The 64,083-nt window shown below is 49.8% G+C and overlaps 1 protein-coding gene across 1 annotated transcript; it reads left to right on the forward strand.

Moving 5' to 3' along the window:
* Positions 1-10,065: 10,065 nt before the first annotated feature.
* On the forward strand, positions 10,066-16,110 carry LOC145878574 (cysteine-rich protein 1-like). Its single transcript, XM_082973941.1, has 4 exons — positions 10,066-10,381; positions 14,055-14,149; positions 15,663-15,717; positions 16,037-16,110. Exons 1-4 carry the CDS (start codon positions 10,339-10,341, stop codon positions 16,108-16,110), a joined length of 267 nt encoding a protein of 88 aa, XP_082830067.1. The 5' UTR covers positions 10,066-10,338.
* Positions 16,111-64,083: the final 47,973 nt, after the last annotated feature.

The raw sequence follows: 64,083 nt of genomic DNA on the forward strand, positions 1-64,083 counted from the left end.
GAGCCACCGTGTGGTCATTATGAATGTTATAGAGTAACATGTGGTCATTATGAATGTTATAGAGTAACATGTGGTCATTATGAATGTTATAGAGCCCCCATGTGGTCATTATGAATGTTATAGAGCCACCGTGTGGTCATTATGAATGTTATACAGTAACATGTGGTCATTATGAATGTTATAGAGCCACCATGTGGTCATTATGAATGTTATAGAGTAACATGTGGTCATTATGAATGTTATAGAGTAACATGTGGTCATTATGAATGTTATAGAGTAACATGTGGTCATTATGAATGTTATAGAGTAACATGTGGTCATTATGAATGTTATAGAGCCCCCATGTGGTCATTATGAATGTTATAGAGCCCCCATGTGGTCATTATGAATGTTATAGAGCCACCGTGTGGTCATTATGAATGTTATAGAGTAACATGTGGACATTATGAATGTTATAGAGCCACCATGTGGTCATTATGAATGTTATAGAGCCCCCGTGTGGTCATTATGAATGTTATAGAGTAACATGTGGTCATTATGAATGTTATACAGTAACATGTGGTCATTATGAATGTTATAGAGTAACATGTGGTCATTATGAATGTTATAGAGTAACATGTGGTCATTATGAATGTTATAGAGCCACCATGTGGTCATTATGAATGTTATAGAACCACCATGTGGTCATTATGAATGTTATAGAGTAACATGTGGTCATTATGAATGTTATAGAACCACCATGTGGTCATTATGAATGTTATAGAGTAACATGTGGTCATTATGAATGTTATAGAGTAACATGTGGTCATTATGAATGTTATAGAGCCACCATGTGGTCATTATGAATGTTATAGAGTAACATGTGGTCATTATGAATGTTATAGAGTAACATGTGGTCATTATGAATGTTATAGAGCCACCATGTGGTCATTATGAATGTTATAGAGTAACATGTGGTCATTATGAATGTTATAGAGTAACATGTGGTCATTATGAATGTTATAGAGCCACCATGTGGTCATTATGAATGTTATAGAGCCACCGTGTGGTCATTATGAATGTTATAGAGTAACATGTGGTCATTATGAATGTTATAGAGTAACATGTGGTCATTATGAATGTTATAGAGCCACCATGTGGTCATTATGAATGTTATAGAGTAACATGTGGTCATTATGAATGTTATAGAGCCACCATGTGGTCATTATGAATGTTATAGAGTAACATGTGGTCATTATGAATGTTATAGAGTAACATGTGGTCATTATGAATGTTATAGAGCCACCGTGTGGTCATTATGAATGTTATAGAGTAACATGTGGTCATTATGAATGTTATAGAGCCACCATGTGGTCATTATGAATGTTATAGAACCACCATGTGGTCATTATGAATGTTATAGAGTAACATGTGGTCATTATGAATGTTATAGAACCACCATGTGGTCATTATGAATGTTATAGAGTAACATGTGGTCATTATGAATGTTATAGAGTAACATGTGGTCATTATGAATGTTGTAGAGCCACCATGTGGTCATTATGAATGTTATAGAGTAACATGTGGTCATTATGAATGTTATAGAGTAACATGTGGTCATTATGAATGTTATAGAGCCACCATGTGGTCATTATGAATGTTATAGAGTAACATGTGGTCATTATGAATGTTATAGAGTAACATGTGGTCATTATGAATGTTATAGAGCCACCATGTGGTCATTATGAATGTTATAGAGCCACCGTGTGGTCATTATGAATGTTATAGAGTAACATGTGGTCATTATGAATGTTATAGAGTAACATGTGGTCATTATGAATGTTATAGAGCCACCATGTGGTCATTATGAATGTTATAGAGTAACATGTGGTCATTATGAATGTTATAGAGCCACCATGTGGTCATTATGAATGTTATAGAGTAACATGTGGTCATTATGAATGTTATAGAGTAACATGTGGTCATTATGAATGTTATAGAGCCACCGTGTGGTCATTATGAATGTTATAGAGTAACATGTGGTCATTATGAATGTTATAGAGTAACATGTGGTCATTATGAATGTTATAGAGCCACCATGTGGTCATTATGAATGTTATAGAGTAACATGTGGTCATTATGAATGTTATAGAGTAACATGTGGTCATTATGAATGTTATAGAGCCACCATGTGGTCATTATGAATGTTATAGAGCCACCGTGTGGTCATTATGAATGTTATAGAGTAACAGGTGGTCATTATGAATGTTATAGAGTAACATGTGGTCATTATGAATGTTATAGAGCCCCCATGTGGTCATTATGAATGTTATAGAGCCCCCATGTGGTCATTATGAATGTTACAGAGCCACCATGTGGTCATTATGAATGTTATAGAGTAACATGTGGTCATTATGAATGTTATAGAGCCACCATGTGGTCATTATGAATGTTATAGAGTAACATGTGGTCATTATGAATGTTATAGAGTAACATGTGGTCATTATGAATGTTATACAGTAACATGTGGTCATTATGAATGTTATAGAGCCCCCATGTGGTCATTATCGTTGTGGGCTATACTCGGCCTTGTCTTAGGACGGTAAGTTGGTGGTTGGAGACATCCCTCTAGTGGTGTGGGGGCTGTGCTTTGGTAAAGTGGGTGGGGTTATATCCTGCCTGTTTGGCCCTGTCCGGGGTATCATCGGATGGGGCCACAGTGTCTTTTGATCCCTCCTGTCTCAGCCTCCAGTATTTATGCTGCAGTAGTTTATGTGTCGGGGGGCTAGGGTCAGTCTGTTACATCTGGAGTATTTCTCTTGTCTTATCCGGTGTCCTGTGTGTATTTAAATATGCTCTCTCTAATTCTCTCTTTCTGTCTTTCTCTCGGAGGACCTGAGCCCTAGGACCATGACTCAGGACTACCTGGTATGATGACTCCTTGCTGTCCCCAGTCCACCTGGCCGTGCTGCTGCTCCAGTTTCAACTGTTCTGCCTGCGGCTATGGAACCCTGACCTGTTCACCGGACGTGCTTGTTGCACCCTCGACAACTACTATGATTATTATTATTTGACCATGCTGGTCATTTATGAACATTTTAACATTTTAACATCTTGACCATGTTCTGTTATAATATCCACCCTGCACAGCCAGAAGAGGACTGGCCACCCCTCATAGCCTGGTTCCTCTCTAGGTTTCTTCCTAGGTTTTTGGCCTTTCTAGGGAGTTTTTCCTAGGGAGTTTTTCCTAGCCACCGTGCTTCTTTCACATGCTTTGCTTGCTGTTTGGGGTTTTAGGCTGGGTTTCTGTACAGCACTTTGAGATATCAGCTGATGTACGAAGGGCTATATAAAAATACATTTGATTTGATTGATTTGATTATGAATGTTATAGAGTAACATGTGGTCATTATGAATGTTATACAGTAACATGTGGTCATTATGAATGTTATCGAATAACGTGGTCATTATGAATGTTATAGAGCCACCATGTGGTCATTATGAATGTTATAGAGCCACCGTGTGGTCATTATGAATGTTATAGAGTAACATGTGGTCATTATGAATGTTATAGAGAAACATGTGGTCAATATGAATGTTATAGAGCCACCGTGTGGTCATTATGAATGTTATAGAGTAACATGTGGTCATTATGAATGTTATAGAGTAACATGTGGTCATTATGAATGTTATAGAGTAACATGTGGTCATTATGAATGTTATACAGTAACATGTGGTCATTATGAATATTATAGAGTAACATGTGGTCATTATGAATGTTATACAGTAACATGTGGTCATTATGAATGTTATAGAGTAACATGTGGTCAATATGAATGTTATAGAGTAACATGTGGTCATTATGAATGTTATAGAGTAACATGTGGTCATTATGAATGTTATAGAGCCACCATGTGGTCATTATGAATGTTATAGAGTAACATGTGGTCATTATGAATGTTATAGAGCCACCATGTGGTCATTATGAATGTTATAGAGTAACATGTGGTCATTATGAATGTTACAGAGTAACATGTGGTCATTATGAATGTTATAGAGCCACCATGTGGTCATTATGAATGTTATAGAGCCACCATGTGGTCATTATGAATGTTATAGAGTAACATGTGGTCATTATGAATGTTATAGAGCCACCGTGTGGTCATTATGAATGTTATAGAGCCACCATGTGGTCATTATGAATGTTATAGAGCCACCATGTGGTCATTATGAATGTTATAGAGTAACATGTGGTCATTATGAATGTTATAGAGCCACCATGTGGTCATTATGAATGTTATAGAGCCACCATGTGGTCATTATGAATGTTATAGAGCCACCATGTGGTCATTATGAATGTTATACAGTAACATGTGGTCATTATGAATGTTATAGAGCCACCATGTGGTCATTATGAATGTTATAGAGCCACCGTGTGGTCATTATGAATGTTATAGAGTAACATGTGGTCATTATGAATGTTATAGAGCCACCGTGTGGTCATTATGAATGTTATACAGTAACATGTGGTCATTATGAATGTTATAGAACCACCATGTGGTCATTATGAATGTTATAGAGTAACATGTGGTCATTATGAATGTTATAGAGCCACCATGTGGTCATTATGAATGTTATAGAGCCACCATGTGGTCATTATGAATGTTATAGAGTAACATGTGGTCATTATGAATGTTATAGAGCCACCATGTGGTCATTATGAATGTTATAGAGCCACCGTGTGGTCATTATGAATGTTATACAGTAACATGTGGTCATTATGAATGTTATAGAACCACCATGTGGTCATTATGAATGTTATAGAGTAACATGTGGTCATTATGAATGTTATAGAGTAACATGTGGTCATTATGAATGTTATAGAGCCCCCGTGTGGTCATTATGAATGTTATAGAGTAACATGTGGTCATTATGAATGTTATAGAGTAACATGTGGTCATTATGAATGTTATAGAGTAACATGTGAACCAAATATTGTTGCAATACAAATATCCTTGACTGATTCAGGAGAGGAAGGGAGAGGAGAGGAAGTGAGAGGAGAGGAAGGGAAATGAGAGGAAGGGAGAGGAGAAGAAGAGAGGAGAAGTGCACACTCCCCCGTTTGTCTCCCCCACCCATCCATCCATTATTCCCTCCCCGTCTGTCTCCCCATCCATTCATCCATCCATCCTCACATCTGTCTCCCCCATCTAACCAGACATCCATCCCTCCAACCTTTCATCCATCCTCACCACTCTCTCTCCCCCCATCGGTCTCCCCCATCTCTCTCCATCCATGCTCACCCCTCTCTCCCCCCTCTGCCTCCCCCATCTAACCATCCAACCATCCTCACCCACTCTCTCCCCCCTCTGCCTCCCCCATCAAACCATCCATCCATCCTCACCCCCTCTCTCCCCCCTCTGCCTCCCCCTCAAACCATCCGTCCATCCACCCCCCCCTCCCCCCTCTGCCTCCCCCATCCATCCTCACCCTTCTCTCTCTAGTTTGTCTCCCTCATCCCCACCCTTCTCTCTCCCCGTCTGTCTCACTCATCCATCCCTCCATCCATCCTCACCCTTCTCTCTCTCTCTCTCTCCATTTCTTCTCCTAATTTTCTGTTTTCTGAGTGACCCTTAACATTGACAGATCTAGTCCCACCTGATGTTCTGTTCAACAGTCCAGATCTAGTCCCACCTGATGTTCTGTTCAGACATAACAGTCCAGATCTAGTCCCACCTGATGTTCTGTTCAGTCATAACAGCCCAGATCAGTCCCACCTGATGTTCTGTTCAGTCATAACAGTCCAGATCTAGTCCCACCTGATGTTCTGTTCAGACATGACAGCCCAGATCTAGTCCCACCTGATGTTCTGTTCAACAGTCCAGATCTAGTCCCACCTGATGTTCTGTTCAGACATAACAGTCCAGATCTAGTACATTTACATTTACATTTAAGTCATTTAGCAGACGCTCTTATCCAGAGCGACTTACAAATTGGTGCATTCACCTTATAATATCCAGTGGAACAACCACTTTACAATAGTGCATCTAAATCTTTTAATGGGGGGGGGGGGGGTAGAAGGATTACTTTATCCTATCCCAGGTATTCCTTAAAGAGTTGGGGTTTCAGGTGTCTCCGGAAGGTGGTGATTGACTCCGCTGTCCTGGCGTCGTGAGGGAGCTTGTTCCACCATTGGGGTGCCAGAGCAGCGAACAGTTTTGACTGGGCTGAGCGGGAACTGTGCTTCCTCAGAGGTAGGGAGGCGAGGAGGCCAGAGGTGGATGAACGCAGTACCCTTGTTTGGGTGTAGGGCCTGATCAGAGCCTGAAGGTACGGAGGTGCCGTTCCCCTCACAGCTCCGTAGGCAAGCACCATGGTCTTGTAGAGGATGCGAGCTTCAACTGGAAGCCAGTGGAGAGAGCGGAGGAGCGGGGTGACGTGAGAGAACTTGGGAAGGTTGAACACCAGACGGGCTGCGGCGTTCTGGATGAGTTGTAGGGGTTTAATGGCACAGGCAGGGAGCCCAACCAACAGCGAGTTGCAGTAATCCAGACGGGAGATGACAAGTGCCTGGATTAGGACCTGCGCCGCTTCCTGTGTGAGGCAGGGTCGTACTCTGCGAATGTTGTAGAGCATGAACCTACAGGATCGGGTCACCGCCTTGATGTTAGTGGAGAACGACAGGGTGTTGTCCAGGGTCACGCCGAGTCTCTTAGCACTCTGGGAGGAGGACACAAGGGAGTTGTCAACCGTGATGGCGAGATCATGGAACGGGCAGTCCTTCCCTGGGAGGAAGAGCAGCTCCGTCTTGCCGAGGTTCAGCTTGAGGTGGTGATCCGTCATCCACACTGATATGTCTGCCAGACATGCAGAGATGCGATTCGCCACCTGGTTGTCAGAAGGGGGAAAGGAGAAGATTAATTGTGTGTCGTCTGCATAGCAATGATAGGAGAGACCATGTGAGGATATGACAGAGCCAAGTGACTTGGTGTATAGCGAGAATAGGAGAGGGCCTAGAACAGAGCCCTGGGGGACACCAGTGGTGAGAGCACGTGGTGCGGAGACAGATTCTCGCCACGCCACCTGGTAGGAGCGACCTGTCAGGTAGGACGCAATCCAAGCGTGGGCCGCGCCGGAAATGCCCAGCTCGGAGAGGGTGGAGAGGAGGATCTGATGGTTCACAGTATCAAAGGCAGCAGATAGGTCTAGAAGGATGAGAGCAGAGGAGAGAGAGTTAGCTTTAGCAGTGCGGAGAGCCTCCGTGACACAGAGAAGAGCAGTCTCAGTTGAATGCCCAGTCTTGAAACCTGACTGATTAGGATCAAGAAGGTCATTCTGAGAGAGATAGCAAGAGAGCTGGCCAAGGTCGGCACGTTCAAGAGTTTTGGAGAGAAAAGAAAGAAGGGATACTGGTCTGTAGTTGTTGACATCGGAGGGATCGAGTGTAGGTTTTTTCAGAAGGGGTGCAACTCTCGCTCTCTTGAAGACGGAAGGGACGTAGCCAGCGGTCAAGGATGAGTTGATGAGCGAGGTGAGGTAGGGGAGAAGGTCTCCGGAAATGGTCTGGAGAAGGGAGGAGGGGATAGGGTCAAGTGGGCAGGTTGTTGGGCGGCCGGCCGTCACAAGACGCGAGATTTCATCTGGAGAGAGATGGGAGAAAGAGGTCAAAGCACAGGGTAGGGCAGTGTGAGCAGGACCAGCGGTGTCGTTTGACTTAGCAAACGAGGATCGGATGTCGTCAACCTTCTTTTCAAAATGGTTGACGAAGTCATCCGCAGAGAGGGAGGAGGGGGGGGGAGGGGGAGGAGGATTCAGGAGGGAGGAGAAGGTAGCAAAGAGCTTCCTAGGGTTAGAGGCAGATGCTTGGAATTTAGAGTGGTAGAAAGTGGCTTTAGCAGCAGAGACAGAAGAGGAAAATGTAGAGAGGAGGGAGTGAAAGGATGCCAGGTCCGCAGGGAGGCGAGTTTTCCTCCATTTCCGCTCGGCTGCCCGGAGCCCTGTTCTGTGAGCTCGCAGTGAGTCGTCGAGCCACGGAGCAGGAGGGGAGGACCGAGCCGGCCTGGAGGATAGGGGACAGAGAAAATCAAAGGATGCAGAGAGGGAGGAGAGGAGGGTTGAGGAGGCAGAATCAGGAGATAGGTTGGAGAAGGTTTGAGCAGAGGGAAGAGATGATAGATGGAAGAGGAGAGAGTAGCGGGAGAGAGAGAGCGAAGGTTGGGACGGCGCAATACCATCCGAGTAGGGGCAGAGTGAGAAGTGTTGGATGAGAGCGAGAGGGAAAAGGATACAAGGTAGTGGTCGGGGACTTGGAGGGGAGTTGCAATGAGATTAGTGGAAGAACAGCATCTAGTAAAGATGAGGTCAAGCGTATTGCCTGCCTTGTGAGTAGGGGGGGGGAAGGTGAGAGGGTGAGGTCAAAAGAGTAGAGGAGTGGAAAGAAGGAGGCAGAGAGGAATGAGTCAAAGGTAGACGTGGGGAGGTTAAAGTCACCCAGAACTGTGAGAGGTGAGCCATCCTCAGGAAAGGAACTTATCAAGGCGTCAAGCTCATTGATGAACTCTCCAAGGGAACCTGGAGGGCGATAAATGATAAGGATGTTAAGCTTGAAAGGGCTGGTAACTGTGACAGCACGGAATTCAAATGAGGAGATAGACAGATGGGTCAGGGGAGAAAGAGAGAATGTCCACTTGGGAGAGATGAGGATTCCAGTGCCACCACCCCGCTGGCTCGATGCTCTAGGGGTATGCGAGAACACGTGGGCAGACGAGGAGAGAGCAGTAGGAGTAGCAGTGTTATCTGTGGTAATCCATGTTTCCGTCAGCGCCAGGAAGTCTAGGGACTGGAGGGTAGCATAGGCTGAGATGAACTCAGCCTTGTTGGCCGCAGACCGGCAGTTCCAGAGGCTGCCGGAGACCTGGAACTCCACGTGGGTCGTGCGCGCTGGGACCACCAGGTTAGAGTGGCAGCGGCCACGCGGTGTGGAGCGTTTGTATGGCCTGTGCAGAGGGGAGAGAACAGGGATAGACAGACACATAGTTGACAAGCTACAGAAGAGGCTACGCTAATGCAAAGTAGATTGGAATTGACAAGTGGACTACACGTCTCGAATGCTCAGAAAGTTAAGCTCACATTGCAAAAATCTTATTGACTAAAATGACGAAAATGATACAGTACTGCTGGCTGGTGGAGTAGGCTAGCTAGCAGTGGCTGCGTTGTTGACTTTGAACGTGTAGCTGGCTAGGTAACCTCGATAGTTTCAGTACTACACCTTGTCATGATACAAAAGCAACTTTGTAGCTAGCTAACATAACACCAATCAAGACGTTCCTTTGTAATGTATTTAGTTTCTACAATGCTGCTCGTCGGTAATAGTTGGCTGGGTTTGGAAAAAAAAAAAAAAAAAAAATAAAAAAAAAAAATGCAGTCGCGGGGGACGGAAATAGCTGGCTAGCTAACCTCGATAATTACTAAACTACACAGTTACGACTGATGTTCTGTTCAGTCGTAACAGCCCAGATCTAGTCTCACCTGATGTTCTGTTCAGCCATAACAGCCCAGATCTAGTCCCACCTGATGTTCTGTTCAGACATAACAGTCCAGATCTAGTCCCACCTGATGTTCTGTTCAGTCATAACAGCCCAGATCTAGTCTCACCTGATGTTCTGTTCAGTCATAACAGTCCAGATCTAGTCCCACCTGATGTTCTGTTCAACAGTCCAGATCTAGTCCCACCTGATGTTCTGTTCAGTCATAACAGTCCAGATCTAGTCCCACCTGATGTTCTGTTCAGACATAACAGTCCAGATCTAGTCCCACCTGATGTTCTGTTCAGACATAACAGTCCAGAATAGACATCTTTGTTCATCTTCTATCTAAAGGTTATTATAGTTCTATGTATCATATCTGTCTAGTTCTATCTATCACATATGTCTAGTTCTATGTATCATATCTGTCTAGTTCTATCTATCATATCTTTCTAGTTCTATATTTCATATCTTTCTAGTTCTTTCTATCATTTTTCTCTAGTTCTATCTATCATATCCTTCTAGTTCTATATATCTATGTATATTTAGTTTTACCAGTGACACCAATGTGTTCATATTGTATTTTCTTTTGAAGTGATGTTTCTTTGTCTTGCTGTGACAAGGTTCTCACCACATCCTGGTTTTGTCATCACAACACGCCATGTTCACACAGTTGAACCTATTTCCTGTACATCTCTCTGACACACACACACCTTTTCTCTACACACTCTCTCACACACACATTCTCTCTCTCTACACACCCTTTCTCCATCTCACACTCTCTACATACACACTTCCTGTCTGCTAAATAACAGTGTCAGGAATATCATCTATCATGGTGGGCTACTGTCCCATCTGTGGGAAACCCGTCTACTTTGGTGAGTGCAGTGTGTGTGTGTGTGTGTGTGTGTGTGTGTGTGTGTGTGTGTGTGTGTGTGTGTGTGTGTGTGTGTGTGTGTGTGTGTGTGTGTGTGTGTGTGTGTGTGTGTGTGTGTGTGTGTGTGTGTGTGTGTGTCTCCATGCTCTGAACAGTCTGTCATGACTCACACACAGACAACAGGAAGTGTCTTCTCTGAGGAAGCAGACTGTTCTGTAACACACCAGCTACTCTCCAATACTCTAACCTGGTGTCCTTTCCTTTCTAAGCAGCTTTCTTTTCATCCTGGGATAAGTCTCTTTTCCTTCACTGGCTGGGTTCCTATAGACTAACCTGGCTTCCTTTCCTTCACTGGCTGGGTTCCTATAGACTAACCTGGCTTCCTTTCCTTCAGAGGCTGGGTTCCAATAGTCTAACCTGGCTTTCTTTCCTTCAGAGGCGGGTTCCTATAGTCTAACCTGGCTTCCTTTCCTTTAGAGGCTGGGTTCCTATAGTCTAACCTGGCTTCCTTTCACCTGGGCTCCTTTCCTAAGTCCTCAATTGACATGAGACATCAGACTGGTCTCTCACACTTCGGCTTTGTTCACATACCAACTTGCCTTCCTTTCCTTTAGGGACTTGCATTATTTGCATATATCCGGTACAGGAACTAGGGTTGCAAATGAAAGGTATATTATTGGAAAATGTCTATGTTTACCAGGAAACTACCAGAAGTTTGGTAACATTTACATTTTAGGGGGAATTTTATCAAATTACATCTGGTGGTCTTTTTGTGCTTAAGATTATCACATGAGTCTGTAATTATCTCTGGCCCTCTGTGTGTCCTTATCACATGAGTCTGTAATTATCTCTGGCCCTCTGTGAGGCCTTATCACATGAGTCTGTAATTATCTCTGGTCCTCTGTGTGACCTTATCACATGAGTCTGTAATTATCTCTGGCCCTCTGTGTGACCTTATCACATGAGTCTGTAATTATCTCTGGCCCTCTGTGTGTCCTTATCACATGAGTCTGTAATTATCTCTGGCCCTCTGTGTGACCTTATCACATGAGTCTGTAATTATCTCTGGTCCTCTGTGAGGTCTTATCACATGAGTCTGTAATTATCTCTGGTCCTCTGTGTGTCCTTATCACATGAGTCTGTAATTATCTCTGGTCCTCTGTGTGGTCTTATCACATGAGTCTGTAATTATCTCTGGTCCTCTGTGTGTCCTTATCACATGAGTCTGTAATTATCTCTGGTCCTCTGTGTGGTCTTATCACATGAGTCTGTAATTATCTCTGGTCCTCTGTGTGGTCTTATCACATGAGTCTGTAATTATCTCTGGTCCTCTGTGTGGTCTTATCACATGAGTCTGTAATTATCTCTGGCCCTCTGTGAGGCCTTATCACATGAGTCTGTAATAATCTCTGGCCCTCTGTGATTGTTTTAAAAAATATGTATATATTACAAGGCTGAATCATTAACCTTAATATATCCCATAAACTCAGTAAATATCATTGGTGTTTAATATGAGGGTCTCAGCATGACATATTCTTTATATGTTTTTACACTTGTATTTGTTTTACTGTCAGAATGTCTTTGTTGTAAATGTGTTGGAGCCAAACTGATGTCAGTTGTTAAATAAGTCAATAGTTGGAGTTAATAAAAATAATGCTGTTGTTGATTAGATGATTTATTCATTAATTATCTATTGGACAATATAGACACAGACACAATATATAGGAATACATTTTTACTCAAGTATAAATTCCCAAAGTTACCATAGAAGATTCCAGTAATTTTGGTAAATTACCGGTAGCTTAGCAACTCTAACAGGAACCTAACTTGTAAATCAAATCAAATCAAATGTATTTATATAGCCCTTCTTACATCAGCTGATATTCTCAAAGTGCTGTACAGAAACCCAGCCTAAAACCCCAACAGGTGTAGAAGCACGGTGGCTAACTCTATAGTCAAAGTGCAGATCTCTCTCTGAATGGCAGACACCATTTGACCTCTAACCCCTACTATCCTCTAACCCCATTGGTCCATGACAGACATTTGCTCTCTAACCCTTGGTATCTTCCAACCCCACTCGTCCATGACACGCAATCTCTATTGCACTCAACACTGCCCTTTCCCACCGGGACAAAAGAACACCTATGTGAGAATGCTATTCATTGATTACAGCTCAGCGTTCAACACCATAGTGCCCTCAAAGCTCATCACTAAGCTAAGGACCCTAGGACTGAACACCTCCCTCTGCAACTGGATCATGGACTTCCTGACGGGCCGCCCCCAGGTGGTAAGGGTAGGTAACAACACATCCGCCATGCTGATCCTCTAAACTGGGGCCCCTCAGGGGATCGTGCTCAGACCCCTTCTGTACTCCCTGTTCACTCATGACTGTATAGCCAGACACGACTCCAAGACCACCATCAAGTTTGCCGATGACACAACAGTGGTAGGCCTGATCACCGACAACGATGAGACAGCCTATAGGGAGGAGGTCAGAGACCTGACCATGTGGTGCCAGGACAACAACCTCTCCCTCAACGTGATAAAAACAAAGGAGATGATTGTGGACTACAGGAAAAGGAGGACCGTGCACGCCCCCATTCTCATCGACGGGGCTGTAGTGGAGCAGGTTGAGAGCTTCAAGTTCCTTGGTGTCCACATCAACAACAAACTAACATGGTCCATGCACACCAAGACAGTCGTGAAGAGTGCATGACAAAAGTCTATTCCCCCTCAGGAGACTGAAAAGATTTGGCATGGGTCCTTAGAATCTCAAAAGCTTTTACAGCTGCACCATCGAGAGCATCCCGACTGGTTGCATCATTGCCTGGTATGGCAACTGCTCGGCCTCCGACAGCAAGGCACTAGAGGGTAGTGCGTACGGCCCAGTACATCACCGGGGCCAAGCTTCCTGCCATCCAGGACCTCTATACCAGGCGGAGTCAGAGCAAGGCCCTACAAATTGTGAAAGACACCAGTCACCCTAGTCATAGACTGTTCTCTCTTCTACCGCACGGCAAGTGGTACCGGATCACCAAGTCAAGGACCAAAAGGCTCCTTATCAGCTTCTACCCCCAAACCATCAGACTCCTGAACATCTAATCAAATGACCACCAGACCTCTCTTTTACACTGCTGCTACTCTCTGTTTACTATCTATACATAGTCACTTTAACTCTCCCTACATATTACCTCAATTACCTCCACTAACCGGTGCCACCTCACATTGACTCTGTAACGGTACCCCAATATAGCCTCACTATTGTTATTTTACTGCTGTGTAATTATTTAGAACTTTAAAAAATATATGTTTATTTGACACATTTTTTTCTTAAAACTTCTTAAAGCTATGTTGGTTAAGAACTTTTAAGAGCTTGTAAGTAAGCATTTCACTGTAAGGTCTACTACACCTGTTGTATTCAGCATTTCACTGTAAGGTCTACCAGCACCTGTTGTATTCAGCATTTCACTGTAAGGTCTACACCTGTTGTATTCAGCGCATGTGACTAATACAATTTGATTTGATTCAATTTTTGATTTAACCCCTGGTATCCTCCAACCCCAACGGTCCATGCCAGATATTTGACCTCTAACCCCTGGTATCCTCTAACCAGATTGGTCCATGACAGACATTTGACCTCTAACCCTTGGTATCCTCTCTCCCCATTGGTCCAGGTGAGAAGAAGAAGTCATTGGGGCGGGACTACCACCCTCTGTGTCTGAAGTGTCAACAGTGTCAGAGACAGTTGACCCCGGGACAACATGCTGAGGTATGGAGAGAGAGGGAGGGAGGGAAGAGGAGGAGGGAGAGAAGGGGGACCCCAGGACAACATGCTGAGGTATGGAGAGAGAGGGAGGGAGGGAAGAGGAGGAGGGAGAGAAGGGGGACCCCAGGACAACATGCTGAGGTATGGAGAGAGAGGGAGGGAGGGAAGAGGAGGAGGGAGAGAAGGGGGACCCCAGGACAACATGCTGAGGTATGGAGAGAGAGGGAGGGAGGGAAGAGGAGGAGGGAGAGAAGGGGGACCCCAGGACAACATGCTGAGGTATGGAGAGAGAGGGAGGGAGGGAAGAGGAGGAAGGAGAGAAGGGGGACCCCAGGACAACATGCTGAGGTATGGAGAGAGAGGGAGGGAGGGAAGAGGAGGAGGGAGAGAAGGGGGACCCCAGGACAACATGCTGAGGTATGGAGAGAGAGGGAGGGAGGGAAGAGGAGGAGGGAGAGAAGGGGGACCCCAGGACAACATGCTGAGGTATGGAGAGAGAGGGAGGGAGGGAAGAGGAGGAGGGAGAGAAGGGGGACCCCAGGACAACATTCTGAGGTATGGAGAGAGAGGGAGGGAGGGAAGAGGAGGAGGGAGAGAAGGGGGACCCCAGGACAACATGCTGAGGTATGGAGAGAGAGGGAGGGAGGGAAGAGGAGGAGGGAGAGAAGGGGGACCCCAGGACAACATGCTGAGGTATGGAGAGAGAGGGAGGGAGGGAAGAGGAGGAGGGAGAGAAGGGGGACCCCAGGACAACATGCTGAGGTATGGAGAGAGAGGGAGGGAGGGAAGAGGAGGAGGGAGAGAAGGGGGACCCCAGGACAACATGCTGAGGTATGGAGAGAGAGGGAGGGAGGGAAGAGGAGGAGGGAGAGAAGGGGAACCCCAGGACAACATGCTGAGGTATGGAGAGAGAGGGAGGGAGGGAAGAGGAGGAGGGAGAGAAGGGGGACCCCAGGACAACATGCTGAGGTATGGAGAGAGAGGGAGGAGGGAGGAGGAGGAGGGAGAGAAGGGGGACCCCAGGACAACATGCTGAGGTATGGAGAGAGAGGGAGGGAGGGAAGAGGAGGAGGGAGAGAAGGGGGACACCAGGACAACATGCTGAGGTATGGAGAGAGAGGGAGGGAGGGAAGAGGAGGAGGGAGAGAAGGGGGAGAGAGGAAAGGGGGTTGAGAGGGAGAGGAGTATAGCGGAGGGGGGAGACGTAGGAGGGAGAGGGGAGAGAGGAGAGAGGGAAGGGGGAGAGAGAGTGAGTCAGGGAGAGAAGGGGAGGGGAGAGAGGGAAGGGAAGGGGGAGTGAGGGGGGAGAGATTGAGACGTGGAGGGAAAGATAGTGTCAAGTGTCAGAGACAGCTGACCCCAGGACAACATGATGAGGTACGAAGACATGGAGGGGTAGTGTGGGGAGGGAGTGAGGGAGGTGGGGTGGAGAAGGTCTGTCCGTCCGTCCGTCCACATGTATGTGTGTATCTATGTATCTCATGAACTAAGATGTTTTCTGTGCTTTGTGTTTCAGCATGATGAGAAACCCTACTGCACTAACTGTTACATGAAGATGTTTGATACCAGAGGTAGATACTGCTTGGTGATGTACTTTAGCTGGTGTGCGTCCCAAATGGCAGCCCCCCTCCTCTCCCTCCTCCTCTCCCTCTCTCTCTCTCTCTCTCTCTCTCTCTCTCTCTCTCTCTCTCTCTCTCTCTCTCTCTCTCTCTCTCTCTCTCTCTCTCTCTCTCTCTCTCTCTCTCTCTCTCTCTCTCTCTCTCTCTCTCTCTCTCTCTCTCTCTCTCTCTCTCTCTCTCTCTCTCTCTCTCTCTCTCTCTCTCTCTCTCTCTCTCTCTCTCTCTCTCTCTCTCTCTCTCTCTCTCTCTCTCTCTCTCTCTCTCTCAGCAGGCAACAGGAGAATGATGTCAAACTGTCACAGCTCAGCCTCCTCTTCCTCCTCCTCCTCCGAGGAACCAGTCTAACCAAAAAAACCACCAAAATACAACCTAATGAGAACTAACAGCCCATCAACAAGGATCTATGCTCAACAAACCTGACATTCAGCCATCAAGCCAACGACCAACCAACTAGACCCAACATTCAGCCAACCAACATTTGACCAACCAAGAAATACTCTGAAAGTCCCCCTCTTTCAGTCAGTCATAAAACAACTACCTTGACCACAACATTGTGTTCAATGGAGACAACGGTTGTTCTTCAATAAAACAGAAGCTTCTACAGTCGTCTGGTTGAAGTGTGTTAAACACAGAGTCTCTTTAGGCATCAACACACATCCTACACTACACATGTACTGGAGTACACAGACACACATCCTACACTACACATGTACTGGAGTACACAGACACACATCCTACACTACACATGTACTGGAGTACACAGACACACATCCTACACTACACATGTACTGGAGTACACAGACACACATCCTACACTACACATGTACTGGAGTACACAGACACACATCCTACACTACACATGTACTGGAGTACACAGACACACATCCTACACTACACATGTACTGGAGTACACAGACACACATCCTACACTACACATGTACTGGAGTACACAGACACACATCCTACACTACACATGTACTGGACGACACAGACACACATCCTACACTACACATGTACTGGAGTACACAGACACACATCCTACACTACACATGTACTGGAGTACACAGACACACATCCTACACTACACATGTACTGGAGTACACAGACACACATCCTACACTACACATGTACTGGAGTACACAGATACACATCCTACACTACACATGTACTGGAGTACACAGACACACATCCTACACTACACATGTACTGGAGTACACAGACACACATCCTACACTACACATGTACTGGAGTACACAGACACACATCCTACACTACACATGTACTGGAGTACACAGACACACATCCTACACTACACATGTACTGGAGTGGACACTCCCTAGTCAGATCATGTTTCAATACCACCAGAGTTCTGAACACACACACACACACAACACACACACACACACACACACACACACACACACACACACACACACACACACACACACACACTTGGCTATGAGGGTTTCAGCATGATATTCTTACTGTATGTTGTAGTCTGTCCAAGAGGAGAATCACACAAGACTGATCTCAGTTAATTCATACTGTATGTTGTAGTCTGTCCAAGAGGGGAATCACACAAGACTGACAGCCTGTCATTTTATTAAAAGCATTCAGTTGATTACATGGCAGTTTAGAGAGCAACATAATAACAATAATCTACTTCATAATCAATAATCAATATCATAACATTTATAATCAATAACATCATTATCTATATACTACTAACAATATCATAACAATAATCTACATCATAATCAATATTGTAACATTTATAATTAATAACATCATGAGAGGTAAACAACAACAAACCAAAACGACTTGAGGAAAAGATGACCCTTTTACTTTAAATTCTTTTACAAAGAATGACCAGATGACTATAATAATACATGGACTAATAATGGAAACACTTCAAGATAAAGAATCTAAGAGACACTAAATAAGATAAAGAATCTAAGAGACACTAAATAAGATAAAGAATCTAAGAGACACTAAATAAGATAAAGAATCTAAGAGACACTAAATAAGATAAAGAATCTAAGAGACACTAAATAAGATAAAGAATCTAAGAGACACTAAATAAGATAAAGAATCTAAGAGACACTAAATAAGATAAAGAATCTAAGAGACACTAAATAAGATAAAGAATCTAAGAGACACTAAATAAGATAAAGAATCTAAGAGACACTAAATAAGATAAAGAATCTAAGACACTAAATAAGATAAAGAATCTAAGAGACACTAAATAAGATAAAGAATCTAAGAGACACTAAATAAGATAAAGAATCTAAGAGACATTAAATAAGATAAAGAATCTAAGAGAACACTAAATAAGATAAAGAATCTAAGAGACACTAAATAAGATAAAGAATCTAAGAGACACTAAATAAGATAAAGAACCTAAGAGACTAAATAAGATAAAGAATCTAAGAGACACTAAATAAGATAAAGAATCTAAGAGACACTAAATAAGATAAAGAATCTAAGACAAAAGCAAAAAACAATACATTCAAAACTTCAATTTATTCTGGAAACAAAACAGACGTAATTGAGCTACTCTCTTAAAATAATCAAAACCCCATGTTACCCAGAACCCCATGTTACCCAGAACCCCATGTTACCCAGAACCCCATGTTACCCAAAACCCCATGTTACCCAAAACCCCATGTTACCCAGAACCCCATGTTACCCAAAACCCCATGTTACCCAGAACCCCATGTTACCCCAAACCCCATCTTACCCAGAACCCCATGTTACCCAGAACCCCATGTTACCCCAAACCCCATGTTACCCACAACCCCTTGTTACCCAGAACCCCATGTTACCCAAAACCCCATGTTACCCAGAACCCCATGTTACCCAAAACCCCATGTTACCCAAAACCCCATGTTACCCAGAACCCCATGTTACCCAAAACCCCATGTTACCCCAAACCCCATGTTACCCCAAACCCCATGTTACCCAGAACCCCATGTTACCCAGAACCCCATGTTACCCCAAACCCCATGTTACCCACAACCCCTTGTTACCCAGAACCCCATGTTACCCAGAACCCCATGTTACCCCAAACCCCATGTTACCCAAACCCCATGTTACCCAGAACCCCATGTTACCCCAAACCCCATGTTACCCCGAACCCCTTGTTACCCAGAACCCCATGTTACCCCAAACCCCATGTTACCCAGAACCCCATGTTACCCAAAACCCCATGTTACCCAAAACCCCATGTTACCCAGAACCCCATGTTACCCAAAACCCCATGTTACCCAGAACCCCATGTTACCCCAAACCCCATGTTACCCCAAACCCCATGTTACCCAGAACCCCATGTTACCCAGAACCCCATGTTACCCAGAACCCCATGTTACCCCAAACCCCATGTTACCCACAACCCCTTGTTACCCAGAACCCCATGTTACCCAAAACCCCATGTTACCCAAAACCCCATGTTACCCAGAACCCCATGTTACCCAAAACCCCATGTTACCCAAAACCCCATGTTACCCAGAACCCCATGTTACCCCAAACCCCATGTTACCCAGAACCCCATGTTACCCAGAACCCCATGTTACCCCAAACCCCATGTTACCCACAACCCCTTGTTACCCAAAACCCCATGTTACCCAAAACCCCATGTTACCCAAAACCCCATGTTACCCAGAACCCCATGTTACCCAAAACCCCATGTTACCCAGAACCCCATGTTACCCCAAACCCCATGTTACCCTGAACCCCATGTTACCCTGAACCCCATGTTACCCCAAACCCCATGTTACCCACAACCCCTTGTTACCCAGAACCCCATGTTACCCAGAACCCCATGTTACCCCAAACCCCATGTTACCCAAACCCCATGTTACCCAGAACCCCATGTTACCCACAACCCCATGTTACCCACAACCCCATGTTACCCCAAACCCCTTGTTACCCAGAACCCCATGTTACCCAGAACCCCATGTTATCCAGAACCCCATGTTATCCAGAACCCCATGTTACCCAGAACTCCATGTTACCCAGAACCCCATGTTACCCAAAACCCCATGTTACCCCAAACCCCATGTTACCCAGAACCCCATGTTACCCCAAACCCCATGTTACCCCAAACCCCATGTTACCCAGAACCCCATGTTACCCCAAACCCCATGTTACCCACAACCCCATGTTACCCAGAACCCCTTGTTACCCAGAACCCCATGTTACCCAGAACCCCATGTTACCCCAAACCCCATGTTACCCCAAACCCCATGTTACCCAGAACCCCATGTTACCCCTAAACCCCAGGTTACCCCAAACCCCATGTTACCCGAACCCCTTGTTACCCAGAACCCCATGTTACCCAGAACCCCATGTTACCCAGAACCCCATGTTATCCAGAACCCCATGTTACCCAAACCCCATGTTACCCAGAACCCGATGTTACCCAAACCCCATGTTATCCAGAACTCCATGTTTCTCTGGTGGTAAAAACCAAACTAAAAGGAATAATGGTGGTTGCAGTCACTCCTTTTAGATTTCTTCCAAGGTTCTAGAAAGAGAAACTAATTCTGAACTTGTTATTAAAATTAGAACCACTTCAGGTTTGTCACCACATTTTAAACATCAGTCCACTGCTGACCAATCCATTTAAAACACAAAACTGACCTAAGATCAGCATGTAGGGTCAGCTTCATTCTACTCCTACTCCGTCCCCTGGGCTGCTCTCTCCTCTCCCGGTCCAGCTTCAGCTCTGGAGCTCAGAGAGACCATCTCCATGGCATTGACATAAAGATCCATGCTGCTCACCCTGTTCACTCTCTTCTGCCTCCTGGTGGGCTAGGGAGACACAGCACCAACAGTCAGACATTTACTCTCTAGTATCTCCATTCTCTCTCCCTCCCTCTCCCCCTCACCCTCTCCCTCTAGTTTAAATGACTTGTAACGTCTGAGTAAATGTCTTTACCTTGTAGTACAGGTAGGAGGTGGTGATGGCTGTCAGTAGGATCAGCAGCACTACAACGTGTCTGATGATGAAGGCTGGCAGAGGAGAGGCTGCAAACAGAAACACATTTGATGAGGGGACTGATCATCATCACATAGATCTGTGGGAAATCTGTCAGTGACAAAGTTATAAGTCTGGTTCATGTTCAGTTACCTGTGATGGTGAGGGAGAGGAGCTCACTCTCAGAGGAGAAGTCATGAGAGAAAACATCATTCTCATAAACACAGCTGTAGTTCCCTTGGTGGGAGTCATCTGCAGCAGGGAAGAGGAAGGCAGCAGAGTGATTGACAGCTGGCTGGGTCTGGGTTCTGTTGGAGCCGGTGAACGTGAGGAGGAAGGAGCCTCCTGGGTACTGTGGCTGAGTGGAGCAGGTGATGGTGAAGCTGTAGCCCCTGAACACCTCGGGCCCCTGGTGGCCCCTGGAGACCCCTCCCATTGAGTCAGTCGGGGAGATATCAGGCTGGACCAGGAGATCTGTAACAATAAAAGAGAACAAGAAAAACCTCTTCAACTAGTTTCCTATAGATATGACAATAACATCAGCATGTAACAGTGCTAGCCACCCTCCCTCACAGGGCAACATGAGTAGTGGGCCTACAGTCACTGAGACAACATATGTTGATATCAGGCTTAAGCAGGACATCTGGAACAAGAGGAGAGAAAAAGAAAACGTAGCTCCTCAACTACTTTCCTCATTTAGATATGACAATAACATGACATGTGACGGTGGTAGTGAGTAGAGAAGTTCACTGAGATAACTCTCAAATACAAAAGCATTCTGGGATATTTAAGTTGTATTTGATTCCTACTTGACTGAGTGATCTATTTAGTAAAGCCGACTGACAAGCTAAACAGTCATCATGAGAGGTGCAGAGGAAGTTGTATAAATGAAGGAAATCAGTTGAATATAATTATAATATCTTGTTATTACCTGAGCAGATCACTGTGAGTCCAGGAAGGAGATCATAAATTGACAAACACTCCCTCAGTGAAGGCTCAAAACCTTCACAGTGAACTCCAAACCCTCGAGTGGTTTTTCCAGGTAGTACTGAAACAGTGGAGCCACAACCCAGCTGTCTACACACTACTACAGCTAAATTCTTCCTGATCTTGGCACTGCCACTGTATGTGTATCCCCAAGGTAAGAGCCAGTCAGTTCCCACAATTCTCCACTCTCCCTGGTAGTACCACTCCACTCCACCAGCACAGCGACTGCCTCCTCCCACCAGCCTCACATCATCAGGCTCTGAGAAAAGAAAAGAGAGAGACAGTAATCTTACTATTTTCTCACTAAAACACACCTATATTGTCTCTCATATTCTTCACTCCAGGTGAGAAACAATGTTGATTGAGTGACAAACTGTTTCTTACCTGAGCAGGTGAGTCCAACAGCATTACCAGGTAGACAGGTGTTGTTTTCTCTGTCTGAGGTGTCACAGTCCAGGAGAAGGGACTCTTTGCCTTTACACTGGAACTCTTTATCCCAGGTCTGACCCTCACCTTCTCCATAGAGCCCCCCTGTAGAGCTGCAGGAGCCCCACAGCCAAGCTCCCCACAGACTACCTCTGCATCCTGCCGGTCAAAGTCAGCTTCACACACTGAGGCCCAGGACTGATTGGACTTCACCTCCACTCTCCCAGAGCAGAGACCAGCTTTATCCACAAGCCGCACAGACTCTGGAGAAGAAGACTTGGTTGAACATTCAATCAGTTTTGTTGATGACACTGTCAAGGACTAAACACAAATATGTTGGATAAAAGATTGTAGTTTGCTATGTTTGATACTGTAACAGGTAGAAATGGGTTCTTAGTCACTCAGGATAGGGTTGGGAATAATGCAGGCAGGAGACAGGAATAAGTTCACTTCACTTTATAGAAAATAAACAGCTGGACATCCATCAGGCAGCTTCACTTCAGTACCATCTGAACTACAATGATCTGCCCATGAACATCTCCCATAAACCAATATGACAAACACAAATATAATGTTTAAATACATCTGACATCTCTCCCTCTATTTAAATGAAATAAAAACACATAAAACATGATACATGGTAATATTGTATAATGTATAAATAAATCTCTCAATATGACCAGTCTCTTACCTGAACAGGTCACATGAAGATGATACTCATATGTAGCATTACAGACACCAGCTCCTCCTTCTATTTTTTTACACTCTGTAATAGAAGACTCATCTCCACTACAAAGCCATATGCTGATTCCTCTTCTTCCATCTTCAAACGGTGGTCCTCTAGATTTAGCTACAACATTCCCACATCCCAGCTCTCTACACAAAATCTTGGTCTCTTTCATGCCCCACCACCTAGAACATAGACCCAACCACTCTCCTCTGTAGAAGACTTCCACTGTCCCAGAACAGGAAGTGGTCCCATCCACCAGTCTGACTGAGTCTTCAGCTGTAAACAGCAGAGAGGAAAACACAGTGGTGAGGACAGATGATGACAGTGATTCTGTTATTCTAACAGCAGTAGTGCTTTGTGGTTGACAAGTATTAGTAGTTCCATAAAACACTACTTGTTATTGGGGTTTAGAATGGTTTGTATGGACACATGAATTTCTCCATGTGGGATAATAAAGTTATATTGAACTGCTATAATCACTGTAGATTTATACTCTACCTACCTGGTGGACTGACGCTTTGAGCCTGGAGATCTGAGGAGAAAGAGAGAGACAGAGGAGAAAGAGAGAGAAAGAGACAGAGAGATAGAGAGAAACAAAGGAGAAAGGGATGAGTCAGAGGAAGAGAGAGAGAGGAGGAAGAGAGAGAAAGAGACAGAGAGATAGAGAGAAACAAAGGAGAAAGGGATGAGTCAGAGGAAGAGAGAGACAGAGGTTAAATGAACATCAACATGACCTTTCATGATGTGATGGGGAAGACAGGCTTATCGTTGGTATGGTGCAACAACACCCATGTGTACATACACTATATATACAAAAGTATGTGGACACCCCTTCAAATTAGTGGATTCTATTTCAGCCACTCCCCTTCCTGACAGATGGATAAATCAAGTACTCAGCCATGCAATCTCCATAGACAAACATTGGCAGTAGAATGGCCTTAATGAAGAGCTCAGTGACTTTCCCCTCTCTTCTCCCCTCTCCTCTCTGCCCCCTCTCTTCTCCCCTTCTCCCCCTCTCCTCTCCTCTTCTCCCCTCTCTTCTCCTCTCCTCCCCCTCTCCTCTCCCCTCTCCTCCACTTTTCTCCCCCTCTCCTCTCTCCCCCCCTTCTCCCCCACTCCTCTTCTCTCCCTCTCCTCTTCTCCCCCCTCCCGCATTCTCCCCCCTTCTTCTCCTCTCCACCTCTCCCCCCTCTCTTCTCATCTTCTCCCCCTCTCTTCTCCCCCTCTCTTCTCACCTTCTTCTCCCCCTCTCCTCTTCTCTCCCCCTCCTCTCCTCCCCCTCTCCTCTCCTCTTCTCCCCTTCTGCCCCTCTCCTCTTCTCCCCCTCTCTTCTCTCCTTCTCCCCCTCTCTTCTCCTTCTCCCCCTCTCCTCTTCTCCCATCTCTTCTACCACCCCTCTTTTCCCCCTCTCCTCTCTTCTTCTCTTCTCCCCCTAACCTCTCCTCTCCCCTTGTCCCCCTCTCCTCTTCTCCCCCTCTCCTCTTCTCTTACCCCCTCGCTTCTCCTCTTCCTCCCCCTCTCTTCTTCTTACCCTCCCCTCCTCCCAATCCTCTCCTCTCCTCCCCCTCTCCTCTTCTCCCCCTCTCCTCTTCTTCCCCTCCCCTCTCATGTCCTTCCCACTCTCCTCCCCACTCGTCCCCACCCTCTCTTCTCCTCACCTTCCCCTCTCCTCTCCCCCTCTCTTCTCACCTTCTTCTCCCCCTCTCCTCTTCTCTCCCCCTCCTCTCCTCCCCTCTCCTCTCCTCTTCTCCCCTTCTGCCCCTCTCCTCATCTCTCCCTCTCTTCCCCTTCTCCCTCTCAACCCCTTCACCACTACACCCCCACACCTCTACACCCCCACTCCTCTCCTCATCACCCCACCCCACAACACCCCACACCTCTCATGCCCCCTCTCAACACCCCTTCTCCCCCTCTCCACACCTCTTCTCCCCTCTCAACACCACTCCTCCCCCTCTCCTCTCCCCTCTCCTCCACTTTTCTCCCCTCTCCTCTCACCCCCCTTCACCCCCACTCCTCATCACACCCACACCTCCTCTCCCACCCTCCCGCATTCTCCCCCCATCAACACCACACCACCACTCCCCCCTCACAACTCATCAACACCCCCACACTTCACCCCCTCACTTCTCACCTTCAACAACCCCCTCACCACAACACACCCCCACCACACCACCAACATCCCCCTCTCCACATCACCCCATCACCCCCTCACCTCTTCTCCCATCTCTTCTACCACCCCTCTATTCCCCCACTCCTCTCTTCTTCTCTTCTCCCCCTATCCTCTCCTCTCCCCATGTCCCCCTCTCCACTTCTCCCCCTATCCTCTCCTCTTACCCCCTCGCTTCTCCTCTTCTCCCCCTCTCTTCTTCTTACCCTCCCATCCTCCCTTTCCTCTCCTCTCCTCCCCCTCTCCTCTTCTCCCCCTCCTCCTCTTCTTCCCCTCCCCTCTACCCACCCACACCAACCAACCACCTCCCTCTCACTCTCCTCCCCCTCTCCACTTCATCCCACCCCTCTCATGCCCCTCCCACTCTCCTCCCCACTCGTCTCACCTTCTTCTCCCCCTCTCCTCTTCTCTCCCCCACCTCTCCTCCCCCTCTCCTCTCCTCTTCTCCCCTTCTGCCCCACACCACTTCACACCCACTCAACCCCTTCTCCCTCTCTTCCCCTTCTCCTCTTCTCCCCCACACCTCTTCTCCCCCTCTCCTCTCCTCTTCTCCCCTCCCCTCTCCTCTTCTCCCCTTCTCCCCCTCTCTTCTCCCCTTCTTCTCCCCCTCTCTTCACCTCTCCTCTTCTCACCCAACTCTCCTCCTCACCCATCATCTCCCCCTCACCTCTCCTCACCCTCCCCCCTCTCCTCTCCCCCTCTCCAACTTCTGCCGCTCTCCTCTTCTCCCCTCTCTTCTCCCCTTCTCCTCTTCTCCCCTCTCCTCTTCTCCCCCTCTCCACTTCTCCCCCTCTCATGTCCTTCCACTCTCCCTCTCCTCCCATCTCCTCTTCTCTTCAACACCCTCACATCACCCCCACACATCTCCGCTTCAACCCCCTCTCATCAACACCCCACACAACACCACAACACACCCCCCTCTACTCAACGTCCTCTCACCCTTCTCCCCACACCCCTTCTCCCCCACTCACTCTAATCACCCACCCCCCCATCACCACACCACTCCTCCCCACACAACTCCACATCACCCCACACCCCACACCCAACACCTCTTCTCACACCACACTTCTCATCACACCCACACCACTCCTCAACACCCCATCACAACACCACAACTCCACCTCACCTCTTCACCCCCACTCCTCTCCTCTTCACCCCCTCTCCTGTACACCCCCTCTCCTCTCCTCTCCACTTCTCCCCCTCTCATCTCCCTTTCTTCACACCCCACCCTTCTCCCCCTCTCCACATCTTCACCTCCCATCCTCCCACACCTCTCCACCTCTCCCCCACTCCTCAACACCCCCACACCACACCACAACTCCCCCACCCCTCACCACATCTCCCCCTCCCCTCTCACTCTTCTCCCCCTCTCCCCCACACCTCTTCTCCCCCTCTCCCCCTTTACTCACCACTTCTCCCCTTCTCCCCTTCTTCTCCCCCAACTCTTCTCACTCACCTCTTCATCACCCTTTCTTCTCCCACCCCTCATCTCCCCAAACTCATCTTCTCTCCCCCTCCTCTCCTCCCCCTCTCCTCTCCTCTTCTCCCCTTCTGCCGCTCTCCTCTTCTCCCCCTCTCTTCTCCCCTTCTCCCCCTCTCTTCCCCTTCTCCCCCTCTCCTCTTCTCCCCCTCTCCTCTTCTTCCCCTCCCATCCTCCCTCTCCTCTCCCCCTTCTACTCTTCTCCCCTTTCCCCTCCCCTCTCATGTCCTTTCACTCTCCTCTCCTCCCATCTCCTCTTCTCTTCTCCCCTCTCTTCTCCCCCTCTCTTCTCCGCTTCACCCCCTCTCTTCTCCCCCTCTCTTCTCCTCTTCTCTCCCCCCTCTACTCTCGTCTTCTCCCCTTCTCCACTCTCCCCTTCTCCCCCTCTCCTCTTCTCTCCCTCTCCCCCCCTTCTCCTCTCCTCTCCTCCCCTCTCTTCTCCTCTTCTCCCCCTCCTCCCCCTCTCCTCTTCTCACCCTCTCCTCTTCTCCCCCTCTCTTCTCTTCTCCCCCTCTCCTCTCCTCTTCTCCCCCTCTCCTCTCCACTTCTCACCCACTCTTCTCCCCTTCTCCCCCTCTCCTCTTCTCTCCCTCTCCTCTTCTCCCCCTCTCCTCTCCTCTTCTCCCCCTCTCTTCTCCCTTTCTTCTCCCCCTCCCTTCTCCCCCTCCCATCCTCCCTCTCCTCTCCTTCCCCTCTCCTCTACTCTTCTCCCCTTCTGCCCCTCTCCTGTTCTCCCCCTCTCCTCTTATCCCCCTCTTCTCCCCCTCGCTTCTCTTCTCCCCCTCTCCTCTCCTCTTCTCCCCCTCTCCTCTCCACTTCTCACCCACTCTTCTCCCCTTCTCCCCCTCTCCTCTTCTCTCCCTCTCCTCTTCTCCCCCTCTCCTCTCCTCTCCTCTTCTCCCCCTCTCTTCTCCCTTTCTTCTCCCCCTCCCTTCTCCCCCTCCCATCCTCCCTCTCCTCTCCTTCCCCTCTCCTCTACTCTTCTCCCCTTCTGCCCCTCTCCTGTTCTCCCCCTCTCCTCTTATCCCCCTCTTCTCCCCCTCGCTTCTCTCCTGCTCCCCCTCTCCTCTTCTCCCCCTCTCTTCTCCTCTTCACTTCTCACCCACTCTTCTCCCCTTCTCCCCCTCTCCTCTTCTCCCCCTCTCCTCTCCTCTTCTCCCCCTCTCTTCTCCCTTTCTTCTCCCCCTCCCTTCTCCCCCTCTCCCCCTTCTCCTCTCCTCTCCTCCCCTCTCTTCTCCTCTTCTCCCCCTCCTCCCCCTCTCCTCTTCTCACCCTCTCCTCTTCTCCCCCTCTCTTCTCTTCTCCCCCTCTCCTCTCCTCTTCTCCCCATCTCTTCTCCTCTTCTCAACCTCTCCTCTTCTCCCCCTCTCCTCTCCTCTTCTCCCCCTCTCCCATTCTCCCCCTCTCCTCTTCTCCCCCTCTACTCCCCACTTCTCTCCCTCTCCTCTTCTGTCCCTCTCCTCTCCCCCTCTCCTCTCCTCTTCTCCATTTCTCCTCTTCTCACCCTCTCCTCTCCTCTTCTCTACCTCTCCTCTTCTCCCCCCTCTACTCTTCTCCCCTTTCCCCTCCCCTCTCATGTTCTTTCACTCTCCTCTCCTCCCATCTCCCCTCTCTTCTCCCCCTCTCTTCTCCTCTTCTCTCCCCGCTCTACTCTCGTCTTCTCCCCTTTCCTCTCCTCTTCTCCCCCTCTCCTCTCCTCTTCTCCCCCTCTCTTCTCCCCATCTCCCCCTCTCTTCCCCCTCTCCTCTTCTCCTCCTCTCCTCTCCTCTCCTCTTCACCCCCTCTCCTCTCCTCTCCTCTTCTCCTCCTCTCCTTTCCTCTCCTCTTCTCCCCCTCTCCTCTCCTCTTCTCCCCCTCTATTCTCCCCATCTCCCCCTCTCTCCCTCTCCTCTCCTCTTCTCCCCCTCTCTTCTCCCCATCTCCCCCTCTCTTCCCCTTCTCCCCCTCTCCTCTTCTCCCCCTCTCCTTTTCTTCCCCTCCCATCCTCCCTCTCCTCTCCTCTTCTCCCCCTCTCCTCTTCTCCCCTTCTCCTCTTCTCCGCCTCTCCCCTTCTCCCCCTCTCCTCTTCTCCCCCTCTCCTTTTCTTCCCCTCCCATCCTCCCTCTCCTCTCCTCTTCTCCCCCTCTCATGTCCTCTTCTCCCCCTCTCCTCTTCTCCCCCTCTCCTCTCCTCTTCTCCCCCTCTCCTCTCCCCTTCTCCCCCTCTCCTCTTCTCCCCCTCTCCTCTTCTCCCCTCTCTTCTCCCCCTCTCATCCCCCCCTCTCTTCTCTCCCTCTCCTCCCCCTCTCCCCCTCTCTTCTAGTTTCTACCTCTCTATTCTCTACCTCTCCTCTACTCTTCTCCCCTTCTGCCCCTCTCCTGTTCTCCCCTTCTCCTCTTCTCCGCCTCTCCCCTTCTCCCCCTCTCCTCTTCTCCCCCTCTCCTTTTCTTCCCCTCCCATCCTCCCTCTCCTCTCCTTCCCCTCTCCTCTACTCTTCTCCCCTTCTGCCCCTCTCCTGTTCTCCCCCTCTCCTCTTATCCCCCTCTTCTCCCCCTCGCTTCTCTCCTGCTCCCCCTCTCCTCTTCTCCCCCTCTCTTCTCCTCTTCTCCCACTCTCCTCTCCACTTCTCACCCACTCTTCTCCCCTTCTCCCCCTCTCCTCTTCTCTCCCTCTCCTCTTCTCCCCCTCTCCTCTCCTCTCCTCTCCTCTCCTCTTCTCCCTTTCTTCTCCCCCTCCCTTCTCCCCCTCCCATCCTCCCTCTCCTCTCCTTCCCCTCTCCTCTACTCTTCTCCCCTTCTGCCCCTCTCCTGTTCTCCCCCTCTCCTCTTATCCCCCTCTTCTCCCCCTCGCTTCTCTCCTGCTCCCCCTCTCCTCTTCTCCCCCCTCTCTTCTCCTCTTCACTTCTCACCCACTCTTCTCCCCTTCTCCCCCTCTCCTCTTCTCCCCCACTCCTCTCCTCTTCTCCCCCTCTCTTCTCCCTTTCATCACCCCCTCCCTTCTCCCCCTCACTTCTTCTTCCCCACCCATCCTCCCTCTCCTCTCCTCTTCTCCCCCTCTCTTCTCCTCTTCTCCCCCTCCTCCCCCTCTCCTCTTCTCACCCTCTCCTCTTCTCCCCCTCTCTTCTCTTCTCCCCCTCTCCTCTCCTCTTCTCCCCATCTCTTCTCCTCTTCTCAACCTCTCCTCTTCTCCCCCTCTCCTCTCCTCTTCTCCCCCTCTCCCATTCTCCCCCTCTCCTCTTCTCCCCCTCTACTCCCCACTTCTCTCCCTCTCCTCTTCTGTCCCTCTCCTCTCCCCCTCTCCTCTCCTCTTCTCCATTTCTCCTCTTCTCACCCTCTCCTCTCCTCTTCTCTACCTCTCCTCTTCTCCCCCCCTCTACTCTTCTCCCCTTTCCCCTCTCCTCTCCTCTCATGTTCTTTCACTCTCCTCTCCTCCCATCTCCTCTTCTCTTCTCCCCCTCTCCTCTTCTCTCCCCTTCACCCCCTATCCTCTTCTCCCCTCTCTTCTCCCCCTCTCTTCTCCTCTTCTCTCCCCGCTCTACTCTCGTCTTCTCCCCTTTCCTCTCCTCTTCTCCCCCTCTCCTCTCCTCTTCTCCCCCTCTCTTCTCCCCATCTCCCCCTCTCTTCCCCTTCTCCCCTTCCTCTTCTCCCCCTCTCCTCTTCTCTCCCTCTCCTCTCCTCTTCTCCATTTCTCCTATTCTCTCCCTCTCCTCTTCTCCCCCTCTCATCTCCCCTTCTCCCTCTCCTCTTCTCCCCCTCTCCTCTTCTCTTCTCCCCCTCTCTTCTCCCTCTCCTCTTCTCCCCTCTCTTCTCCCCCTCTCATCCCCCCTCTCTTCTCTCCCTCTCCTCTCCTCCCCCTCTCTTCTAGTTTCTACCTCTCTATTCTCTACCTCTCCTCTACTCTTCTCCCCTTCTGCCCCTCTCCTGTTCTCCCCCTCTCCTCTTATCCCCCTCTTCTCCCCCTCGCTTCTCTCCTGCTCCCCCTCTCCTCTTCTCCCCCTCTCTTCTCCTCTTCTCCCCCTCTCCTCTCCACTTCTCACCCACTCTTCTCCCCTTCTCCCCCTCTCCCTCTTCTCTCCCTCTCCTCTCCTCTTCTCCCCTCTCCTCTCCTCTCCCTCTTTCTCCCCCTCTCTTCTCCCTTTCTTCTCCCCCTCCCTTCTCCCTCCCTCCTCCCTCTCCTCTCCTCCCCTCTCCTCTACTCTTCTCCCCTTCTGCCCCTCTCCTGTTCTCCCCCTCTCCTCTTATCCCCCTCTTCTCCCCCTCGCTTCTCTCCTGCTCCCCTCTCCTCTTCTCCCCCTCTCTTCTCCTCTTCACTTCTCACCCACTCTTCTCCCCTTCTCCCCCTCTCCTCTTCTCCCCCTCTCCTCTCCTCTTCTCCCCCTCTCTTCTCCCTTTCTTCTCCCCCTCCCTTCTCCCCCTCCTCTCCTCTTTCTCCCTCTCTTCTCCTCTTCTCCCCCTCTCCTCTCCTCTTCTCACCCTCTTCTCCCCCTCTCTTCTCCCACACTTCTTCTCCCCCTCTCCTCTTCTCTCACTCTCCTCTCCTCCTCTCCCTCTACTCTTCTCCACATCTGCCCTCTCTCCTCTTCTCCCCCTCTCTTCTCCTCTTCTCCACCTCTCCTCTCCTCTTCTCACCCTCTTCTCCCCCTCTCTTCTCCCACACTTCTTCTCCCCCTCTCCTCTTCTCTCCCTCTCCTCTCCTACCCTTCTCCTCTTCTCTTCTCCCCTTCTCTCTCTCCTCTCCTCACCCTCTCTTCTCCCCTTCTCCCTCTCTCTCTTCTCCCTCCTCTCCTCTCCTCTTCTCCCCCTCTCCCATTCTCCCCTCTCCTCTCTCTCCCCCTCTACTCCCCACTTCTCTCCCTCTCCTCTTCTGTCCCTCTCCTCTCCCCCTCTCCTCTCCTCTTCTCCATTTCTCCTCTTCTCACCCTCTCCCTCTCCTCCTCTCTCTACCTCTCCTCTTCTCCCCCTCTACTCTTCTCCCCTTTCCCCTCTCCTCTCCTCTCATGTTCTTTCACTCTCCTCTCCTCCCATCTCCTCTTCTCTTCTCCCCCTCTCCTCTTCTCTCCCCTTCACCCCCTATCCTCTTCTCCCCCTCTCTTCTTCTCCCTCTCTTCTCCTCTTCTCTCCCCGCTCTACTCTCGTCTTCTCCCCTTTCCTCTCCTCTTCTCCCCCTCTCCTCTCCTCTTCTCCCCCTCTCTTCTCCCCATCTCCCCCTCTCTACCCCTTCTCCCCCTTTCCTCTTCTCCCCTTTCCTCTTCTCCCTTTCCTCTTCTCCCCCTCTCCTCTTCTCCACCTCTCCTCTTCTCCACCTCTCCTCTTCTCCCCCTCTCCTCTCTCTCCCTCTCCTCTTCTCCACCTCTCCTCTCTCCCCCTCTCCTCTCTCCCCATCTCCTCTTCTCCCCCTCTCCTCTTCTCCTCTCTTCTCCCCCTCTCCTCTCCCCTTCTCCATTTCTCCTCTTTCTCCCCCTCTCCTCTCTCCCCCTCTCCTCTCCTCTCCTCTCCTCTTCTCCCCCTCTCATCTCCCCTTCTCCCCCTCTCCTCTTCTCCCCCTCTCCTCTTCTCTTCTCCCCTCTCTTCTCCCCTCTCCTCTTCTCCCTCTCTTCTCCCCCTCTCATCCCCCCCTCTCTTCTCTCCCTCTCCTCTCCTCCCCTCTCCCCCTCTCTTCTAGTTTCTACCTCTCTATTCTCTACCTCTCCTCTACTCTTCTCCCCTTCTGCCCCTCTCCTGTTCTCCCCCTCTCCTCTTATCCCCCTCTTCTCCCCCTCGGTTCTCTCCTGCTCCCCCTCTCCTCTTCTCCCCCTCTCTTCTCCTCTTCTCCCCCTCTCCTCTCCACTTCTCACCCACTCTTCTCCCCTTCTCCCCCTCTCCTCTTCTCTCCCTCTCCTCTCCTCTTCTCCCCCTCTCCTCTCCTCTCCTCTCCTCTTCTCCCCCTCTCTTCTCCCTTTCTTCTCCCCCTCCCTTCTCCCCCTCCCATCCTCCCTCTCCTCTCCTTCCCCTCTCCTCTACTCTTCTCCCCTTCTGCCCCTCTCCTGTTCTCCCCCTCTCCTCTTATCCCCCTCTTCTCCCCCTCGCTTCTCTCCTGCTCCCCCTCTCCTCTTCTCCCCCTCTCTTCTCCTCTTCACTTCTCACCCACTCTTCTCCCCTTCTCCCCCTCTCCTCTTCTCCCCCTCTCCTCTCCTCTTCTCCCCCTCCCTTCTCCCCCTCCTCTCCTCTTCTCCCCCTCTCTTCTCCTCTTCTCCCCCTCTCCTCTCCTCTTCTCACCCTCTTCTCCCCCTCTCTTCTCCCACACTTCTTCTCCCCCTCTCCTCTTCTCTCACTCTCCTCTCCTCCCCCTCCCCTCTACTCTTCTCCACATCTGCCCCTCTCCTCTTCTCCCCCTCTCTTCTCCTCTTCTCCACCTCTCCTCTCCTCTTCTCACCCTCTTCTCCCCCTCTCTTCTCCCACACTTCTTCTCCCCCTCTCCTCTTCTCTCCCTCTCCTCTCCTACCCTTCTCCTCTTCTCTTCTCCCCTTCTCCTCTCCTCTCCTCACCCTCTCTTCTCCCCTTCTCCCCCTCTCTTCTTCTCTCCCTCTCCTCTCCTCTTCTCCCCCTCTCCTCTCCTCTCCTCTTCTCCCCCTCTCCTCTCCTCTTCTCCCCTTCTTCTCCCTCTTTTCTCCCCCTCTCCTCTTCTCTCAATCTCTTCTCCCTCCTCTCCTCTACCCTTCTCCCCTTCTGCCCCTCTCCTGTTCTCCCCCTCTCCACTCCTCCTCCCCCTCTTCTCCCCCTCTCTTCTCCCCCATCTCCCCCTCTCCTCTTCTCCCTCTCTTCTCCTCTTCTCCCCCTCTCCTCTACTCTTCTCCCCTTCTTCCCTCTCCTCTTCTCCCCTTTCCACTTCTACCCCTCTCCTCTCCTCTTCTCCCCCTCTCCTCCCTCTTCTCACCCTCTCTTCTTCTCTCCCTCCCTCTCCTCTTCTCCCCCTCTCCTCTCCTCTCCTCTTCTCCCCCTCTCCTCTCCTCTTCTCCCCTTCTTCTCCCCTCTTTTCTCCCCCTCTCCTCTTCTCTCAATCTCTTCTCCCTCCTCTCCTCTACCCTTCTCCCCTTCTGCCCCTCTCCTGTTCTCCCCCTCTCCACTCCTCCTCCCCCTCTTCTCCCCCTCTCTTCTCCCCATCTCCCCCTCTCCTCTTCTCCCCCTCTCTTCTCCTCTTCTCCCCCTCTCCTCTACTCTTCTCCCCTTCTTCCCTCTCCTCTTCTCCCCCTTTCCACTTCTCCCCCTCTCCTCTACTCTTCTCCCCCTCTCCTCCCCTCTTCTCACCCTCTTCTCCCCCTCTCTTCTCAAACACTTCTTCTACCCTTCTCCTCTACTCTTCTCCCCTTCTCCCCCTCCCGTCTTCGCCCCCTCTCACCCTCTCCTCTCCTCTTCTCACCCTCTCTTCTCCCCTCCTCCCCCTCTCTTCTTCTCTCCCTCTCCTCTCCTCTCCTCTCCCCCTCTCCTCTCCTCTTCTCCCCCTCTCTTCTCCCCTTCTTCTCCCCCTCTCTTCTCCCCCTCTCCTCTTCTCTCAATCTCTTCACCCCCCTCTCCTCTACTCTTCTCCCTTTCCGCCCCTCTCCTGTTCTCCCCCTCTCCACTCCTCTTCCCCCGTCTTCTCCCCCTCTCTTCTCCCCTTCTCCCTCTCTCCTCCTCTCTCCTCTCTCTCTCCCCCTCTCCTCTCTCTTCTCCACCTCTCTTCTCCTCTTCTCCTCCTCTCCTCTCCTCTCCTCTTCTCACCCTCTTCTCCCCCTCTCTACTCCCACCCATCTTCTCCCCCTCTCCTCTTCTCTCCCTCTCCTCTCCTACCCTTCTCCTCTACTCTTCTCCCCTTCTCCCCCTCCCCTCTTCTTCCCCTCTCCCCCTCATCTCCCCCTCTATTCTCCTCTTCTCTCCCTCACCTCTCCTCTTCTCCCCCTCTCCCCTCTCTTCTTCTCTCCCTCTCCTCTCCTCTTCTCCCCCTCTCCTCTCCTGTCCTCTTCTCTCCCTCTCCTCTCCTCCCCCTCTCCTCTACTCTTCTCCCCTTCTGCCCCTCTACTGTTCTCCCCCTCTTCTCCCCCTCTCTTCTCCCATTCTCCCCCTCTCCTCTTCTCTCCCTCTCCTCTCCTCCCCCCTCCCCTCTACTCTTCTCCACTTCTGCTCCTCTCCTCTTCTCCCCCTCTCTTCTCCTCTTCTCCACCTCTCCTCTCCTCCTCTCTCTCCTCTCCTCTCTTCTCTCCCTCTCTCTCACCCTCTTCTCCCCCTCTCTCTCTCTCCACCCCTTCTTCCCTCTCCCTCTCCTCTCCCTCTCCTCTCCTCTCCTCTCCTCTCTCCCTCTCCTCTCCTCTTCTCCCCTCTCCTCTCCTCCCCTCTCTCCTCTCCTCTCCTCTCCCCTCTCTTCTCCCCTTCTTCTCCCCTCTCTTCTCCCCCTCTCCTCTTCTCTCAATCTCTTCTCCCCCTCTCCTCTACCCTTCTCCCCTTCCGCCCATCTCCTGTTCTCCCCCTCTCCACTCCTCTTCCCCCTTCTCCCCCTCTTCTCCCCTTCTCCCCCTCTCCTCTTCTCCCCCTCTCTTCTCCTCTTCTCCCCCTCTCCTCTACTCTTCTCCCCTTCTTCCCTCTCTTCTTCTCCCCCTTTCCTCTTCTACCCCTCTCCTCTACTCTTCTCCCCCTCTCCTCTCCTCTTCTCACCCTTCTTCTCCCCCTCCCCTCTCTTCTCCCCCTCTCTTCTCCCTCTCTCTCTCTCCTCTCCTCTCTCCTCTTCTCCCCCTCTCCCTCTCCTCTTCTCCCCCTCTCTTCTCCTCTTCTCCCCCTCTCCTCTCCTCTTCTCCCCTCTCTTCTCCCCTTCTTCTCCCTCTCTCTTCTCCCCCTCTCCTCTTCTCTCAATCTCTTCTCCCCCTCTCCTCTACTCTTCTCCCCTTCCGCCCCCTCTCCTGTTCTCCCCCTCTACACTCCTCTTCTCCCCTCTCTCTCTCCTCTCCCTCTCCCCTCCTCCCTGTCTACTCTTCTCCCCTTCTGCTACTCTCCTCTTCTCCCCCTCTCCCCTCCTCTTCTCCACCTCTCTTCTCCTCCTCTCCCCCTCTCCTCTTTTCACCCTCTCTTCTCCCCTTCTCCTCCTCTCCACTTCTCTCCCTCCCTCTCTCTCTTCTCTCTCTCCCTCTCCTCTCCTCTTCTCAGCCTCTCTTCTCCCCTCTCCTCTTCTCTCCCTCTCCTCTCCTCCCCTTCTGCCACTCTCCTCTTCTCCCCCTCTTCCTTCTTCTCTCCCTAACCTCTTACCTCCCTCTCTTCTCCTCTTCTCCCCTTCCCCCTCTCCTCTTCTCTTCTCCCCCTCTCTTCTCCTACCCCTCTTCTCCCCTCTCTTCTTCTCTCCCTCTCTTTTCGTCTTCTCCCTCTCTCCTCTTCTCTCCTCTCTCTCCCCCTCTCATATTCTCTTGTCCTCTCTCTTCTCCCCCTCTCTTCTCCTCATCTCCCCCTCTCCTTCTATTCTCACCCCCTCTTCTCCCCTTCTGCCACTCTCCTCTTCTCCCCCTATCCGCTTCTCTTCCCCCTCTCTCTCTCCTCTTCTCCTCTCTCTCCCCTCTTCTCCCCCTCTTCTCCCCCTCTCCTCTCTCTCTCTCCCTCTCTTCTCCACTTCTCCCCCTCTCTTCTATCTTTCTACTCCCCCTCTCTTCTCCCCCTCTCCTTTTCTTCCCCTCCCATCCTTCCTCTCCTCTCCTCTCCTCCCCCTCCCTTCTCCACTTCTTCTCCCCCTCTCTTCTCCCCCTCTCCTCTTCTCTCCCTCTCTTCTCCTCTTCTCTCCCTCTCCGCTTCTCCCTCTCCTCTTCTCCCCCTCTCTTCTCCCCCTCTCTTCTCCCACCCCTCTTCTCCCCTCTCCTCTTCTCCCCCTCTCTTCTCCTCTTCTCTCTCCTCTCCGCTTCTCCCTCTCCTCTTCTCCCCCTCTCTTCTCCCCCTCTCTTCTCCCACCCCTCTTCTCCCTCTCCTCTTCTCCCCCTCTCTTCTCCCTCTCCTCTTCCCTCCCTCTCTTCTCCTCTTCTCCCCTTCCCCCTCTCCTCTTTTCTTCTCCCCTTTTCTTCTCCTATCCCTCTTCTCCCTCTCTTCTTCTCTCCTCTCCTCTTCTCTCCCTCTCTCTCTCCCCTCTCCTCTTCTCCCCCTCTCCTCTTCTCCCAACCCTCTTCTCCTCCTCTCCGCTTCTCTCCCTCTCCTCTCCTCCCCATCTCCTCTACTCTTCTCCCCTTCTGCCACTCTCCTCTTCTCCCCCTCTCTCCCTACTTTTCTCCCCCTCTCTTCTCCACCTCTCCCCTCTCTCCTCTTCTCCCCCTCTCTTCTCCTCTTCTCCCCCTCTCCTCATCTCCCCCCTCTCCTCTTCCCCCCTCTCTTCTCCTCTCCCCCTCTCTCTCCCCTTCTCCCCCTCTCTTCACATCTTCCCCCTCTCCTCTTCACCCCTTCTCCCACTCTCCTCTTTTCACCCCTCTCTTCAACCCCTTCTCCCCCACTCCACTTCCCTCCCTCTCTTCTCCTCTTCTCCCCTTCCCACCTCTCCTCTTTTCTTCTCCCCTTTTCTTCTCCTATCCCTCTTCTCCCCCACTCCTCTTCTATTCTCCCCTCTCATCTTCCTCTTCTCCTCTCTCTTCTCTCCCTCTCTTCTCCTCATCTCCCCCTCTCCTTCTATTCTCACCCTCTCTTCTCTCCTTCTCCCCCTCTCCTCTTCTCTTCCCCCCCTCTTTTCCTCTTCTCTCCCTCTCTTCTCCCACCCCTCTTCTCCCCCTCTCTTCTTCCCCCTCTCATTTTCTCTTCAATCTCTTCTCCCCCCTTCTCCACTCCTCTTCTCCCCCTCTTCTCCCCCTCTTCACCCTCTCTCTCTTCTCTCCCCGTCTCTTCTATCTTTCTGCTCCCCTCTCTTATCCCCCTCTCCTATTCTCCCCCTCTCCTATTCTTCCCCTCCCATCCTTCCTCTCCTCTTCTCCCAACTCTCTTTTCCCCTTCTCTCTCTTCTCTTCTCCCCCTCTCTTCTCCACTTCTTCTCCGCCCTCTCTTCTCCCCCTCTCCCTCTCTTCTTTTCACCCCTCTCTTCCAACCCCTCTTCTCCCCCTCTCCTCTTCCCTCCCTCTCTTCTCCTCTTCTCCCCTTCCCCCCTCTCCTCTCCTCTTCTCCCCCTCTCTTCTACTCCCCCTCTCGTATTCTCTCCCTCTTCTCCCCCTCTCTTTTCCTCTTCTCCCCCTCTCCTCTTCTCTTCTCTCCTCTCTTCTCCCCCTCTCATCTTCTCTCTTTTCTCCCCCTCTCTTCTCCTCATCTCCCCCTCTCCTTCTATTCTCACCCTCTCTTCTCTATTTCTCCCCTCTCCTCTTCTCCCCCTCTCCCCTTCTCTTCCCCCCTCTCTTTTCCTCTTCTCCCCCTCTCTTCTCCCCACTCTCCTCTCCTCTTCTCTTCCCCTCTCTCTTTTCCTCTTCTCCCACTTCTCCTCTCCTCTTCTCCTCCTCTCTTCTCCCCCTCTCTTCTCCCACCCATCTTCTACCACTCTCTTCTCCCCCTCTCCTTTTCTCTCAATCTCTTCTCCCCCCTCTCCACTCCTCTTCTCCCCCTCTTCTCCCCCTCTCCTCTCCTCCCCCTCTCCTCTACTCTTCTCCTCTTCTCCCCCTCTCCTCCTATCCTCCTCTCCCCTCTCTACTCCTCTTCTCTCCCTCTCCTCTTCTCACCCTGTCTTCTCCCCTTCTCCCCCTCTCCTCGTCTCTCCTCTCCTCATCTCTCCCTCTCCTCTCCTCCCCCTCTCCTCTCCTCTTCTACCCTTCTGCCCCTCTCCTGTTCTCCCCCTCTCCTCTGCTCTTCTCCCCCTCTTCTCCCCCTCTCTTCTCCCCTGCTCCACCTCTCCTCTTCTCCCCCTCTCTTCTCATCTTCTCCCCCTCTCCTCTCCTCTTCTCACCCTCTCCTCCCCCTCTCTACTCCCACCCTTCTTCTCCCCCTCTCCTCTTCTCTCCCTCTCCTCTCCTACCCTTCTCCTCTACTCTTCTCCCCTTCTACCCCTCCCCTCTTCTCTCCCTCTCCCCCTCTTCTCCCTCTCTATTCTCCTCTTCTATCCCTCTCCTCTCCTCTTCTCCCTCTCCTCTCCTCTTCTCCCCCTCTCTTCTTCTCTCCCTCTCCTCTCCTCTTCTCCCCTCCCCTCTCCTCTCCTCTTCTCCCCCTCTCCTCTCCTCTTCTCCCCCTCTCCTCTTCCTCCCCTTCTTCTCCCCCTCTCCTCTTCTCTCCCTCTCCTCTTCTCCCCCTCTCCTCTACTCTTCTCCTATTCTGCCCCTCTCCTCTTCTCCCCCTCTCTTCTCCTCTTCTCCCCCTCTCCTCTCCTCTTCTCACCCTCTTCTCCCCCGTCTCTACTCCCACCCTTATTCTCCCCCTCTCCTCTTCTCTCCCTCTCCTCTCCTACCCTTCTCCTCTACCCTTCTCCCCTTCCGCCCCTCTCCTGTTCTCCCCCTCTCCACTCCTCTTCTCCCCCTCTCTCTCTCCTCTCTCTTCTCCCCCCTCTTCTCCCCCTCTCCTCTTCTCTCCCTCTCCTCTCTCCTCTCCTTCTCCTCTTCTCCCCTCTCCTCTCCTCTATCTCTCTTCTCCCCTCTCCTTCTCTCTCCCTCTCTCCCTCTCTCTCTCCTCCCTCTTCTCCTCTCCTCTTCTCCCCTTCTCCACTCTCTACCCTCTCTCCTCTACTCTTCTCCCCTCTCTCCTCCTCTCTTCTCTCCCTCTCCTCTCCTCTCTCTCCCTTCTCACTCACTTCTCCTCTACTCCTCTTCTCCCTCTCCTCTTCTCCCCTTCTCCCCTCTCCTCTCCTCTTCTCGCCCTCTCTCTCACCCTCTCCTCTCCTCTTCTCTTCTCCTCCCTCTCTCTCTCTCTCCCTCTCCTTCTCTCCCTCCTCCCCTCTCTCTCCTCTCCTCTCCCTCTCCCTCTCCTCTCCTCTCTCCTCCCTCTCCTCTCCTCTCCTCTCCTCCTCCTCTCTCTCCCCTTCTTCTCCCCTCTCTTCTCCCCCCTCTCCTCTTCTCTCCATCTCTTCTCCCCCTCTCCTCTACTCTTCTCCCCTTCCGCCCCTCTCCTGTTCTCTCCCTCTCCACTCCTCTCCCCCCGTCTTCTCCCCCTCTCTTCTCCCCTTCTCCCCTCTCCTCTTCTCCCCCTCTCTCCTCTCTCTTCTCTCCCCTCTCCTCTCCTCTTCTCACCCTCTCCTCTCCCTCTCCTCTCCCACCCTTCTTCTCCCCCTCTCCTCTCCTCCCCCTCTCCTCTACTCTTCTCCTCTTCTCCCCCTCTCTTCTCCTCTTCTCCCCCTCTCCTCTTCTCACCCTCTTCTCCCCCTCTCTCTCCCACCCATCTTCTCCCCCTCTCCTCTTCTCTCCCCTCTCCTCTCCTACCCTTCTCCTCTACTCTTCTCCCCTTCTCCCCCTCCCCTCTTCTTCCCCCTCTCCCCCTCTCCCCCTCTCTTCTTCTCTCCCTCTCCTCTCCTCTCCCTCTCTTCTCCTCTTCTCCACCTCTCCTCTCCTCTTCTAACCCTCTTCTCCCCCTCTCTACTTCCACCCTTCTTCTCCCCCTCTCCTCTTCTCTTCTCCCCCTCTCTTCTTCTCTCCCTCTCCTCTCCTCTTCTCCCCCTCTCCTCTTCTCTCAATCTCTTCTCCCCCTCTCATCTACCCTTCTCCCCTTCCGCCCCTCTCCTGTTCTCCCCTCTCCACTCCTCTCCCCTCTCCCCTCTTCTCCCTCTCCTCCCCTCTCCCCCTCCTCTCCTCCCCCTCTCTCTCTCTTCTCCCCTCTCTCTCTCTCTCTTCTACCCCTCTCCTCTCCTCTTCTCCCCCTCTCCTCTCCTCTTCTCACCCTCTTCTCCCCCTCTCCTCTCCCACCCTTCTTCTCCCCTCTCCTCTCCTCCCCCTCTCCTCTACTCTTCTCCTTTTCTCCCCCTCTCCTCCTCTCCTCCTCTCCCCTCTCTACTCCTCTTCTCTCCCTCTCCTCTCCTCTTCTCACCCTGTCTTCTCCCCTTCTCCCCCTCTCCTCGTCTCTCCTCTCCTCTCCTCATCTCTCCCTCTCCTCTCCTCCCCCTCTCCTCTACTCTTCTACCCTTCTGCCCCTCTCCTCTGCTCTCTCTCTCCCCTCTCTTCTCCCCTCTGCTCCCCCTCTCCTCTCCCTCTCCCCTCTCCTCTCTCCCTCTCCTCTCCTCTCTCCCCTCTCCTCTCCTCCCCCTCTCTACTCCCACCCTTCTTCTCCCCCTGTCCTCTTCTCTCCCTCTCCTCTCCTACCCTTCTCCTCTACTCTTCTCCCCTTCTACCCCTCCCCTCTTCTCTCCCTCTCCCCCTCTTCGCCCTCTCTATTCTCCTCTTCTCTCCCTCTCCTCTCCTCTTCTCCCCCTCTCCCTCTCTCTTCTCTCTCTCTCTCTCTCCCTCTCCTCTTCTCCCCCTCTCCTGTCCTCTTCTCCCCCTCTCTTCTCCCACCCTTCTTCTCCTCCCTCTCCTCTTCTCTCTCCCCTCTCCTCTCTCTCTTCTCCCCTTCTGCCCCCCTCCTGTTCTCCCCCTTTCTTCTCCGCATTCTCCCCCTCTCCTCTCCTCTTCTCACCCTCTTCTCCCCCGTCTCTACTCCCACCCTTCTTCTCCCCCTCTCCTCTCTCTCTCTCCCTCTCTCCCTCTCTCTCCCTTCTCCCCTCTCCTCTCCTCCCTCTCTTCTCCCCTCTCCTCCTCTCCTCTCTCCCTCTCTTCTCCCCTTCTTCTCTCCTCTCCTCTCTCTTCTCCCCTTCTCGCCCCTCTCCTGTTCTCCCCCTCTACACTCCTCTTCCCCCTCTTCTCCCCCTCTCTTCTCCCACACTTCTTCTCCCCCTCCCCTCTACTCTTCTCCACTTCTGCCCCTCTCCTCTTCTCCCCCTCTCTTCTCATCTTCTCCACCTCTCCTCTCCACTTCTAACCCTCTTCTCCCCCTCTCTACTTCCCCCCTTCTTCTCCCCCTCTCCTCTTCTCTCCCTCTCCTCTCCTACCCTTCTCCTCTTCTCTTCTCCCCTTCTCCTCTCCTCTTCTTCTCCCCCTCTCTTCTTCTCTCCCTCTCTCCTCTCCTCTTCTCCCCCTCTCCTCTCCTCTCCTCTCCCCTTCTTCTCCCTCCTCTTCTCCCCCTCTCCTCTTCTTCCCTCTCTCATCCTCTCCTCTCCTCCTTCTCTCCTCTCTTCTCCCCCTCTCCTCTCCTCTCCTCCCCTCTCTCTTCTCCACTCTCTTCTCCCTCTCTCTTCTACCCCTCTCCTCTTCTCTCCCTCTCTCTTCTCCTCTTCTCTCCCTCTCCTCTTCTCCCCCTCTCTTCTCCCTCCCCTCTTCTCCCTCTCCTCTTCTCCCTCTCTTCTCCCCTCTCCTCTTCTCTCCCTCTCCTCTCCTCTTCTCCTCTTCCCCCCTCTCCTCTTCTCTTCTCCCCTTTCTTCTCCTATCCCTCTTCTCCCCCTCTCTTCTTCTCTCCCTCTTTTCCTCTCTCTCTCCTCTCCTCTTCTCCCCCTCTCCTCTTCTCTTCTCCCTCTCTTCTCCCAACCCTCTTCTCTCTCCTCTCTCTTCTCTCCCTCTCCTCTCCTCTTCTCCCCTCTCTGCCACTCTCCTCTTCTCCCCCTCTCCCTCTCCTTTTCTCCCCTCTCTCTTCTCCACCTCTCCCCCTCTTCTCCTCTCCCCCTCTCTTCTCCCCTTCTGCCCCTCTCCTCTTCTCCCCCTCTCTTCTCATCTTCTCCCCCTCTCCTCTTCTCCCCTTCTCCCCCTCTCCTCTCCTTTCTACCCCCCTCTCTTCAACCCCTCTCCTTCTCCCTCTCCTCCTCCCCTCCCTCTCCTCTCCTCTTCTCCCCTTCTCTCCTCTCCTCTTCCTCTCCTCTCCTCTTCTCCTACTCCTCTCTTCTCCCCCTCTCCTCTCTCTCTTCTCCCCTCTCCTCTCTCTCTCCCTCTCTTCTCCTCTTCTCTCCCTCTCCTCTTCTCCCCCTCTCTCTTCTCCTCATCTCCCTCTCTCCTCTCCTCTTCTCACCCTCTCTTCTCTCCCTCTCCTCTCTCTCTCCCTCTCTCTCTCCCCCTCTCCTCTTCCTCTTCTCCTCTCCTCTCTCTTCTCCCTCTTCTTCTCCCCCTCTCCTTTTCTCCCACTCTCTTCTCTCCCCTCTCCTCTCCTCTTCTCCTCTCCTCTTCTCCCCCTCTCCTCTTCTCCCCCTCTCTTCTCCCAACCCTCTTCTCCTCCTCTCCGCTTCTCTCCCTCTCCTCTACTCTTCTCCCCTTCTGCCACTCTCCTCTTCTCCCCCTCTCCTCCTCTTTCTCCCCCTCTCTTCTCCACCTCTCCCCCTCTTCTCCTCTCCCCCTCTCTTCTCCCCTTCTGCCCCTCTCCTCTTCTCCCCTCTCTTCTCATCTTCCCCCCCTCTCCTCTTCTCCCCTTCTCCCACTCTCCTCTTTTCACCCTCTCTCTTCAACCCCTTCTTCTCCCCCTCTCCTCTTCCCTCCCTCTCTTCTCCTCTTCTCCCCTTCTCCACCTCTCCTCTCTTCTTCTCCCCTTCTCTTCTCCTATCCCTCTTCTCCCCCTCTCCTCTTCTCTTCTCCCCCTCTCCTCTTCTCTTCTCCCCTCTCATCTTCTCTTCTCCTCTCTCTTCTCTCCCTCTCTTCTCCTCATCTCCCCCTCTCCTTCTATTCTCACCCTCTCTTCTCTCCTTCTCCCCCTCTCCTCTTCTCTTCCCCCCTCTTTTCCTCTTCTCCCCCTCTCTCTCTCCCCTCTCTTCTCCCCCTCTCATTTTCTCTCAATCTCTTCTCCCCCTCTCCCCTCCTCTTCTCCCCCTCTTCTCCCCCTCTCCTCTTCTCCCCCTCTCTTCTATCTTTCTACTCCCCTCTCTTATCCCCCTCTCCTCTTCTCCCCCTCTTCTTCCCCTCCCATCCTTCCTCTCCTCTTCTCCAACTCTCTTCTCCCCTTCTCCCCCTCTCCTCTTCTCTCTCTCCCCCTCTTCTCCCCCTCCCCTCCTCTTCTCCCCCTCTCCTTTTCTTCCCCTTCCATCCTTCCTCTCCTCTCCTCTTCTCCCCTCTCTTCTCCCCCTCTCCTCCCCTCTCCTCCCTCTCTTCTACCCCTCTCCTCTTCTCCCCCTCTCCTCTACCCATCTCCTCTTCTCTCCCTCTCCTCTCCTACCCTTCTCCACTCCTCTTCTCCCTTCTACCCCTCCCCTCTTCTCTCCTCTCCCCCTCTTCTCCCTCTCTCTCCTCTTCTCTCCCTCCTCTCCTGTTCACCCCTCTCCACTCCTCTTCCCCCCCTCTTCTCCCACCCCTCCTCATCACTCCCTCTCCCCTCCTTCCCCCTCTCCTCTACTCTTCTCCCCTTCTGCCCCTCTCCTCTTCTCCCCCTCTCCTCTTCTCCCCCTCTCTTCTCCACTTCTTCTCCCCCTCTCCTCTACCCCTCTCACATCTTCTCCCCCTCTCCTCTCCCACCCTTCTGCTCCCTCTCTCCCTCTCCCCCTCTCTTCTCCTCTTCTCCCCCCTCTCCTCCCCCCTCCTCTCCCCCCCCTCTCCTCTCCTCATCTCCCCTTTTCTTCTCCTCTCCCTCTTCTCCCCTCTCTTCTCCTCTCCCCTCTCTTCATCCCTTCTGCCCCTCTCCTCTTCTCATCCTTCTCCCCTCTCCTCTTCTCTTCCCCTCCTCATCTCCTCTTCACCCCCTCCTCTCTTCTCCCACCCCTCTTCTCTCCCTCCCTCTTCTCCTCCTCTCCTTTTCTCTCAATCTCTTCTCCCCCCTCTCCACTCGCTCTCCTCTCCTCTTCTACTCCCCTCTCTTCTCCCCCTCCTCATCCTTCCTCTCCTCTTCTCCCCCTCTCTTCTCCCCTTCTCCCCCTCCCATCCTTCCTCTCCTCTTCTCCCACTCTCTTCACCCCTCTCCCCCTCTCCTCTTCTCTTCTCACCACTCTCCTCTCTTCTACCCCTCTCTTCTCTCCCTCACCTCTTACCTCCCCTCTCTTACTCCCCCTCTCCCTCTCCCCGCTCTCTCTCCTCTTCTCCCCCTCTCTTCTCCACTCCCTCTCCCCCTCGTCTTCTCCCCCTCTCCTCTCCTCTTCTCCCCCTCTCCTCTTCTCTTCTCCCCTCTCTTCTCCCCCTCTCCTCTTCTCCTCTCCTCTCTTCTCCCCCTCTCTTCTCCCCATCCCCCCTCTCCTCTTCTCTTCTCCCCCTCTCTTCTCTCCTTCTCCCTCGTCTATTCGTCTTCTCCCCCTCTCCTCTTCCTCTTCTCCCCCTCTATTTTCCTCTTCTCCCCTCTTTACTCCCCCTATCCTCTTCTCTTCCCCCTCTATTTCCTCTTCTCCCCCCTCTCTTCTCCCCCTCTCCTCTCCTCTTCTCCCCCTCTCTTCTCCCCTTCTCCCCCTCTCCTCTTCTCCCCCTCTCCTCTTCTCCCCCTCTCCTCTTCTCCCCCTCTCCTCTCCTCCCCTCTCCCTTTCTCTTCTTCACCCTCTCTTCTCCCCCTCTCCCCTTCTCCCCTTTCTTCTCCCCCTCTCATCTCCTCCCCCTCTCCCCTCCTCTTCTCCCCCTCTCTTCTCCGCTTCTCTCTCCGTCTCTTCTCCCCTCTCCTCTCCCTTCCCCGCTACTCCTCTCCCCTTCTCCCCCTCTCCTCTTCTCCCCCTCTCCTCTCCTCTTCTCCCCCTCTTCTACCCCTCTCTTCTCCCCCTCTCCTCTTCTCTTCTCCCCTCTTCTCCCCCTCTCCTCTCCTCTTCTCCTCTCTCTTCTACCCCTCATCTCCTCCCTCACCTTCTATCTCCCCCTCTCCTCTACTCTTCTCCCTTCTCCCCCTCCCCGCTTCTCCCCCTCTCCGCCTCTCTTCTCCTCTTCTCCCCCTCTATTCTCCTCTTCTCCCCCTCTCCTCTCCCCTTCTCACCCTCTCTTCTCCCCTTCCCCCCTCTCCTCTCCTCTTCTCCCCTCTCTTCTCCCCTCTCCTCTCCTCTTCTCCCCCTCTCCACTCCCCTTCTCCCCCTCTCTTCTCCCCTTCTTCACCCCCTCTCTTCTCCCCCTCTCCTCTTCTCTCTCTCTCTCCCCCTCATCTCCCCTACTCCTTCTCCCCTTCTGCCCCTCCTCTTCCCCCCTCTCTTTTCCTCTTCCTCCTCCTCTCTTCTCCCCTTCTCCCCTTCCCCGCTCCTCTACTCTTCCCCTCTTCTCCCCCTCTCCTCCTCTCCCCCTCTCTACTCCTCTTCTTCCCCTCTCTTCTCCTCCTCTTCCTCCCCTCTTCTCACCCTCTCTTCTCCCCTTCTCCCCATCTTCTCTTCTCCCCCTCTCACTCCCACTTCTCTCCCTCTCCTCTTCTCCCCCCTCTTCTCTCCCTCTCTTCTCCTCATCTCCCCTCGACCTTCTCTCCCTCTCATCACCTGCCCCTTCCTCTCCTCTTCTCCCCGTCTACGCTTCTCCCCCTCTCCCCCCTCTACTCTTCCCCCCTCTATTCCCCTCCCCTCCCCTCTCATGTCCTTCCCCCTCTCCTCTCCTCTTCTCCCCCTCGCTTCTCCCACCCCTCTCCTCCCTCTCCTCTTCTCCCCTCTCTTCTCCTCTCCCTCTCTTCTCCCCTTCTCCCCTCTCCCCCTCTCTTCTCCCCCTTTCCTCTTTTCACCCCTCTCCTCCCCCTCTTCTCTCCCTGTCTTCTCCTCTTCTCCCTCTCTCTTCACCTTTTCTTCCCCTCCCCCTTTCCTCTCTTCCCCCCTTCTACCCCCCTCTTCTCCCCCTCTACTCTTCTCCCCCTCTGCTCTTCTCCCCCTCTGCTCTTCTCCCCATCTCTTCTCTTCTTCTGCACCTCTCTCCCCCCCTCTTCTATCACGCGAATCTCCTCTTCTCCCCTCGACTCTTCTCCCCCTCTCTTCCTCCTCTTCTCCCCCCTCTTCTCTCACGCGATTCTCCTCTTCTCCCCCTCGACTCTTCTCCCCTCGACACTTCTCCCCCTCTCTTCAACTCCCCTTCCTCTCCTCTTCTCCCAGTCTCTCTTCTCTTCTCCCCCCTTCTCCCCCTCTCCTCTCCTCCCAGTCTCTCTTCTCCCCCTCTCTTCCTCTTCTCCCCTTCTCTTCTTCTCCCCCTCTTATCTCCCCCTCTTCTCTCACTCTCTTCTCCTCATCTCCCCCTCTCCATCTCTTCTCCCATCTCATCTTCTCCCCCTCACCTCTTCTCCCCTCCCTTTTCTCCCCCTCTCCTCTTCTTCCCCTCCCCCTTCTCCCTCCCTTCTCCCCTCCCTTCTCCCCTTTCTTCTCCCCTTCTCACCCTCTCCTCCCCTCTTCTCCCCCTCTCCACTTCTTCCCCTCCCCTCCCTCTGACCTTTTCTCCTCCTTTCCTCCCCATTCTCCCCCTCTTCTCCTCTCCTCCCCTTCTCTTCTCCCCCTCTCCTCTCCTCTTCTCCCCTTCTCCTCTCCTCTTCTCCCCTTCTCCTCTCCTCTTCTCCCCCTCTCCTCTCCTCCCCATTCTCCCCCTCTCCTCTTCTCCCCCTCTCTTCTCCTCTTATCTCCCCTTCTCCTCTCCTCTTCTCCCCCCTCTCCTCTTCTTCCCCTCCCCTCCCCTCACACCTCTTCTCCCCTCTCTTCTCCTCTTATCTCCCCTTCTCCCCTTCTCCTCTTCTCCCCCTCTCCTCTTCTTCTCCTCCCCTCCCCCCTCTCCCCTCCCTTCTCCCCCTCTCTTCTCCCCTTTCTTCTCCCCTTCTCACCCTCTCCTCCCCTCTTCTCCCCCCTCTATTCTTCTCCCCCTCTCCACTTCTTCCCCTCCCCTCCCCTCACACCTCTTCTCCCCCTCTCTTCTCTTCTTATCTCCCCTTCTCCTCTCCTCTCCTCTCCTCTTCTCCCCCTCTCCTCTTCTTCTCCTCCCCTCCCCCTCTACCCTTCTCCACTCTTCTCCTCTTCTCTCCCTCTCTTCTACTCTCCTCCCCCCTCTCCTCTCCATGTCTCACCTCAACATGGATCTAGTCCAATCAGATGTGTCTCACCTCAACATGGATCTAGTCCAATCAGATGTGTCTCACCTCAACATGGATCTAGTCCAATCAGAGTAAATCAGTTGTTACATAAGGTGACAGTTGTAGGACTGTTAACAAAGTAGCTGAATTGTCCAAGACCGAAGCCTGAGGTCACCCACAGAAAAGTAATCCAGAACTTTCTCTTGTAAAGAATTACAAATCTACCACTTTCATATGAACCCCTCGATACACAGCAGAACATCTACACTGAATCCATCCACCAAGCATCCTGATTTGTTTTAACATTTAACCTTTTAGCGTCCCATCTGGCCAACATCCGGCGAAATTGCAGAGCGCGAAATACAAATTACAGAAATAGTCACAATAAACTTTCATGAAGATACAAGTGTTATACATCAAATAAAGATTAACTTCTTGTTAACCTTTCTGGGACCGGGGGCAGTATTGAGTAGTTTGGATAAAAAACGTACCCAAATTAAACAGCCTACTACTCGGGCCCAGAGTCAAATATTTGCATATTATTAGTAGATTTGGATAGAAAACACTCTGAAGTTTCTAAAACTGTTTGCATGATGTCTGTGAGTATAACAGAACTCATATGGCAGGCAACAACCTGAGAGGTATCCAGTCAGGAAGTGGGCACTCTGAGGGTTGTAGTCATTTCAAATTATGTTCTATTGAAACTACAGTGTCTGTGGGGTCAACTTGCACTTCCTAAGGCTTCCACTAGATGTCAACAGTCATTTTAACCTCTCTTGGGTAGGGGGCAGTATTTTCACATCTGGATGAAAAACGTACCCGATTTAATCTGGTTACTACTCCTGCCCAGAAACTAGAATATGCATACAATTAGTATATTTGGATAGAAAACACTCTAAAGTTTCTAAAACTGTTTGCATGATGTCTGTGAGTATAACAGAACTCATATGGCAGGCCAAAACCTGAGAAGATTCCATACAGGAAGTGGCCTGTCTGACAATTTCTGGTCCTTCTGTTGCCTCTCTATCGAAATTACAGTATCTCTGCTGTTACGTGACAATTTCTAAGGATTCCATTGGCTCTTTGGAGGCGCCAGAAAGTGTAATGGGATCTCTGCTGTCTCTGGGCAAGGTCCAGAAACTCTGTTTGTGAGTGGTCAGCCTAGTGGCTCAGAGACAGGAGATGCACGGGCACGAGAGACCACCATGTTTTTCTTCACCTGTTTGAATGAATACAAGGTTGTCCGGTTGGAATATTATCGCTATTTTACGAGGAAAATCGCATAAAAATTGATTTTAAACAGCGTTTGACATTAACTTCTTGTTAATCCAGCCGCTGTATCAGATTTCAAAAAGGCTTTACGGCGAAAGCATACCATGCGATTATCTGAGGACAGCGCCCCGACTACAAAAGCATACAAACAATTTCAAGCCAAGTAGAGGAGTAACGAAAGTCAGAAATAGCGATAAAATGAATAACTTACCTTTGATGAACTTCATTTGGTTGCACTCACAAGAGTCCCTGTTACACAATAAATGTTTGTTTTGTTCGATAAAGTCCCTCTTTATGTCCAAAAAACTTTTGTTGGCGTGTTTTGTTCAGTAATCCACTGGCTCAAAGGCGGTTACAACAGTAGAATACATCCTAATAGTACCGGTAAAGTTCGTGGAAACGTCAAACAATCTTTTTTATTAATCCTCAGATTGTCTATTGTCTTTATAATCGATAATATTTCAACCAGACAATAGAGTATTCAATACAAAGGAAAAAGAACGGAGGGCACACTCCCGGTCGCGCGCCAAAAAGCTCTGGTTCATTCGACCGACCCTCATGAAAGGCTCTCATTCTTCTTCATTTCTCAGAATACAAGCCTGAAACAATGTCTAAAGACTGTTGACATCTAGTGGAAGCCATAGGAACTGCAATCTGGGTCCTATCCACTTATATGGTCGATAGGTTTTCAGTGGAAAAACATAACAGAATAAATAACAGGCTCTCCCACCATCTAGAATCACCAGGTCTGCTTGCAGATTAACAGAATCTCTTGGAAAGACAGACCTTTAGACCTCATAGGCCTGTCCAATACATTGTTGATTTTTTATTATTCATACTTTCCTTACAAGTTGGGATTTAAATTGATGTACACACCATGATGTCTCAGTGAAAAATGTATTATATATATATTTATATTTTAATTATGAAAACAATTTAGAAAACGTCACTCAAATCCTGTTAAAATGTATATAGAGGTATTAGTCTCATGCTACAGTATATAAATGATATTCTTCCATTTTAAACAGCCTAACAGGCTCTCCCACCATCTCTAATAATCTGGTCTGCTTGATGATGAACAAAATGTAGACCACAGCAGGTGAGTCTCTCAGGAACACGTACAGGTTGTTATGATCTAGGACACACTAACATGACCCCACTATGGAAAGGTGAGTCTCTCAGGAACACGTACAGGTTGTTATGATCTAGGACACACTAACATGACCCCACTATGGAAAGGTGAGTCTCTCAGGAACACGTACAGGTTGTTATGATCTAGGACGTCAACAAGCTTTACAAGACTCGTCTGAAGGTCTCCTGGTACCAGTTTAACCTCTTACATCTAGACGTTCTAGCGGAACACCTGCTCCAATATCCAATGATAGGCGTGGCGCGAATTACAAATTCCTCAAAAATACAAAAACTTCAATTTTTCAAACATATGACTATTTCACAGCATTTCAAAGACAAGACTCTCCTTTATCTAACCACACTGTCCGATTTCAAAAAGCCAGAAATAATCAGACACCCATTTTTCAAGCTAGCATATAATGTCACATAAACCCAGAAGACAGCTAAATGCAGCACTAACCTTTTATGATCTTCATCAGATGACACACCTAGGACATTATGTTATACAATACATGCATGTTTTGTTCAATCAAGTTCATATTTATATCAAAAAACAGCTTTTTACATTAGCATGTGACGTTCAGAACTAGCATACCCCCCGCAAACTTCCGGAGGAATTTGCTAACAATTTACTAAATTACTCACGATAAACGTTCACAAAAAGCATAACAATTATTTTAAGAATTATAGATACAGAACTCCTCTATGCACTCGATATGTCCGATTTTAAAATAGCTTTTTGGTGAAAGCACATTTTGCAATATTCTAAGTACATAGCCCGGCATCACAGGGCTAGCTATTTAGACACACGGCAAGTTTAGCACTCACCAATATCAGATTTACTATTATAAAAGTTTGATTACCTTTTGTTGTCTTCGTCAGAATGCACTCCCAGGACTGCTACTTCAATAACAAATGTTGGTTTGGTCCAAAATAATCCATCGTTATATCCAAATTGCGGCGTTTTGTTCGTGCGTTCCAGACACTATCTGAAAGGGTAAATAAGGGTCGTGCGCATGGCGCAATTCGTGACAAAAAAAATCTAAATATTCCATTACCGTACTTCGAAGCATGTCAAACGCTGTTTAAAATCCATTTTTATGCCATTTTTCTCGTAAAAAAGCGATAATATTCCGACCGGGAATGTCCATTTAGCTAAACAGAGGAAAGTAAACAAAGCTTTCGGTCGACGCGGGCACGAGCCTGAGTCTCACAGTACTGTAACCAGCCACTACCCAAATGCGCTACTTTTATTCAGCCAGAGCCTGCAAAGCCACGATTCAGCTTTTTACCGCCTTCTGAGACCCTATGGCAGCCGTAGGAAGTGTCATGGGACAGCTAAGATCCTCACTCTTCAATAAACAGAGACAAGAAGAACGACACCTTGTCAGACAGGCCACTTCCTGCATGAAACCTTCTCAGTTTTTTGCCTGCCAAATGAGTTCTGTTATACTCACAGACACCATTCAAACAGTTTTAGAAACTGTAGGGTGTTTTCTATCCATATGTAATAAGTATATGCATATTCTAGTTACTGGGTAGGAGTGGTAACCAGATTAAATCGGGTACGTTTTTTATCCAGCCGTGAAAATACTGCCCCCTAGCCATAACAGGTTAACACATTTATGCAAGTATATATGGAGATAGTTTAGTTCCACAAATAAGGGGTTAAATACATGTAGGAAAGAAATGTGTTTCCTGATCTTTCTTATATCTCTCGGATAAAAAAAAAGTATTTTCTCAAAAAATATAAAAATCCCAAGACTATTTGGCCCTAAACAGACGTTACACGGTGGCAGACTACATGATAGAAAACTGAGGAGAAAATGTGCAATGTACAAATGAAGTGAGCATAGCCTTGCTATTGAGAAAGGACTGAGTTGAGTTATGTACTAGACTGGTGGGGGTCAGGGAGAGAGGTGAGTTATGTACTAGACTGGTGGGGGTCAGGGAGAGAGTTGAGTTATGTACTATACTGGTGGGGGTCAGGGAGAGAGTTGAGTTATGTACTAGACTGGTGGGGGTCAGGGAGAGAGTTGAGTTATGTTCTAGACTGGTGGGGGTCAGGGAGAGAGTTGAGTTATGTTCTAGACTGGTGGGGGTAAGGGAGAGAGTTGAGTTATGTTCTAGACAGGTGGGGGTCAGCGAGAGAGGTGAGTTATGTACTAGACTGGTGGGGGTCAGGGAGAGAGTTATGTACTAGACTGGTGGGGGTCAGGGAGAGAGTTGAGTTATGTTCTAGACTGGTGGGGGTCAGCGAGAGAGGTGAGTTACGTACTAGACTGGTGGGGGTCAGGGAGAGAGTTGAGTTATGTATTTGATTGCTGGGGGTCAGGGAGAGAGTTGAGTTATGTTCTAGACTGGTGGGGGTCAGGGAGAGAGTTGAGTTATGTTCTAGACTGGTGGGGGTCAGGGAGAGAGGTGAGTTATGTACTAGAATGGTGGGGTCAGGGAGTGAGTTGAGTTATGTACTAGACTGGTGGGGGTCAGGGAGAGAGGTGAGTTATGTACTAGACTGGTTGGGGTCAGGGAGAGAGTTGAGTTATGTACTAGACTGGTGGGGGTCAGGTAGAGAGGTGAGTTATGTACTAGACTGGTGGGGGTCAGGGAGAGAGTAGAGTTATTGTACTAGACTGGTGGGGGTCAGGGAGAGAGTTGAGTTATGTACTAGACTGGTGGGGGTCAGGGAGAGAGTAGAGTTATGTACTACACTGGTGGGGGTCAGGGCGAGAGTTGAGTTATGTACTAGACTGGTGGGGGTCAGGGAGAGAGTTATGTACTAGACTGATGGGGGTCAGGGAGAGAGTTGAGTTATGTTCTAGACTGGTGGGGGTCAGGGAGAGAGGTGAGTTATGTACTAGACTGGGTGGGGGTCAGGGAGAGAGATATGTACTACACTGGTGGGGGTCAGGGAGAGAGTTGAGTTATGTACTAGACTGCTGGGGGTCAGGGAGAGAGTTGAGTTATGTTCTAGACTGGTGGGGGTCAGGGAGAGAGTTATGTACTAGACTGGTGGGTGTCAGAGAGAGAGTTGAGTTATGTTCTAGACTGGTGGGGGTCGGGGAGAGAGGTGAGTTATGTACTAGACTAGTGGGGGTAGAGGAGAGACTTGTTCTATGTTCTAGACAGGTGGGGGTCTAGTTCATTTTTTCTAGTACATTTCTTTTCTCAAATTATGCCGTTTGGCTTGTGATATAATTGGTTTGATGCCAAAGCCAAACTGGCATCCTTTGTTGTGGCTAATTTCTGCATTACCAAATGAGGAGTTACAAACACACCAGTCCGAGTTAAACTACATCTTTAATACTTAATTAAGATACTTTTGCAAAGGTTCTTGACCTTCATTAATGCACTCTCTCGAATGAACCAGGAAGGTGATTAGTCAATGGCTACAGGGATCTTTTATAGCAACGATACACCCCCTTCAACGTACATTGACAAACCACAGATACTTAGTAACAGTTCACAAAGGTTACGTTTTGTATGACAGATATCAATAAAACACAGCAGACAGTAACTGCTGTATCAACAGGATTAATGGTATAGCCCAGTATCTGGTCTCCTTAGAACCATCCCTCCCTGGTACGGTATTGAACAGAACTATTTCATCCAATGGCATATATCAATTGTCATCTCTCGATACTCCCATCTCAAGCAAACCCCCTCTTGACCCTACTCCTGGACAGGCTCACTGGAGGGAGTGAGCCTCTAGGCCATATAATATCCCAGGATAAGTGTGAGATCTAACAGAGGACATACAAGGGTCCAGACACTGCCATAATCCTCCCCACAATAAAGAAAAGGAGGGAGTGACTTGCTCACAGACATTGTGGAGACAAGTCATTGGTTCCCCATTAATCACGCCATCACTTCAAATGGTTTAAGAATAGGTAAAGACACATTCTCATGATGACAAATCTGACCTCTCCCCTCTCTGGGCCCCAAGTGTCTGAGCCCCAGCTAAGGTAGACGTGCAACTGAAAAGACACCAGAGTCCAATGGACACTTTCTAATGACAAGTACCTCAAATAAGCATATTATACTAATAAAACATCTTAATTATCTATGTTACCCAACTAATTCTGATTCGTCCACGACACCTTTTACACTTTTCTTTTGTGCGCCAGGACCATTCACAGCTGAGATCACTCAGTTTAGCTCAACGCTGATTGGCTATTACTTAATAAAACATTTATCATGGGTAAATCTACAATTGAACCAATTGCCCTATATGGAGGTAAACTGTTGGGTCCACTAACCAATCAAGATTTTAAATACTGCATTTAAATACTGCATGAAGAAATTCTGCAATAACATTCTTAGAGTACAGAGAAAAAGGCCCAAATAATGCATGTAGGACAGAATTACACCAATATCCATCAATAATTAATATCATCACTAATTAATATCCATCACTAATTAATATCAACACTAATTAATATCCATCACTAATTAATATCCATCACTAAATAATATCCATCACTAATTAATATCCATCACTAATTAATATCCATCACTAATTAATATCCATCACTAATTAATATCCATCACTAATTAATATCATCACTAATAAATATCATCACTAATTAATATCCATCACTAATTAATATCCATCACTAATTAATATCATCACTAATAAATGTCATCACTAATTAATATCCATCACTAATTAATAGCCATCACTAATTAATAGCCATCACTAATTAATGTCCAGAAACAAGACATCAATTTCTAAACCACCTCAAAACAAGAGACCACCACTGAAATGCCAAGAGATGAACATAGAGAAAAGTCCCTTCATCCAGCTGGTCCTGAAGCTAAGTTCACAAACCACTACTAACCCAACAAATCCTCAGCACAGCACTCAGACAGTCTGGCCCAAACAAATTATAACCAAACATACATAAATGATGGCAAACTAGCTGCCCACCATGACTGATAGAAAACGGAGAAAAAAAGTGACTATTTACAGATTCAGTGAACATAGCCTTGCTATTGAGAGAGGTCGCCATAGGCAGAGAGAAGACAGGCTATGTGCCCACTGCTCACAAAATGAGGTGGAAACGAACTGCACTTCCTAACCTCCTGTCAAATGTAAGACGATATAACAGACACATATTTCTCTCAGATTACAAGGACCCCAAAATAATTTGAAAACAAATATAATATTGACAAGCTCCTTTATCTGTTAGGTGAAATACCACAGTGTGCAATCATGGCAGCAGAATGTGTGACCTGTTGTGATGAGAACAGGTTAACCAGTGGAGAACAAACACCACAGTAAATAAAACCTAGGACTAGATTTATCACTTTAGTTCATTTCCCTTGACATTTGTACTTCTACTTTTTGTTCACACAGCTCACACTCTCCTACAGACACCAGCTGGCTGAGAGGGCCCTAGTGGAGCCATCTGACTGAGAGGGCCCTAGTGGAGCCAGCTGGCTGAGAGGGCCCTAGTGGAGCCAGATGACTGAGAGGGCCCTAGTGGAGCCAGATGACTGAGAGGGCCCTAGTGGAGCCAGCTGACTGAGAGGGCCCTACTGGAGCCAGCTGGCTGAGAGGGCCCTAGTGGAGCCAGCTGGCTGAGAGGGCCCTAGTGGAGCCAGCTGGCTGAGAGGGCCCTAGTGGAGCCAGCTGGCTGAGAGGGCCCTAGTGGAGCCAGCTGACTGAGAGGGCCCTAGTGGAGCCAGCTGACTGAGAGGGCCCTAGTGGAGCCAGATGACTGAGAGGGCCCTAGTGGAGCCAGCTGGCTGAGAGGGCCCTAGTGGAGCCATCTGGCTGAGAGGACCCTAGTGGAACACTTCCCTTACTCTTTCTCTCTCATCCACAAATCTCTCTCCCCTTCTCTCTCCACTCCCCTTCTCTCTCTTTCTCACTCCTCCACAATTATCTCTCTCCCCTCACCTTCTCTCTAACCTCCGCTTCTCTCTCTTTCTCTTTCCCCCACAAATCTCCCTCTCCCCTCTCCTTTTCTCTCCCTTACCCACCTCCCTCCCCTCCCCTCCTCTCTCCCCTTCCCTCCTCTGTCCCCTCCTGTCCTCTGCTCTCCCCACCCCTTCTCTCTCCTCCCTCTCTCTCTCTCTCTCTGCTCATCTCTCTCTCTAGTTCTCTCTCTCTTCCTGGAATATAGTGTTGGACTTGTTGATCTTGACTCAGCTCAATGATGTGAGATAAACTTCTTAGCAACTTATCTTGGATCAGTGGTTGAACACACTACAGCAAACTGATCTGTTAAAAAAACTCCACAGGAAACTGCTGACAGAGCAGCAACGTTCCACATAGTGTCCTATAATATCACCTCTAACTTTCTACTGCTTGAGTTCACCTCTTATAGAATATTGGCTTAATGTTCCAGAACCTAAATATAAACAGTACCAGCACCCAAAATGAGTACTGATGAGGTTTCATGTTAGAGCAGGAGAAGGGGGGATGTGGTGTAGAAGCTAGAGGTCTGTTACCCAAGTCAACTCAACAGGTCTGATGCTATATGTCAGGGTCAGGCTGGGCTGGGACAAGAGAGGAACAGGTTACTGGTTATGATGACATCACTGGTGAGAACTCAGTGATAAAATGATATTTTCACTCTCCCCCTTCCTCCATCTGGTCCTCCCCCTTCCCTCCCCTCGGTCTGGTTCTGATCATTACTCTCTTCTCCCTCCCTCCCCTCTTCTAATGCATATTATATAAATGGGAGGGAGAATGAGATCAGGAGATGGGGGAGAAGGGTAGAGGGGGAGAAGAGGAGAGGGGGAGAAGAGGAGAGGGGGGAGAAGAGGAGAGTGTGGAGAAGAGGAGAGGGGGAGAAGAGGAGAGGGAGAGAAGGGGAGAGTGTGGAGAAGAGGAGAGTGTGGAGAAGAGGAGAGTGTGGAGAAGAGGAGAGGAGAGGGGGAGAAGAGGAGAGGAGAGGGGGAGAAGAGGAGAGGGAGAGAAGAGGAGAGGGGAGAAGAGGAGAGGGGGAGAAGGACATATGAGACAGTTAGGACCAACGTAACCTGTGACAGTTAGGACCAAGGTAGCCTTGTGGTTGATTAACCCCCCCCATCCACAAAAGGGGACATATTTGCAGATGTTATGGTCTTGTGAATTCTGGCTGAATTCTGGTCAAGAGGATGCTCTTTTATCTCAGCATGTCTACAGATTCTCCCTGTATTTGTTGGCTTGGAAATGTTGATACCAGAGACTGTTATCAGAAGAAACTGTGTAACCAAGCATTTATAGCCACTCAGAAATGCATTATAATGAATTAGAAGGTTGGTTATCCTCCAACAATGTCACAATGGATGGCAGAAATGTCTCGTTATGTATCACTGTATTTGATTTACTGGTCAACTTTCATGAGGTCAGGATGCCTTATATGGAATACTGTACGACAAAAGGAGTCTGTATTAAAAGATGACCACTTCATGTTTCAATAGCTGCTGGGTTGTTCAGTCCTGTCCTGGTGGTCTGCTGTCCTGTGGGTTGTCACTCTGGCCTTGACCTAACACTCCTGAAACCAATAATGAATGTTTCACTAAGATCCTAAAGCTGAGTGGGATGTGTTGGGTTGGGGTGGTGGAGGACGGGCCGACCCAGATACACCTTACAGTATATACAAAAGCATGTAGACACCCATTCAAATGAGTGGATTTGGCTATTTTAGCCACACCTGTTCCTGACCTGTGAATAAAATTGAGCACACCGCCATGCAATCTCCATAGACAAACATTGACTGTAGAATGGCCTTACTGAAGAACTCAGTGACAATCAACATGGCACCATCATAGTATGTTACCTTTCCAACAAGTCAGTTCATCATTTGTACCCTGCTTTAGCTGCCCCGGTCAACTGTAAGGGCTGTTATTGTGAAGTGGAAATGTCTGGCAGCAGTGGCTTAGCCAGGAAGTGGTAGCTCACACAAGCTCACAGAACAGGACCGCGAGTGATGAAGTGCATCGCGCGTAAAAATCATCTGTCCTCGGTTGCAACACTCACTACCGAGTTCCACACTTCCACTGGAAGCAACTTCAGCACAAGAACTGTTCGTCTGGAGTTTCATGAAATGGGTTTCTATGGCCGAGCAGCAGCACACAAGCCTCAGATCACCATGCGCAATGCCAAGCTTCGGCTGTGGTGGAAACACGTTCTCTGGAGTGATGAATCACGTTTCACCATCTGGCAGTCCGAACCACAAACCTGGGGTTGGCAGATGCCAGGAGAACGCTACCTGCCCCAAAGCATAGTGCCAACTGTAAAGTTTGGTGGAGGAGGAATAATGGTCTAGGGTTGTTTTTCATGGTTCCGGTTAGGCCCCTTAGTTCCATTGAAGGGACAACTAATCGCTACACCATACAATGACATTCTAGACTATTCTGTGGTTCCAACTTTGTGGCAACACTTTGGGAAGGCCCTTTCCTGTTTCAGCATGACAATGCCCCCTGTACACAAAGCGAGGTCCATACAGAAATAGTTTGTTGAGATCGATGTGGAAGAACTTTACTGGCCTGCACAGAGCCCTGACCTAAACCCCATTGAATACCTTTAGGGATGAATTGAAACACCGACTGTGAGCCAGGTCTAATCACCCAACCTCACTAATGCTGTTGTGGCTGAATGGAAGCAAGTCCCCACAGCAATGTTCCAACATCTAGTGGAAAGCCTTCCCAGAAGAGTGGAGGCAGTTATAGCAGCAAAGGGGGGACAAACTCCATTGTGTGGCCCATGATTTTGGAATGAGATGTTAGATGAGCAGGTGTCCACATACTTTTGGTCATGTGGTGTACATTCCCCTTCCATGCAAATGTGTAACTCTCTTTGCAGATGAGATTAAATCTAATTTAATACATTTGCTTTTGTCAGTTTTTTAAATCATTAATTTCAGAGGTCAGGGTCAAGCTGAGCCGGACCAAGAGTGGAAAAGGTTACTGGTTATGATGACATCACTGGTGAGAAGTCAGTAATGAAAAGATATTCAGTTGACTGCATGTTAGTCTGTCAGCCCCATCTTGTTGACATCTCCTTCTCTCTCCTCCCCTCCATCTCTCCTCCCGTCCTCTGTCCCCTCGTCTCTCTCCTTCCTCTCTCTCTGCTCCTCTCCCTCTCTTCCTGACAGACAGCATCAGACCTGTTGACTTGGGTAACAGACCTCTATCCTCTACACCCCCCTTCTCCTACTCTAATATGAGACCAATATAATATATAATATGACAAGTATTAATAGTTCCATAAAACACTACTTGTTATTGGGGTTTAGAATGGTTTGTATGGACACATGACTTTCTCCATGTGGGATAATAAAGTTGACTAATATTGAACTGCAAAAATCACTGTAGATTTATACTCTACCTACCTGGTGGACTGACGCTTTGAGCCTGGAGATCTGAGGAGAAAGAGAGAGACAGAGGAGAAAGAGAGAGAAAGAGACAGAGAGATAGAGAGAAACAAAGGAGAAAGGGAGGAGTCAGAGGAAGAGAGAGACAGAGGTTAAATGAACATCAACATGACCTTTCATGATGTGATGGGGAAGACAGGCTTATCGTTGGTATGGTGCAACAACACCATTGTGTAAACACATTCCCCCTCTCTCCTCCACAAATCTCTCTATCCCCTACCATCCTCTCTCCTCCACCCCTCTCTCTTCTCCACCCTCCTCTCTCCCCTACCCTCCTCTCACTTCCACACATCTCTCTCTCCCCTCCCCTATCCTCTACCCAACTCGCTCTCCTACCCTCCTCTACCATTCCCTCTCTCCTCTACCCTCGTCTACCCTACCCTCCTTCTCAAATCTCTTTCCCCTACCCTCCTTTCTCACCTCCCATTCTCTCTCCACTACCCTCCTCTTCTCTCTCCACTACCCTCCTCTTCTCTCTCCACTACCCTCCTCTTCTCTCTCCACTACCCTCCTCTTCTCTCTCCACTACCCTCCTCTCTCCTCTACCTTCCTCTGTCTCCCCAACCCTCCTCTACTCTCCTCCCGACCCTCCTTTCCCCTCTTCTCTCCCCTACCCTATATCCCCAACCCTCCTCTCTCCTCCACAAATCTCTCTATCCCCTACCCTCCTCTCTCCCCTACCCTCCTTTCTCACCTCCCATTCTCTCTCCACTACCCTCCTCTTCTCTCTCCACTAATCTCCTCTCTCCTCTACCTTCCTCTCTCTCCCCTACCCTCTATCCCCAACCCTCCAGTCTCCTCCACCCTCCTCTCTCCCCTGCCCTCCTCTCCCCTACCCTCCCATCTCCTTCACAAATATATCTCTCATTTACCCTTCTCTCTCTCCTACCATCCTCTCCCCTAGCCTCATTTCTCCTTCACAAATATCTCTCTCCTACCCTCCACTATCCCCTCCCATCCTCTCTCCCCTCCTCTTTCCTCTACTCTCCTCTCCCCTCCTTCTCCCTCCCCTCCCATCCTCTCTCTCCTCTACCCTCCTCTCTCCCCTCATCTACCCTTCTCTCTCCCCTACCTTCCCGTTCTCTCTACCTTAGCCTCTATCCCCTCCCCCTTCTCTCCTCCCCTTCTCTCGCCCCTACCCTCTCTCCCCTACAGTCCTCTCTCCTCTACCTCTTTCGCTAACCCCCTTCTCCTCTCTCCCTTACCCTCCTCCTATTCCCTATACCCTCCTATACCCTTCTCTCTCGGCTCACCCTCCTCACCTCCTCTCTCCTACCTTCCTTTCTCCCCTCCCCTTCTCTCTCACCTATCGTGCTCTATGCCCTCCCCTCCCATCTCCCCTCCCTTTCTCTCTCCCCAACCCTCCTCTCTCCCTACCCTCCTCTCTATCTCCTCCTCCTCAAATCTCTCTCCCCACCCCTCCTCTCTCTTCCATCTCTCTCTTGTTCTCTCTCTCTTCGTGACATATAGTGTTGGACCTGTTGATGTTGACTCAGCTCATAGACCTCTAGCATCTACAGCCCTCCCTTCTCCTACTCTAACATAACATCAATATAAAATATAATGTCTCATTCATTTACATAGAGACAGATACAATCAATCATTGACACACTGAATATACAACAGTCAGATGCATGACACCATCACAACTTAACTGACATTAGTGCCTGTCCCCAGATGGACAGTTAGACTACAGTAAAGTACATTTACAGGTGATCACATCATTGTCCTGCTTTGAGACACATTTTTACTGTCTGCTTCCAGTTGCATGTTCTTTTACTAACCCTGCAAATGGTAACATATCTTACAATATCAAAACATATCTCAGTAAGTGTTACAAGTGTATATTAATATAACAGCATCTTACCTGTGCTCCAGAAAATGATCATCAAAATAACTGCAGATATCATGTCTGTCTCCAACTGGGGCTCTACTGAGCTATAATGTCTACTGTCATGAAGAGAGGACTGAAGAGTGAGAAATACTACTAGGCTATATGACTTCTATCTCATTACTTCCTTACTTATATGACGTGACACACTTTTAAGCAGACAAGATCAGTGGTTAAACCCACCTAGCTACAGGAAACACTGACATTAGAAAAACTCCACAGGAAACTGCTGGCAGAACAGCAACGTTTCACATAGTGTCCTATAATATCACCTCTAACTTTCTACTGCTTGAGTTCACCTCTTATAGAATATTGGCTTAATGTTCCAGCACCTAAATATAAACAGTACCAGCACCCAAAATGAGTACTGATGAGGTCTCATGTTAGAGCAGGAGAAGGGGGGATGTGGTGTAGAAGCTAGAGGTCTGTTACCCAAGTCAACTCAACAGGTCTGATGCTATATGTCAGGGTCAGGCTGGACTGGGACAAGAGAGGAACAGGTTACTGGTTATGATGACATCACTGTTGATAAGTCAGTTATAAAAATATATTCTTTCTCTCCCATCTCCCCCCTCCTCCCTCTCTACTCTACTCCCCTTCCCCTCCCCCCTCTCTGTCTCCCTCCCATCCTTTAATTTATATTATATAAAGTCAGGGGAGGTAGAAGAAGGGGAAAGGGGGAGAAGAGGGGAGCCATGGGGGGAGAAGAGGAGAGGGGGGAGAAGAGGAGAGGGGGGAGGAGAGGGGGGAGAAAAGGAGAGGAGAGAAGGGAGAAGAGAGAGGGAGAAGAAGAGAGGGGGAGAATAGGAGAGAAGAGGGGGGAGAAAAGGAGAGGAGGGAGAAGATCTGAGGGGGGAGAAAGGTAGAGGGGAGAGGAGGAGAGAGAGGAGAGGAGGATGGGAGAATGGGAGAGGAGGTACTGTTTGTTTCCCACAGGACTATTCCTTCTGTTATCAAGTGGGTTTTTCCACCATATTTAGTGTACCAGTCATTTCAGTGAAGGGAACAAGTGCACACTTTAGGAGAAAGGAGAGATAATTGGGACAATGCTTCTTTCTAGTCTACAGTCCTGCGTCTGTGACACCAGATTACCACCTAGTGGCCATAAGAGGAACTGTCCTGTCAGTGTGTTTTTACTGCTGGCTCAAAACAACACATGACCTGCATACATGATCTGATTCATGTGTGAGTACTAAAAGCATATGAATATAGTATATTATAGTATATTTATTATATATGTGGGTCTGACAAGTAAACACTCTTAATGTTTGCTGTTTTATCACTAAGCAGAACATTGGGCACTATGTAACCAAACACATGTGAAACCTCATGATGTGATTGATAAGAAGTGTTTAAAAAGGTGAGTTCTGAACCCTGTAGACTACTGCACTACTTCTGAAGAAGACCAGAGTCATTTCAGAATGAAGACTGCTATAGTTCTGATGGTGTTGCTGTTCTGTCTGTCTGGGGCCTGGACTCAGGGAGAGAGTGGAGGGGTGACTAGTAGTTCTGTCTGTCTGTCTGTCTGTCTGCAGTATATTCACCGAATCAACAAAAGTATGTGGTCACCTGCTCGTCAAACATCTCATTCCAAAATCATGGGCATTTGCATGGAGTTGGTCCCCCCCTTTTCTGCTATAACAGCCTCCACTCTTCTGGGAAGGCTTTCCACTAGATGTTGGAACATTGCTGAAGGGACTTGCTTCCATTCAGCCACAAGAGCATTAGTGAGGTCGGGCACTGATGTTGGGCGATTAGGCCTGGCTCGCAGTCAGCGTTCCACTTCATCCCTAAGGCGTTCGACGTCGTTGAGGTCAGGGCTTGTGAAGTTCCTCCACACCAATCACGACTAACCATTCATGTATTTAACTCGCTTTGTGTACAGGGGCATTGTCATGCTGAAACAGGAAAGGACCTTCCGCAAACTGTTGCCACAAAGTTGGAAGCACAGAATCCTCTAGAATGTAATTGTATGGTGTAGCGTTAAGATTTCCCTTCACTGGAACTAAGGGGCCCAAACCATGAAAAACAACCCCAGACCATTATTCCACCAAACTTTACAGTTGGCACTATGCTTTTGTATAAATAGTGTATCCCCCAGCTGTCTGGTCCAGGAGAATATCACCTGTGACGCTGTCTGGTCCAGGACAATATCACCTGTGATGCTGTCTGGTCCAGGAGAATATCACCTGTGATGCTGTCTGGTCCAGGAGAATATCACCTGTGATGCTGTCTGGTCCAGGAGAATATCACCTGTGATGCTGTCTGGTCCAGGAGAATATCACCTGTGATGCTGACTGGTCCAGGAGAATATCACCTGTGATGCTGTCTGGTCCAGGAGAATATCACCTGTGATGCTGTCTGGTCCAGGAGAATAACACCTGTGATGCTGTCTGGTCCAGGAGAATATCACCTGTGATGCTGACTGGTCCAGGAGAATATCACCTGTGATGCTGTCTGGTCCAGGAGAATATCACCTGTGATGCTGTCTGGTCCAGGACTACAAGTAATCTAGTAAGAACCATAACAAAATCAAAAACACAAATTAAAAACATTGACAGGTCAGGGAATCAGTCTCAAGATCATTAATCAGTGATTTGAAAATACCAATCGGGACAAGTTCTTCCAGTTTACAAGTATTTTGTAAGGCGTTCCAAGACGATGGAGCAGAGTACATAAAAGCCCTTCTACCAAATTCAGTTCGGACATTTGGAACAGTTAGCAGGATAAAGTCCCGCGAACGAAGAGAGTACCCACCACATTTCTGAACAATAAAAATGCCCAAATAAAAAGGTAGTAAACCCAAAATGGCTTTGTAAATAAAAATATACCAGTGACTCAGCCTACGAGTGACTAGAGAAGGCCAGCCAACCCTGGTATATAAAGTGCAGTGGTGCGTAAGGGTTTTGCAATTTAAAATAAATCTCAAAGTGCCATGGTAAAGGGTGTCAATTGATCTCAAACACTGAGCGGAAGCATTCATATATAAAATAGTCTATTAAAGGCATAAATGTAGCTGATACTAGCCTCCTTCTGGCTTCAAAAGAAAAACAAGCCTTA

Source organism: Salmo salar, chromosome 04 (assembly GCF_965601325.2).
Source record: "Salmo salar chromosome 04, fSalSal1, whole genome shotgun sequence".
NCBI classification, from domain to species: domain Eukaryota; kingdom Metazoa; phylum Chordata; class Actinopteri; order Salmoniformes; family Salmonidae; genus Salmo; species Salmo salar.

Coding starts and splice junctions, on each gene's coding strand:
- LOC145878574 (XM_082973941.1), top strand. CDS start 10,339: ATGGTGGGCTACTGTCCCATCTGTGGGAAACCCGTCTACTTTG. Junction 10,382..14,054: donor TGGGAAACCCGTCTACTTTG/GTGAGTGCAGTG, acceptor CCATTGGTCCAG/GTGAGAAGAAGAAGTCATTG. Junction 14,150..15,662: donor CCCCGGGACAACATGCTGAG/GTATGGAGAGAG, acceptor TTTGTGTTTCAG/CATGATGAGAAACCCTACTG.